At 32.9% G+C, this 72,089-nt stretch overlaps 4 protein-coding genes, 2 long non-coding RNA genes and 1 pseudogene across 11 annotated transcripts in view; 3 read left to right on the top strand and 4 right to left on the bottom strand.

The window, feature by feature from the left end:
- Positions 1 to 1,204, bottom strand: part of LOC145062180 (uncharacterized) — a 3,014-nt gene extending 1,810 nt beyond the window's left edge. The window contains exons 1-2 of the long non-coding RNA XR_013687473.1: positions 374 to 1,204; positions 1 to 37 (exon numbers count right to left, since the gene is read on the bottom strand). The exon at positions 1 to 37 is cut by the window's left edge and continues 72 nt beyond it. This is a non-coding gene — a long non-coding RNA (uncharacterized LOC145062180). The remainder of the gene's footprint in view (positions 38 to 373) is intronic.
- Positions 1,205 to 7,130: 5,926 nt separating this feature from the next.
- On the top strand, positions 7,131 to 11,371 carry LOC145061434 (G1/S-specific cyclin-E protein). 6 transcript variants are annotated; one of them, XM_079008904.1, is made up of 10 exons: positions 7,131 to 7,650; positions 7,764 to 7,870; positions 8,109 to 8,250; positions 8,351 to 8,644; positions 8,738 to 8,885; positions 8,995 to 9,909; positions 10,507 to 10,745; positions 10,817 to 10,890; positions 10,972 to 11,080; positions 11,216 to 11,371. In XM_079008904.1, the coding sequence occupies exons 2-10, from the start codon at positions 7,830 to 7,832 to the stop codon at positions 11,255 to 11,257; spliced, it is 2,004 nt and encodes a 667-aa protein (XP_078865030.1). In that variant the 5' UTR covers positions 7,131 to 7,650; positions 7,764 to 7,829; the 3' UTR covers positions 11,258 to 11,371. The 6 variants fall into 6 exon arrangements, with proteins under 6 accessions (XP_078865030.1, XP_078865029.1, XP_078865031.1 ...); XM_079008903.1 differs by having other exon boundaries at positions 7,131 to 7,654; XM_079008905.1 differs by having other exon boundaries at positions 7,131 to 7,680; positions 7,811 to 7,870.
- Positions 11,372 to 22,316: 10,945 nt separating this feature from the next.
- Positions 22,317 to 24,856, top strand: LOC145061856 (glucan endo-1,3-beta-glucosidase 12-like). Its single transcript, XM_079009433.1, has 3 exons — positions 22,317 to 22,419; positions 22,509 to 23,843; positions 24,700 to 24,856. The coding sequence occupies exons 1-3, from the start codon at positions 22,374 to 22,376 to the stop codon at positions 24,732 to 24,734; spliced, it is 1,416 nt and encodes a 471-aa protein (XP_078865559.1). The 5' UTR covers positions 22,317 to 22,373; the 3' UTR covers positions 24,735 to 24,856.
- An 828-nt stretch (positions 24,857 to 25,684) lies between these two features.
- On the bottom strand, positions 25,685 to 26,506 carry LOC145062368 (uncharacterized). Its single transcript, XR_013687541.1, has 2 exons — positions 26,317 to 26,506; positions 25,685 to 26,227 (listed from the first exon to the last, which is right to left on the bottom strand). It is a non-coding gene; the product is annotated as an uncharacterized LOC145062368 (long non-coding RNA).
- Positions 26,507 to 37,241: 10,735 nt separating this feature from the next.
- Positions 37,242 to 39,166, bottom strand: LOC145062552 (large ribosomal subunit protein uL30w-like). The gene is made up of 7 exons (XM_079010140.1): positions 39,027 to 39,166; positions 38,336 to 38,527; positions 38,148 to 38,245; positions 38,002 to 38,059; positions 37,845 to 37,924; positions 37,655 to 37,757; positions 37,242 to 37,561 (listed from the first exon to the last, which is right to left on the bottom strand). The coding sequence occupies exons 2-7, from the start codon at positions 38,516 to 38,518 to the stop codon at positions 37,346 to 37,348; spliced, it is 738 nt and encodes a 245-aa protein (XP_078866266.1). The 5' UTR covers positions 38,519 to 38,527; positions 39,027 to 39,166; the 3' UTR covers positions 37,242 to 37,345.
- A 5,906-nt stretch (positions 39,167 to 45,072) lies between these two features.
- LOC145065057 (5S ribosomal RNA) lies at positions 45,073 to 45,190 on the top strand (annotated as a pseudogene).
- A 13,861-nt stretch (positions 45,191 to 59,051) lies between these two features.
- Positions 59,052 to 60,880, bottom strand: LOC145062861 (inositol diphosphatase DSP1-like). Its single transcript, XM_079010449.1, has 4 exons — positions 60,580 to 60,880; positions 60,264 to 60,357; positions 59,577 to 59,678; positions 59,052 to 59,469 (listed from the first exon to the last, which is right to left on the bottom strand). Exons 1-4 carry the CDS (start codon positions 60,813 to 60,815, stop codon positions 59,278 to 59,280), a joined length of 624 nt encoding a protein of 207 aa, XP_078866575.1. The 5' UTR covers positions 60,816 to 60,880; the 3' UTR covers positions 59,052 to 59,277.
- Between the last annotated feature and the right edge of the window lie 11,209 nt (positions 60,881 to 72,089).

Genomic DNA, 72,089 nt, shown 5'->3' with positions numbered 1-72,089 from the left:
AACAATGTCTTGAATAACCTCTGCTTCTCGCGTAAGACTTGATTTTAGTAAGAACCATAAAATTAACATACTAGTTTTGGAGATTTAATTTATCCAAATGATCCGATCTAAATAAATAAGTTAATTCTCTATAATTTAGATGATCACATAATTGAAAACTTATATGATCAACTGTATGCTATCTCCTTTATACATTAATTACGTTACAAATATATATATATATATATATATATATATATATATATATATATATATGTGTGTGTGTGTGTGTGTGTGTGATGATGATGATTTTGAAGAAACCTATTGGAATGCATGGAATAAGATTATATTGACATGAATTTCACGTGTTAAGCAATACAAATTAAGTGGCTACCTGCGTCATTTACTAGTATCCCTCCTAAATCAGCAAGTTGTGCAAGCGCTTTTCCCTTTCTGTCCATCTGTAGAGCCCATTGACTTGTATCGGTCACAAACTTCATCTCGTGTAAAATCCGAGCCAGCTCTTCTCGGAATGTACGATGTACCTTCTCGACTTCGGTGGGCTCAATACGATAATAGATGGGAACAACAATATGATTGGATGTCATACGTTGTTCAAGGATCTGCACCAATTCTTCAAGGAAACATGCGGAAGTAGCAAAATTCTTTGACAACACGATAACAGATGCCCTAGATGCTTTAATTGCACTCTCGAGATCTGGTTTCAGACCTTCCTTTATTTCAATCTTTTCATCACTAAAGAAGGTAGTGAAATTGGCATCCACTAGGGCTTTATTAAGGTGCTCAGTGAAACTATATCGATTATCGGTACCTCTAAAGTTTAAATATACGTCATACGTATGACCACCAATTGGTGAAGACTATTTCCGGAAGAGCCATTATGATCAGTTACTAAAAACTATCAATGATTTGAGACCAGATTTACAATCAAGTAACGGATATACCAAAACTATAAATACAGCAGATTGAACACCCACAAAACATTCAAAGCTCTAGCTCCCTAACATATTTTCAGGAAGAACAAGGATAAAATGGAATAAAATCCTAATAGCCAATAAAAACGTGATAATTCGGAGGTGGGTATAATGTAGATTTGAAAGAAAGAACATAATATTTGAGAGAAATGGTTTTCGACAGATCATGTGATGTGAGGAGTGCTGCAAATTAAAAAGTCAATGCATGGTTTTTCCTCAATCCATCCATAGGTTTGACGGTTTCTCGTAGCGTGGGGATGGGACTATTGTTGGGTTCAAGCATAAACTAACATAAAATTGTAAAAATAGTCCCTCTACTTTTCATTTTATGTGTGGTTAATGTTCAAATCTTTAAAACTCTTTAAAACTTGTAGATTTTGTCCTTTTAGCATAGTTTTATTGTGGATTTGCTCCATATCCAAACCAAAAAGACTAATTTACCCCTTTTCTATAGATTTTAAATAATTTTCTAAATATTAAAAAAAAAAATACTAAAATAGAAAAATATCTCTTACCTTTTTTCTTTCAAATCCTATCTCCTCACCTTTCTCTTTCCCTTCACCAAAGAATACCTCCCCTCCACAAACTTCAGCCTCACTACCTTCACATGTAGCCTCCTTTCCCCACCACCCTTGAGCAACATCCATAGTTTATTATTTCAGTGTTAAATACCACTTTTCTATCCTTCCCTTGATCTCAAATCAAAAACCACCACTTTCATTTCCACCTATAACAAATCTTTCATGCCCACCACCAAGACATACACACACAAATAGACCCTTATAAATCAATCTATACATACACATACACACCTGAAAATCAATCAACACAAAAACTATCCTGCAAATAAACATATGCAGCTACATAGTGAACTTTCCTACACCATCAAATTAGGAACCCAATATATCCTCGAATCCGGAACCCAACAAACCCTTCGATCCATCTTACACACAAAGTTTTTCATAACAAAAACGAGATGAATCAATTATGGAAGCATTTGTTGATCCGCCTGTTGGTTTGCCATTTCAACTTTGAGATTGATTGTGGCGGCAACGGTTGATAAATGTTTTTCGTTTTGGGTTAGGAAAGGAGTGGAAAGCATATGTTAAGGGTTGATGTGTAGAGAAAGACAAGAGTTAGGAGTAATCGGAGGTGGCAGCTTGATCGGTAGAGTGTTCTCGGACATGTTATAATTATTCAAATAATTTGATTCTTGAGCCTAACATGTAACCAAGGAAGGTGCACAAAATCAATCATTTGAAGGTCATAAATAAGAGTTATGAAAGTTTAAACTTGGTGGCATACAAATTTGTGTTGCTGTAAAAAAGTTGACAATTGACTTTTAGCGACTTTTTGTTAAATTTGTGATCTTTTTAATAAATTAAGTAAAATTGAATTATAAACATGTTAGAACCTTAAAGTTACTAAAATTAGGTCCTAAAATTCAAACAAAATTCATTCCAGTAAAGTAGGATATGCCTAAATAAAAAGGTGCCAACATGGAAAATGGATTAAAAGGTCTTGTTTGTTGGATTTGGTGCTTAACCCATAACTATAACTGAGATGTACTTGGCCCGATTATAACATGGTCATTTTGGGTTGTCTTCACCAGTGCAATAGGATGGACTTTTGAGAATAAGTTATTTATGATTTATTAATATATTACAAGTATAATATATTAATATGAAATCATATTATTTAATTAGTATTGATCAAGAATTAATTTGGAATTAATATTATGATCAAAAGAGACTAATTAAATATATAGGGATTGATTATGTAAATTAATGATTCTTATAGTGTAGGCTAATGATCCATGTTATTTAGGATGTGATAAACCAATTACATAATCCATGGATACTCCATGGAGGTTTTAACCTATGGAGCCTAAATAATATGAAAGGTCATTAGGGTTTACAAGGTGTAACCCTAGCACTTGACACACTATAAATAAATCCTCTAGAGCCAAAATCGGTGATATGAGTTGCCACAACATTCTTGGAGAGTGTGTATTGATTTTGTGTTAAGTAACTTATTCTCTCAAGCCTCCTCTTGAGGTGCTCAAGCTTTCAAAGGTCAAGAACTACAAGTCCTTCTAAGAGGTAAGTCATCTAACTAGTTGTATTGCTCAAATGTCAATTTGTATGCTAGTTAGGATGTATGCTTTGGAAAATTGAAAATATGCATGTATAATTAGAGAAAACATAGATCCAAAGCATCTAGGTTGCATGTGCACCATAGGAGTGTTATAGTGCTCAAAACCCAACAGTGGTTTCAGAGCCTAGGGTTGTTTTTTGTTATACTTGATACTTATTAATTTTCAAAGTTGAAAAAATCAATTTTTTGGCATCTGAGTAGTGAACTCGCCGAGTCCACTTAGTAACAGAGCAACTCGACGAGTCAGTCCATGCACTCGACGAGTTGCAGGCTCTGGTTGTAGAAATTTGAGGTTTTTAACCAATTTTCTGGCATCTGAGTAGTGAACTCGCCGAGTCCACTCAGTAACAGAGCAACTCGACGAGTCAGTTCATGCACTCGACGAGTTGCAGGCTCTGGTTGTAGAAATTTGAGGTTTTTAACCAGAATTGGATTAGAATCAATACCACAAACTGTTTTGAATCATAAAATCTGTTTTTTTTTTCTGATATAGTACTGATCATCCTCATCTAGTTAGAAGATAATTGTCAAAATTTCAAGATTTGTATTAGTTTATATGATTAGACTAATTTATTGTAAAATTGTTGATGTGAATTATCTTGTGTTATGAGTTTAACTAGATCATAGATAAATTACTTGATAATTTTTGTTAGTTAAAATGTTGATCTTAATGCTTTTAATTACCTCCATAACTTGTCCTCAAGTTATGGAAAATGAAAGGCCGCATCCATTAAAATGCAATTAAACTCATAAGTTATAGAAATGAAGAGTTTTGACAAGTTTCAAAACTTGCCCTCAAGTTTTGGAATTTGTAAAGTGTCACTAATGAAACTTTAATTCCAAACCCTAGAGTTTTAAAAGTTAAAATTCAACCCTTATACTTTATAATATTATAAGTTTAATTATATATATATATATATATATATATATATATATATATATATAAGACAAGTCAGTCTTACCGTTAGTAGGCCTCATTCATGAAGCCGGTCTATAAGGGGGGTATAAGGTTACTGTCTATAAAATCGTGGTTTAATGGGTGTCCACTCTCACCCACCGCTTCCTTGACTGGTGGAGGGTCGTTAGGTGAAAATGTATGATAGGATATTAATTCTCCCTCATTAAAAGTATAATGATAAATATAAAGTAACTAAACTTTTATTAAATTCTCAATCTTAATTACTTTTAGGGAAAATGTGAAAATGGTGCTAATCCATAAAATTACACTTTGCACCCTTGTTAAGTCGTTAGTGGAGCGTGTATGGTTAACCGACACACTAATCTAGGACTGACAATGTGTGGCGAAGGGTAGCTTGATGTTAATCATAGATCAATGGAGCGTGTGTGGTCAACTGGCACATTGATTAGGTGATTTGTAACATCGGGTGTACCAAGCTAATTTGCATGGTTATTCACACCTTGGGTCAGCCCAATTCAAAGGAGTTGTGCAAGGCTGCTCGGAGGCGTCGGGCGAGGCTGGCAGGCGCGCCCTAAGCAAGGCGGGCGGGCGTGCACCAGGAAAGGCCGACAAATGAGCGACAACCAAGGGAGCGTCAGGTCGGGCCGACAGGAGAGTCCCCAACAAGGGTGGTAAGGGAGCGTTAGAAAAGGCTGGCACGCCAAAGTTGTCTAGGTCATGCTAACGGACCATATATTCAAAAAGACGTGGACTAAGTCAAAAGACACGTGGAAATAAGAGACGTTGAGTCCTTCTTAAAAATTAGGTTTAATTAGGTTTTGAAACAAAATAAAAATAAATAAATAAATAAAGAGTTAGAACAATCTTACAATTTGGATTTTGAATCCAAAAAACCCAAGATATACTGGTCTTTTTATTTCTATTATTATACTACAAAAATACTCTATTGTTGAATAAAAAACGATCTCGTTGTTATTAAGGATTGAAATTAAAACATACATCGTTATGAAATCACCAAAGAACCCAACATCCTATCATCATAATAACTTCACTCGCCATCTTCTTGGGTTGAAATAATTGCAATAGCTCATACTAATTTACAATGTCAATAACTTCTACCCAGTGATATCAGATGTTGCTTCTCGGGGTTCACGTCTTGTTAAAGACATTAGTGAAATTAAGAGTAGTTTAAAAGTTGATTATATTTGTCGTCCAAAAAAAAAAAGATAGTGTTTATTGAAAAAAAAAAGTTTCTTCGAAGTCCTACCTATAATAATTAAACTATTAAGTTATTTTTTACAAAAAGTATGTATTTATATGATGTCTTTTTATACAATTTTATACAAAGACTTACAATTACCTTTGTCAAATACTGTCTTTTTATTATATTGTCGTTAATAAAGAAGTGTTTCATACCTATGATTGCAGTATCTAATTTGAACGATAATTTAGCAAACAAGATCAACTAAGGATAAGTACTTTAATATTTTATAGAAAAGGATCCTAAAATGGTATTAATGGACGCATTTGTTTTTGTTGGTTTAGGTGGGTTGAGAAATTTAGCCATATAAAAACCACAACCACGTGCTGCCCCACACGATAAGAACAACTGCTTCACACAAATCGATAGACATAACACGCGACAATATAGCAGTTGGGCCCTTACATTATTACCCATTGCTTCTTAGACCCTCATGTTACCAGAAGTTGACATAAACCCCCTTACCAAAAATGTAAAGATGTTACTAGCTAATTTGTTTGTGTAATTCCTATGGTAGGATACCAATATTATTAGTTAAAAATACGTCCCAAAAGTCTCGAAGATCAAACCATTTTTTTAAATAGACAAGTATCAACCTAATAACAAAATGCAAACATTATAGATGACAAAGTTTTAAAAACAAACACATATCTAGTTATAAATATTATGTAAAGTGATTAAAAAAACATATTATGAGACCATTTATATATAGATGACAATTGACAAAGATTCTTGGTGTAATGATTTTTCAAAATACATTGATACTTTGATAGAGACATGTACTTGTTTCTTGATACCATGTTTTATCTTTTGGCATATATGTGTATTTGTTTGATAACGACTAGAAAACTAATATGGTTTTTGTTTCTTTAAGTCATGTTCCAAAAATAAATAAGGACCATGTTCAAATTCAAAACAAAAATCAACCAAAAGCAAGAAACAATCCAAAACAAATTTGAAAAAATAAGAAGAAAAAAGATCAAATAAGAAAAAAAAAACCATATAAAAAAGAACAAGAAAAAAAATCAGAAAAGATGATAAATTTCATAGTTAGAAACTTTTTTTTTTTTTTTTGCAAAAAGGTGACAAACAAATATTTTTTAGATACCGTTTTGCCTCTAAAATATAATAAATTTGTCGATATATGTCATCGAATAAATATGTAATTATAGTTATCTTTTCCTTTAGAAAAAAAAACATTTAACCCTTTTTGATCAAGTTGTAGATGACACCAACCTTTACATGTTTATACCAATTTTAAAAAAGATGTTATCTTCAACAATCCAAATAGCCTTCGTTTTGGATTGGCATAAAAAAAAACCTTCCTTTTTTTTAGCTCTAACTCTACATGTACAAGTCATTTTTCAACATAAAACTTATTTAGTTATTGGCTTAAGTGAGGGGCAAGAGAGAATAAAGCATTAAATACTTTCAAAATTATTAATTATCCACATTAGTCTAAAGCAAGCAACAACTAGCTTTGACAAACAACATGCTAACTTTTCAAGATCTATATATAGATATATGTGGCTTCTCCATGGATATACATGTCTTTTATGTGAATATGCAAATGCTTTATACCTAAAACCTAAAACTGCCTATCAAATTTTACACATATATGTAAGCCTTGCATGGATAGTTTTGCTGAATTTCTATAAGGTTTCTTATTTGCCTTTGCAATCTCCATGATATTAAAGGGGATTTATCTACATGATTTTAATAAATGAGGGGCTTCTTTTGCAACTAGACCATTATACAAGGGGGTTCCAAAGAAGAACCATAAGATCCCATGGACGTGAGCCACATAGTATCATCCCCAACTGACCCGCAAATCCTGCCCGGGTTTATTCGGTGGGCATCTTTAGCATTTATCCACTTCTCCGGCGTCGCTCTCATAACGGCGATGGCGGCAGAAGTCTCATACCTCTGAGTAAAATTACCCTTTTGCCCCTTAATCCTTCGCTTTCTCCTCAAGCAGCAATTGAACCTTGATTCGTCTCTTACGTATGGTTGACGAGATCCACGCCTTAATTCTTTATCTCGAAGTTATTCGAAGTTTCCCCTTCTTAATTTTGATAGCAAGTCACACACACATACATACAGAGAGAAGCATGTTTTTGTGTGTGAGAGAGTAAGGGAAGAAGATTACTACGCATGTGGTATTGATTGATTATAATTTATAATTCATAAACGGATTTGAATTCATCAATTCATCATCGGCGTGATATGTGGTTTAATTGCTCATGGGTGCTCTGATTCGTGTGGCGTGATCCCTCTCTCTGTTATGAAGTTCGGCAGTATTTCTTTCCTTTCCTATTTTAGTTCGTTACAACACGCATGTGGGTACTGGATTAATCAAGTATCTTCAGGTTTAAATTCACTTGATTACTGTTACATTATTTATGTTCATTCACCAAGTTTGTGTGTTTTCACTCTTAATATCATCTCCTAGAAGCTCATGAGATTATCGCTTTGATTTGGCCGATCGAGTTCAATCAGGAGTTAAAGCGTGGTTTACATGAGGAGATACTTCTATCCTTTAACCAGCTTCCAAATTGGGTATGACCTTTTTATCAAATTCACTTGAATTAGCAATGTTCAGTTTCGAATTGCGATTTGGTGTAAAATTTGAAATTTTTTTCTCTGGTAGACCCCTTAAAATTTCGAAATAAAGTAAAAGTTCAGCTTTAAAGCCTTGATCTCTGACATTGTCTCTTCTGAGAACAAACAAATTGATAAAGTTTTTGTTGCAAATTCTTATACCAGACATTAATCGTTGCTTTCTTTTTCCTCACAGGGATCTTCAGTCTTATCTTTCCGATCTTACCCTTTTCTTAGCCCCTGATAGTAAGACCTTTTATGTATTGGTGGATAATCGACCATGGCTGGAAGATCTAGCTTCAAGACCTGCACATCTATGGCAGTTAATGGTTACCAAGGTATCATACATCATAGATTCATAATCCATATATACGATGTTATAATCAAGTTACAATTATGTTCAAAGATTCATGATTTTGTTCTTGATTACATCTTCAGTCAAGGATGTCCCCTTTTGCAAACACAAGGGGCAGAAAGGGAAAGAAAAAGACCAAAGAGTTCATCAACCAGAAGGTGAATTCCAAACCTTCAACCCGGACCCAAAACTTGAAAAAATGGTTTTCAGTAGTTGATGCTGCAGCATTATCAAAAAAGAGAGCTTTATTACCTGTAAAGAAACTCAGAAGCTCCCTTCTTGCAAATAGCAAATTACACAGAACTTTATACGGATTCATTGTCTTTCAAGTTGAGTGGAAAGATGTTCGTGGTATCAATTACTTAAATGAACTTCAGGTATTTCCATTTCTTTCCTTATTCCTTTATATAAATATATATAATTTATAATTTATAATTTATAATCCCTCAATATCTGTCACTTATGAACAGACTGATACATCTCTTGCTATAGAGGCTAAATACATGAAAAGATGGGAATTCGATAGCATAGCTCAATCAGTTAAATGCATAAATTCATGGTTTCCAGGAACACCTAATGAACAATCAATCTTGGAAGAGCATCTCAACTCTATGCTAGGTATAATTACCTTTTTGCCCTTGTCCCATTTTTCCTTTTCTTTTTATGGTCTCTTATTTTCTTGTTAGATCAAGAAAATCATGTTAATTGATATGATATGTATTTACAGGAGATGAGTTTTATGACGCCCCGAAAGAATTCCAAGAATACCCTTGTGCAAAAGATGATGAAAAAACCTTACAAGGGGAAAATCTTGATAAAAAGGTAGAAACTTTAGAAAATGAAACAAGTGAAGAAATCCATACCCCTCCACCTTATAAGAGAAGAAAACTAACAAATTCAGCAGGAATCGATGTCGAGGTGAATATTTACACAGACATAAGCAACGGAAGAACCGTAATTACCAAAATGCCCTCGTTAACCGATTGTGAAGAAACAGCTGAACCCAGTGAGTCAAAAGACGTGTTGCTTTTATTCAAGTTTAACAACCATGATCTCCCTTTTGAATTAAAGGAAATAATCGTATCTGATTTGAGATTATTGACTCTTCTAGAAGCTGGACTTCCATCTTGGGTAATTTTCTCCCAATCTTACCCTGTTTTTTGCCATATTTATCGACCATGGATGTGCCCTTTAGCAAGAGCTCTGTATGTCATCATCTCCATTGTTACAGTTGTCATTGGTTTCTATGATCTTTACAAAAATGTCCCTGTGCTTAAAGCAACTGCTTCACGTTTATGTGGGCCACTTTTTGATTGGATTGAAACGTGGGAAATGGTATCGAGGATTAAGTATTTAGGGACGATGCTTTTTTTGCATAATTCCGAAAAAGCCCTTGTGTGGTTGTTGATGATGACAAGGACTGTGAGGTCATTTGTTTCGATTGTTACACAACCCTTATCTGGTCCGTTTCTTGATTTTCTTGAAATTCTTCTTCCGTTTTGGAATTTGTTTGTGCAATTTGGACAATATTTGTGTTCGTTTTTGGGGATTTTGATGGAAAGTTCGTGGGATTTGGTGGAAAATCTAATTGAAGCTGTTATGCTTCCTGTGTGGTTCGTATCATCGGTTGTTTGGACAATTGGTAAGTTGAGTTGTCTTTTGAAATGTCGATTTTGTTAATTTGGAGCATTTTTTTTACTCTTTAGGAATAATAACAAAAAGTTCCGATTTAACAAATTGATCACTTTTTAGTACCTTTTAACGAAATGACAATTAATTTAGCAATGTGGTCGATTTTGAAATGCTAACTTGCTTTATAAATGGTCCCCACCACCAAAAAAAAAAAATCATATTTCACAAATATGTGTTAAAGTAAATTCGAAAAGAAATACATATTTCACAAATATGTGTGAAAGTAATTTCGTATTTTATTCTAGTAACTCACAAATATTCCCATCATTAAAAAAAAAAGATTGAGAACGATTATATTTCGTAATTATATTTCAAACTTGTTCATATTTTGCGAAATGGATTGTTTAAAAAAAAAATCAGTAATCTGTTGCACCTTTTGTCGGTAAAAGTAATTTTGCAGTTTATGGAATTTGGCAAAATAAGTGGTTATTTATTTTGTTAAAAGTGGTCAATTTGTGTAATGATCCACTTGATTATTCTTTTTTTTTTTTTTTTAAATATATTTTGATTAATATTTATTATTTATTTGTATTTTTTTTTTTTGCAGTAATGAGTATTATGTACCCAATATTTTGGTTCATTTGGGGGATACTTTATGCACCAATAAGTCTCATTCTTGGTGTATCCAATTTTGTGGGATTTATGTACAACCAAATATACGATTTATTTGGAGAAATATGGATTCTCGTGAGTGATATATTTAAATTAGCTTCAAATGCTGAGTCAGCAGCCCACACTTACGAGGTTTCCATTTGGAGATCCCTTTGGAACGACTTATTTTCCCAGGTGTAATTTTATTTTATTAATTAATCTTTTTCTCTCTTTTTTTTTACTTACACATTTCCTTATTGTTTTAGGTTTTCCGTGCTCTTCGGAGTATTTTAAACGGGTTTGTTGCGTTCTTTGCAGCTTGCAATAGACATCGATTGAGGTTAGATTCGTAATTTCTACACGTTTTTCTTATAAAAAATTAACTGAAAATTTTATAAACTTTTTTTTAATGAATATGCAGCATATATAATCATTTACATGAGTTGATTCGAAGAGTTAATCAGCCAAGTGAGAGATTAGAGGGTGTGAATGTGAATTCTAGCCATGAATCACAAGGAACTCGGTTACTTGTAAGTATATGTCAATAATAGCAATGTATTTTTTTTTTACATTATTTTATTATTTATATTGTTTTAAAAAAAGTAAAGTAGGATGCTATTTCTTGATTTGAAGAGAATGTTGAGTTTGTTTTGAATGTTGTACAGGGGGGAGAAAAACAGGATAGGAGAAAGTGGAAGAAGAGTTAGATGATAGATGCAAGAAATGAGTATATAAATATAATACTAACGAAGAAGTGTATAAAGTACTAGTTATGTTATGATGTTTATAATTATAAGCTTAGTTCTTTTTGCTAACTAAAATTTTAATTTTATTTGTTTGATTTATTACTCGTAGAATATGAATCAAGTTAAAGTATTTTATATATAAATGGATTGAAATTGTCGCTTCAACAGTAATAAAAGCAAATATAAATATGTGCTATGGATTATGGGAAAGGTTTTTTACAGTTTGTTACCCAAAATGATTTCTTAAGGTTGTTGTATTGGTAAATAGTATTAACCGAATTAATTAAATATGAATGAAACTCCATACTCAATAGTATAACTAAATTCTGTTACAATGTTATTTGTTATTCCCAAACGTATCATGGTCACTATTTTCATCACCAGCTATTTAGATTCTGTAAACAGTAATTTTTCGTTTTGTTTGATTATTAATTCAATATGGTATTTATAAAGGGAAAATACCGGTTATAGACATTTTTTGGGATTGAATTTCAAAATATAGATATAAAAAATTGGATTTTCGGGTATAGATATGGATTCCGCGGAGGTAAGCTACGAAGGCTCCGCGGAATGACAAAATCGTAAATAAATCAGGGTATTACAAAAAAAAGTTTAAAAAAAAAACCACAAGATCCATTCCTCGGAGCTACCTTTGAGGAATGACATAATGAGTTCGTTCCTCAGAGGTAGCTCTGCGGAATGGATCTTGAGTTTTTTTTTTATCTTGATTTATTTAAGATTTTGCCATTCCGTGAAGCTTATAGTAGATTCTGCGGAGCCCTCATAGCTTACCTCCATGGAACTCATGTTTATACCCGGAAATCCAATTTTTTGTGTCTATATTTTGGAATTCAACCCCAAAAAATGTCTATAGCCGATATTTTCCCATTTATAAAATCCAAATATATTGTTTTTCAGAACCATATAAATATCTCATGATACGACATACTGAACATGACATATTTTCAATTCTGAAATCCATTTTTCTTTATATCGTTACAAAAGTACGTTTTTTTTTATATCGTTATAAGATATGATAATGTTAAAATTCATACAAACCATAAGCATTGTATGTCATTTTCTATTGAAATAGATATTAAAAATGTCAGCTTTAATAAATGGGATCATGACTTGAAAGGATAATGGACTTTCAATTTTGTTCACGTTTAGTCACTAAACTTTTTTTCATTATCTACTTGCCACTGAAATATTGAAACTGTTCATATTTTACCCTTATGACCATTAACAACCGGTCATTAGGGTAAAATGTGAACAGTTTCAATAGTTCAGTGGCAAATAGATAATGAAAAAAGTTTAGTGACTAAATGTGAACAAAGTTGAAAGTTCGTTTCCTTCTCAAATTATCCTAATAGTATATTCTGAAAAAGGTATAAAAAACGAAAAACGAAACCAATATTATATGTATAAGTTTTATGTTATAAAACAATGCAAATATACATTTAGAAAATTTCATATTACACACAGCATACATTTAAAAGTATTTTTAATGTTATTATTCTTTTTAATTTTTCTTATGTAACTTGTGTTAATATATACATACATATAGTTGAATTCTCCATCATTAGTATATTACAGTTTCAAAAGTAGCCCCGTATGTAAAAAGTTATTATAGGAATTCTCCATCATTAGTCATAAATTTTTTATTTTTTATTTTTTTTTTCATTTTTAACGGTTGTATTTTAAAAATAAAATGGTATAGTATTAATTTGTCTGTGAGTTTAAAGCATCTTATTTTCATTAAAAAAATAAAAAATGATAAAGAACAATATGGTATTTTTACTTTAAACATACAAAAAATAGCTTTTATTGGCCAGTTTTATACAAGAAACATACAAAGTCAAATATAAACTGAAACTGTCAAACGAACTAACTAACAACATTTGAGAGAGAGAAAAAGAAGTTGAATATTTAATGAAACTAAGCAACAACATCAATTTTAAATCTACTATCAATAACTATTGGATTTACATTAAGTATGTCATCTTCATAAAGATTTCGAGCTAACTTGTATCAACTCAAACATGAAGTTGAGCATCGATATTTAGATAGAATCAAAACACCTTATTGGTAGCCAATAATATTAGATCAGGTGTCTATGATCAAAACTAAATTGATACAACTTTATGAACTAAATACAAAATACTTTTTGGGTAGCCTTTAATATCTAGAAATAGTTAGGAACAACTTAAGGAGCGTGATGAAATAATTCGGTTTTTATACCTTTTTTGGGGTATAATATTAGGATAATTTGAAAGGGAACCGAACTTTCAAACTTGTTCACATTTAGTCACTAAACTTTTTTTCATTATTTATTTGCCACTGAACTATTGAAACTGTTCATATTTTACCCTTATGACCGGTAATAAGGGTAAAATATTAGGATAATTTGAGAGGGGAACGAACTTTCAACTTTGTTCACATTTAGTCACTAATTTTTTTTTTATTATTTATTTGCCACTGAACTATTGAAATTGTTTGCATTTTACCCTTATGACCGGTCATAAAGGTAAAATGTGAATAGTTTAAATAGTTCAGTGGCAAATAAATAATGCAAAAAAAAAAATTAATAATTAAATGTGAACAAAGTTAAAAGTCCATTACCCTTTCAAGTCATTATCCTTTAATAAATTGTATGTCATTTTCTATTTAACTAGATATTATAAATGTCGGCTTGATTGTGAAACTTATTACACGACCATCAAGTTCAATTGTTTAACGATTAGTTCTTTGTAACTTATCTCAATATAAAATATCATCAAAATATAAAATTCGATCTACTTTTTTTTATCCATATAAAATGTTAAGGGTGTGTTTGACAAAATTATATAGTCGAACCTATGGTTTTTATTTATGAGTGTTTTGAAAAAATAGGTCTTATATGTTAACAACTAAAAAGCTTGTATCTCTTAAACTAATTTATGAATTAATAGCATTTGATAAAAAAAAGTTTATAAGATTAATAGCATTTGATAAAAAATAGTTTATAAGTTAGTTTATAGCTACCAAACAACAAAGTATAAGGTGGAAAATTTTCCAGTTTTATATGATTTTTTTTTTCAAATGCAAATGAAAATTAAAATGCATTTCGTTGATTTAGTTTTCGAAAAATTTCCTAGAAAATGAAAGTTTTTTGTTTTTTCAAAATGTATTTAATTATAAAGTGATTTTTGCAGTTTTTCAAAGTTTTTCAAATTTTTTAAATTAGAAAATGAGAACTCCACATGTTTCAACTAAACACTTTTTCTAAACTTTTCATTGACAACCGAAAATAAAAACTCAGCTCTATTTCAGAAAAACATATTTCTAAAAAAAATAAAAAATAATATTCACAAACAAATGCACCCTAAAGCTCTTAAAAGCTACTTGAAGTGGTTTTGGATTCATAGTTTTTTGTTAAAATAAAAACTAAAAGTTCATGTTGCCAACAAAGTTTTTTCTTTTTATTTCTAGTTTTTTTTTCATAAAATCAAAAAAATAAGAGTGCGTTTAGTTGTGAAAATTTTCTAATGAAAATAAAAATTTTGAAAATGCGTTTGATTGATTCAGTTTTAAAAAAAATTCCAAAAAAATGAAAATTTTCTATTTTACAAATTGTACGTAAATTAGAAAAATGATTTTTACAGTTTGCAAAGTTTTTCTAAATTTTTAAGATGAAAAATGAAACATTACTGGTTCCAACTAAATGCGTTTTCTAAAATTTTTATTGAAAACTAAAAGAGAAAACCCAACTTTATTTTTTCGAGAAATTTTTTTTTTTTAAATTAAAATTTTTTTCCACAACAAAACACAAAGTTCCCAAAACAACCAAAACCTCCCTACCAAAACACTCTAAATAACTTTAGATAAATTAATAAAAGAAGTAAAACCTACAATTTTGTCACCAATTTATAAAATCGATCTAAAAGTTCGTTGCTATTTTTTTTCCATTTAATCCTTCCACGGTTTTTGCTGCAACCTTCAACTGGGTAGAGAAAGATGGTAGTTATTTTATGATTATGTTTTGTACTTTCTTTTTTTAACTATTAAAAGAAAGATGTTCGGTTTTGGTGTTTCTTAATCATGCTTTAAATGCTTACAGAAGGTTTGGTCATGTGCCAAGATTGTCGAAGTAGGTAGCAGCAAATAAATCTACACTGTCATGAGTTGCAATCATTTTAATATTTTGTCTTTACGCAATGATGAAAATGTAAAAAAATATATAAATGATGTTTATATTATACTCATTTTAATTTAATATTTTGTCTTTACGCAATGATAAAAATGTTAAAATTATATAAATGATGTCTTATATTATATTCATGACAAATCGAGCTATCGTATCGTGTTTTTGTCTGACACGACACTACACAACACGATAATGTTTTATGTAATACGACACAATGTCATGTTTTTTTAACTAACACAAAAATGAACCGATTAAAAAACGGTAAACATGACACGACATGACAAAAATAAATTAAAATAACAATTAGTTTGTTTAATTAATACCTAATCATTTATAAAACGACACACGAAAAACACGACAAACAAATGTTAAATCATGTCAATTCCATATCGAATTTTAGACATGAACATCACATCATATTTTTTACATTTAACATGAACACGAATTCAAATTTTAATTTCGTCTCAATTTCATTTCAAACCATGTATTTTTATCATTGTCATCAATTGCCACTCTTATTCATAATAATAATAATAATAATAATAATAATACATCACATTCTTTACTCTCATGATATAAGGATCTACATGAATACTTTGCTAACTTTACGATTATTTTGTATAATACACTCTTTGCTCATTAGGATCTATATCATTAATGAATACTTTGCCATTTTAATTATAAAAATAGATGTGTAAAGATTCATCATGGTTGTTGTACCTATAATAATTTATCAATTTAACTCTCTCTCTCTCTCTCTCTATATATATATATATATATATATATATATATATATATATATATATATATATGTGTGTGTGTGTGTGTGTGCGCACGCGCGCCGCCCTTAAAAGCTGTCATTTTGGAAAATCTTTTCAAGTTACAATTTTGTGGAACTTGATGATTTTAATGTCGTCTATTCCTAATCACTTTGCGTTGTTCTAAGAAAACCCTAACCATTTGGTGTAATTTGAATATGTAAAAGTGCCAAAGGAAATTCAAACTATCATATATTATAAGTCAGATGACGGAGAGTGTCTACTGATATAAAGATAGTTTAAACCCGGAATGACGATGGTGAAGGGGCAGCACCCTAATGACCAAAACAAAATTTTCAACTGTAAGTATAAGTACGAGTCCAATACACTCGATATAGAAGAATGGAATTTGACTAAGAAAATATCTACTTTAGTTAACCCTTTAAGCACATCATGAACATCCTTTTAAGAGACCTTTAGAGTTTAAAACCCCTCGAAGGCTTCTGAACTTCTAAAGTGAACTTCACCCTTGGGACTTCTAGAGTGAATTCCACCTTCAAGACTTTTGAGAAAGTGGTCGATCATAACTGCCATATATCCGTTTGTGACTTATAGGGAAAAATATTTCTTTTTATCATCCTTATCTTTTTTAAGGGTGTCATAAAAAATCGAAAAGTAAATAACGTTTGATTTATTTACTTTGATTCGGTTAAGGATAGTTTTATATTAGGCGTTTTCATCAAAACTAACTGGTAGTGGGTAGCTTGTAATTTGTAGTATTTTGTTAAACACTACGTGAAGTAACATTTGGATTTGAAGTATTTTGTTTAAACTAAACGATAGAATACTTTGCTACCTTTACAATTATTTTGTATAACACACTCTTTGCCTTATGATATTAGGATCTATATCATTAATGAATACTTTGCCATTTTAATTATAAAAATAAATGTGTAAAGATTTATCATGGTTGTCGTACCTATAATAATTTATCAACTTAATTCTCTCTCCCTCTCTCTCTCTCTCTCTCTCTCTATATATATATATATATATATATATATATATATATATATATATATATATATATCTGTGTGTGTGTGTGTGCGCGCGCGCACGCCGCGCTTAAAAGCTGTCATTTTGGAAAATCTTTTCAAGTTACAATTTTGTGGAACTTGATGATTTTAATGTCGTCTATTCCTAATCACTTTGCGTTGTTCTAAGAAAACCCTAACCATTTGGTGTAATTTGAATATGTAAAAGTGTCGAAGGAAATTCAAACTATCTGTAACGCCCGTAGATCCGGGCTAGTCAATTTAGAGACGATAAGCATCAAAAATGACTTTTTGATAGAAGATTATTTAGAAGGATTAATATTAACCAAGTTGTAGTATATGTCACAAGGTTTTCGTGCATATAAAGAACGCCAAAATCCGAGTTATAACGAAGAAGTTATGACCTGTCGAAGTTTCGCGACAGAACCGGCACGACCCAGCGCGACGTAAATAGTGAATTTAAGGTAGATAGATATCTATCCTTAGTGATCTAAACGAGAGTTGAAGATTTCTTCGATAGTAGTCCAACGATAAAAAGACAGACGAAAACGGAGTTCAGATGAAGGAGTTATGAATTTCGAACGGAGTTTTCTTGTCCCGGCCTACTAAAGATAATATATAAGTAATATATTTATAATATATTAAAAATAAATTCAAAATTAGCCAATGGAGTCTAAACAAGAGTTGTAGAGCATAATCTCACCTACGCGTCGATATAAAGAACGTCGAAAACGGAGTTCGTATGCGAAAGTTATGAATTTCTGAAGTTCGGGGCGCGAAACCCCAAAACTGTCAGATACCACGACGTGGCAAGCAGTGCCACGACGTGGCAAGTCTTCTGACACCTCCGGGAGTCCCCCAGATGCAACTTGCAATGACGCATGCAGTGACGATCAAGCCCACGACGTGGCAAGAGCAGATTTTGCCCTATAAATAGATTTGAAGGGCCAGTCGTTTAGGGTTGCTATTTTCTATTCTCTCTCTCCCGTTTTACCTCGATTTACGTGCAAAGAAGTACCCCCGAAGCCCCGGTATCAACCCCGAGACCCGAAGCCCAAAGATCCCGAGAAGAAAAAAGTTTCCGAGCCGAAGCTTTGCCCGCGAGAAGCCCGGTGTGCGAAGTGATCCCGGTTTCACCGAAGAATACTACTCTTAGAGCTGTAGTGCTGTCCGAGCATCATCTAACCAAGTGAGTGTGTGGTTACTTTCTTCTAATGCATAAATACGAAGTATTTTATACGAAATACGTGTTATGTGTATATTTTGTTGTTATATGTGTGAATGTATATTCAGTTTCTTCTACCGCATAAATATGAAGTATTTGCTATGAAGTACGTGCTAGGTGTTTATACATTGTTTGTTTACTTGAGATAGATGTTGAAATAATGTTTTATACATGTTTTAAAAGATTTAAACTGTATATGTGTTTGCATCTACAAATATGTTGGGTAGAACATGGGTAGATGAAATAGTTGATGTGAGACGAAATAATAAGTATTTTTGAACTCAATGTGTTCATTAGGTATTTTTGAACTCTATGTGTTCACTTGGTGTTTGAACTCAATGTGTTCATTAGGTATTTTTGAACTCTATGTGTTCACTAGGTGTTTGAACTCAATGTGTTCATCAGGTATTTTTGAACTCTATGTGTTCACTTGGTGTTTGAACTCAATGTGTTCATTAGGTATTTCCGAACTCTATGTGTTCACTTGGTATTTTTGGACTTAATGTGTTCATTAAGTATTTTTGAACTAGAGGTGATCACTTGGTGTTGTTGAACTGAGTGTGTTCACTAAGTGTTTTAGAACTAAGTATTCACCAGATGTTTTGAATTAATTGTTCACTAGGAGTGTTAGAACTAGGTGTTTGTTAAGTATGTTGAACTAAGTTTTTACCGGTCGTAATTTGTGGACCTTGGCAGGGGTGGACTTTGTATCAATTTCTTAGGTCAATCCTTAGGAATAAATGGACAAAGGATAGTTGATTCTTAGGGTAAATCCTTAAGAAATAAAGGAGATAATGGGAATGAGTATTTGGGTTGAATGTTTGATAATTGAATATAATAAATGTATTATTGTGGGTTGAAAACCCTATATGCTCACTAGGCTCCCAAGCCTGACCCACTCAGTTTTCTTTGCATTACACGTAATGACACAAGGGTATAAGTTGATGGACTTGACGAGAGATTTTGGATTATAGATAAGTAGTTATAAATAACTGTTGTAAAGTCTATTTTATATTGTTTATGTTTTTGGTCTGTATCAGAACATGACATCCCGATGTTTTATTATTTAATGAAAATACATTCTCTTTGAGAAACGTTTTGATAAATTTTATCATATTTTGTTTTGGGAACAAATTCCGCAACTCTTTTAATCAAAAGGATCTACTCTGATTTTATAAAACAAAGCATAAACAAATCGGTCTTTTCTGGCCGTGAAATTGGGGATGTCACACTATCATATATTTAAAGTCAGATGACGGAGAGTGTCTACTGATATAAAGATAGTTTAAACCTGGAATGACGATGGTGAAGAGGCAACACCCTTATGACCAAAACAAAATTTTCAACTGTAAGTATAAGTACGAGTCCAATACACTTGATATAGAAGAATTGAATTTGACTAAGAAAATAACTACTTTAGTTAACCCTTTAAGTACATTATGAACATCCTTTTAAGAGACCTTTAGAGTTTAAAACCCCTCGAAGGCTTCTGAACTTCTAAAGTGAACTTCACCCTTGGGACTTCTAGAGTGAATTCCACCTTCAAGACTTTTGAGAAAGTGGTCGATCATAACTGCTAGGGGTGAGCAAAAACCGCACCGCAACTAAAATTAACCGCAAAATCCGCATAAACCGCAACCGCAATAAAAACCGATGGTGAGATTTTCTGTTTTTCAAAAACCGCAAATTTGCGATGCGGTGCGGTTATTAGCTTCCAAAAACCCCAAAAAACCGCACCGCACCGCATATATTATATATATATTTTTTTTTATCAATTATTAGTTTATTAAATATTAAAAATAAGACAAGTTTCATAAATGAAAGACAGATAAAATACTAGAAGACAAAAGTGTTGGTTTTTTCTTATGTTTAACTTTGAAAAATGATGAAATTAGAAATTTTAAGATATTTATTGTTAACTAGTTTATAACCCGTGGGAACCATGGTTATAAAAATAATTAAACTTTTATAATAAAAAAATCAAAATTATTAATCAATTATTTTAAATAAATTACTAATTAAGAGATATTTTTATTAGTTATGTGAAATTATAATCGTTGATTCAAATAAATATATAAAAATAATTTTTAATATATATTAGACTTTTTTGTGAATTAATGAAAACAATAATATAAAATTTAAAATGGAGAATAAATACATTGAAAATAACATCACATTAATGAGGAAGTTTAATAAATTTAAAATTGAGAACTAATAGATTGACAAATGTCAACACATTAATTAAGAGGTCTAATATAGTGACACATGACAAAAGAACTACTCTTTTATTAGTATAGGGAGATTACTATTGATTTGACGTTTTTAAGATATTTGTTGTTTGTGGTTTAAGTTAAATAGTTAATTGTCTTATACCTTATGGTTTTTTTTATTATTTTTATTTTTTTATTATTACAAGTAATATGTTTGAACTCTTAAAACTATTTGAGCTCTAAATTGTGGTTAAAAACCACACAAAATAATCGCACCAAATCCATGCGGTTAATAACCGCAACACAGAAAAAACTAAACCGCACCACAAAAATAACTGCACCATGCAGTTTTGAAAATGAATTAACCGCATTTGCGGTTAGTGGTGAGGTTTTGGTTAATAACCGCACCGAACCGCACCGCGCTCACCCCTAATAACTGTCATATATCCGTTTGTGACTTATAGGGAAAAAAACATTTCTTTTTATCATCCTTATCTTTTTTAAGGGTGTCATAAAAACTCGAAAAGTAAATAACGTTTGATTTATTTACTTTGATTTGGTTAAGGATAGTTTTATATTGCGCGTTTTCGTCAAAACTAACTGGTAGTGGGTAGCTTGTAGTTTGTAACATTTTGTTAAACGCTACGTGAAGTAACATTTGGATTTTAAGTATTTTGTTTAAACTAAACACTAGAAGCTTGTAGTGTCAAACAAGATTTTCTATTCAATACGAAATGTTTTGTCAAACGCTAAAAGCTAGAAGCTCTTAAACGCTCTCAAATGATCTGTGCCGAACACATCCATTGTTTCGGTTAATGACCAAAAGAGACTATTTGCTTTATATTTTAAAATTATATTTTTATAGATTAATCATTTTGAAACCTAAATTGTGTTTTATACAAGTTTCATTTATCTTTTTTTTAGTTAAATAACAAATATGATATGATGTTTACAAATTTACAAAGAGGTATTTGTCCAAAATAAAACACATGAAGTCTTATTCGGTTTACCCAGTAAACAGAACCGCACAAACCGATTAAACTAAACCATATTTGAGTTGGTTACGGTTGAATTAGAATTGTTATAAAGCATATTAGAACCCCAATCGAATCAACCAAAATCCGAATAAACTCATCTAATAACATCTGTAAATTTTTTTATGGGTTATATACTAGATATACACCACCTTTTGGTCTCTCTTACAAATTCAAACATTTCATACATTATTTCAAATTTTCTCCCAAAACACTTAGATGTGTATGAATTGTTATGCATCAAAGTTTATAATACCCACATATATAAGATCTCATTGTGTTTGGTCTTAGACTCTTATATGACGGTGATCACTTATCAATTATCATCCACACTCTTTTATCCCCTCTTTCTAACAGTAAATATTTGTTAATATTCCAGCATAACTTTGGCATTTTGATGATTCGTCGAAATTATGTCGATGTAAAGTAATTAAAAATTGACAATACACATTTTTGTGACTTTTGTAACAGTGCTGAAATGGTAAAACTAAGTGGGCCCACATTTCGACATGGCCTCACAAATCCAACGGCTCCGATTAACACTAACCAACATGACGCCCCCTAAATAAAATCACTTTTCCCTCTTTCAGTCTCCTCTGTTTTCCCAGCAAAATGGCACCACTCTTCTTCTTCCTCCTCGCCATTTTCTCGTTTGCAGGTTCATATCTCTCATACATTTGCATTACTGATCACCTTCATGGTAATCGGTCTTATATTTCTTACATGGGTTTTGATTTACATTTACAGATGGAGGTTCAATCGGTGTCAACTATGGTAGAATCGCTAATGATCTACCATCGCCTTCGAAGGTCGTTAAGCTCCTGAAATCTCAAGGAATCAATCGAGTTAAGGTCTACGACACTGACCCTGCTGTACTCAAATCACTCGCCGGATCCGACATTAAGGTCACGGTGGACCTCCCCAACGAGCTCCTCCGCGCCGCCGCTAGTAAACGGTCGTTTGCTTCCGGATGGGTGGAGCGAAATGTCGCTGCGTACCACCCACACACGCAAATCGAAGCCATCGCCGTCGGTAATGAGGTGTTCGTCGACCGGAAAAACACAACCGGGTTTCTCGTACCTGCCATGAAAAACCTCCATGAAGCTCTTGTTAAGTTTAATCTGCATTCCGATATCAAAATCTCGTCGCCGGTGGCATTGAGTGCTTTACAGAACTCATACCCTTCTTCGTCCGGATCTTTCAGACCCGAACTCATTGAACCCGTTTTCAAACCCATGTTCGAACTTCTCCGTCAAACCGGGTCTTACCTTATGGTTAATGCTTACCCGTTTTTCGCATATGAATCAAACTCCGACGTCATCTCCCTCGACTACGCGCTCTTCCGTGAAAACCCCGGCGTACCTGACGCCGGCAACGGCTTACGTTACTTCAGCCTCTTCGACGCTCAAATCGACGCCGTGTTTGCCGCAATGTCGGCGATGAAGTTCGATGATATCCCGTTGGTTGTAACGGAGACGGGGTGGCCGTCGAAAGGTGACGACAACGAGATCGGAGCTAGCATGGAGAACGCCGCTGCTTACAATGGTAACCTAGTAAAGCGCATTCTCACCGGCGGAGGTACACCTCTCCGGCCTAAAGCAGACCTCACGGTTTTCCTGTTTGCTTTATTTAACGAGAACAAGAAAGACGGACCTTCGTCGGAGAGAAACTACGGGTTGTTTTACCCGAACCGGGAAAAAGTTTACAATGTACCTTTCACGACGGAGGATTTGAAAGATTACAGAGACAAACAGTCGCCGGCCACCGGTGATATGGGTGGAGGTCAAGTGAGGGTGTCAGCTCCAAACAACGGGTCTAGGTCCGGGTCTGGATCCGGGTCGGGGAAAACTTGGTGTGTAGCAAGTGATGTTGGAAAAGATAGGCTGCAGACTGCTCTAGATTACGCTTGTGGAGAAGGTGGTGCTGACTGCCGTCCGATACAACCAGGTTCCACGTGTTACGATCCTAACACGTTAGAGGCTCACGCATCGTACGCTTTCAATAGCTACTATCAAAAGACTGGACGTGCTGCTGGTTCGTGTTATTTTGGTGGGGCCGCGCACACTGTATCCCAGCCACCTAGTACGTACTCTATTTTATCTCCGTAAACAATAGCTACATTTTATCTTTATAATCTTGTAGATACAAAAAATATAACACTAGATTCTATTTAGGGTAATTAATAAAATAAGTAAAAATGAATATTATTGTAGATACGAAAATGATGAATTTCGAGAAAAGAAAAACCAAATTCTATAATATAAACATTTTGTTATATGATCCTGTTTTTTTTGGTGGAAAATAATTTAGAAGGTAATGAACTTTTGTTTTTGTTTTTTTTTTTTAACTATAAACAAATTAGTTTCCTTATTTTTGCTCATTTATTGATTCACCCTTTTATTTTCCATTGCGGTTAAAAGCACTATGGTCAACAATTTAACGTTATTTTTTTATAATATCAAGAACATAGAGGACCGTGAATGTTTTTTGGAATTACTAGATTTTTTGGTCTAGTGGTGCTAACATGCGCGTCTGGTGGTGATTGACGGTGGCCATCTCTGACAAAATGGTCGAGGGTACCTATTTTTATACATAAAGTACCACTAAGAAGATTCTTTTATATTATGGGTATATGAGTTTTTATAGGATTTCTCAATAACTTGATATGAATATTCAGGGGTCAAAGTTGTAAAAGTGAAAATTACCAAGTTGTTTCTAAAATAAGCAAAGTACAAATCTTCAAGAATACGTTACAAGTCTACATTGTAGTGTTGTGGAAGCATGTCACCCTTATAAAAAGTTAAAGAAAATACAGTAAGAATTATGAAAGTGAAAAGTGGTTTTGATATCAAATCTTTGAATAAGAAAAATATGACGTTAACAATTTATTTATTTTACTTAATATTGGAGAATTAATATTATTTTGTTAATTTTGCAGAATTTGGGAAATGTGAGCTTCCAACTGGATACTGAAAAGGTGAAGTGGTTGGACAGATTGTTAGTATTGATTGTAGATTTTGTAGCTTCTCTTGTTAATTTAATTAATGTAATATGGATGGTGGTCTAATTAATTCATTTTGGAAATGCTCATTTCATTTTTGATGTTTGATAGTAATAGTTATATGTATTTTTATTTAATTTACTTATTTGGTATGTTTTATCTCAAACATGTCAAATAATTTTAAAACTTAAGTAAAAAAACATAGGCCAAAAGTTGCATATTTCTTGGTTAATTTATTATTTATTATTGTTGGAGTAAATTACCAAAATCGTCCCTATGGTTTGGTCAAAATTACATGTTTGGTCCTTAATATTTTTTTGTCTTGTGGTTTGATTTTGTTACGTTTTTTTGTTCTTATGGTTTGGTTAAAATTGCACGTTTGGTCCCTAACTTTATATATATAAGGGATGAAAAACGCAACAAAATCAAACCACAGGGACGATCCGAGTGCAAAAAAAAAATTTAAGGACCAAACGTGCAATTTTGACCAAACCATAGGGATGATTTCAGTAATTTACTCTTGTTTTTGTAACATCATTAAAATGATTTTATTGTATAAAATTTAGACAAAATTGCAAAAATGGTCCCTGTGGTATGTATTTTTTTGGGGTTTTAGTCTAAGTCCCGATTTTTTTGGATTAGTGGTCCTTTTGAGCTAGTTTTGTTCCGTTTTTGGTCCCTCTGAATAGTGAAATGACTGTAATACCCTTGAAGTATTTATTTTTCATTTTTCTTTCATTTCTTTTTAAATCTAATATTAATTAATTTATTTTAATAATTAAAAAAATAAAAAGGGACCCATACTCTCTCTCTCTCTCTCTCTCTCTCTCTCTCTCTCTCTCTCTCTCTCTCTCTCTCTCTCTCTCTCTCTCTCTCTCGCGCGCGCGCGCGCTTAGTGTTTCACTTGCAGAATCCACAAACAAACAAAAAAAGTATTAGTCATCTTCATCAGGCTCTTCTTAACTCATAACATACACATACTAATGAACGTACACATGTCTCGATTCTAAAACCTAATAAGGTAGCTTGTTTCGATTCTTTCATTTGCAGAAATTGAACGTTTTTTTTTTCATTTCAAAAAGGATATTTGAAGGTAGCATCTTCTTCTCCCTCTTTTAGCTTCACTTTTTTCAGAATCCAAATGGGGTTTTCTTCGATGCATATGGTGTACAAAATCGATGGAATCCTTAAATCTCAAGGAACAAAACCCGATGTGGATGTCCTTTCCTCCATTTCATTTTCAGGAACTCCATTTACAATCTTGAATAAAGAAAAAAAAATACAGAGCATACATGAAAAACACAAACAATCGCCTCCATCACCGTAGGTCCAGTGTAATTTTCAAAAGTTGTGTGATTTCCGGCTTGATTCCATAAAGAAGAAGGATGCAACGATGCTTCAACCCTAAGTATGTACGATTTTGGTGAGAGGGAAACAAGCCATCAAACCCTTACACAATCAGATGCTTCATATTACATAAAAATCAAAAATCATCAAAATCCTGCTTCTAGTTCATTCAATCTGGAGATCGAAAGAGAAAAGTGAGAAGGATACCACGAATGGATTAAAGGAGGTTTCAGACTTTCCATTTGCAGGCACTGTGTATCGAGACTCTTAAAACCGATGTATACAGATAAAGAAAAATACAAAAATGAAGGTCTTCAAGCGTGCAATGATGATATTGACGATGACGATATGTTACCTTGTGTTTGAAGGATTTTTATAGTTCTTCTGCTTGTGTTTGCGTATGTGTGTGTGTGAGAGAGAGAGAGAGAGAGAGAGAGAGAGTGAGTCCCTTTTTATTTTTTTAATTATTAAAATAAATTAATTAATATTAGATTTAAAAAGAAATGAAAGAAAAATAGAAAATAAATACCCCAAGGGTATTACAGTCATTTTACTATTCAGAGGGACCAAAAACGCAACGAAATTAGCTCAAAAGGACTACTAATCCAAAAAAGTTGAGTTTTGGACTAAACTTCAAAAAAATGCATACCACTGGGAACATTTTTGCAATTTTGTCTAAAATTTATATCAAGTATCATCATCTTTAATATATTAGGCTTTTCATTTTGTTTAAAATTAAAAAATATATATTATCCTCTCATAATGTTATATATATATATATATATATATATATATATATATATATATATATATATATATATATATATATATATATATATAGCCACTCATATTTTTGTAAATTTAAACACATATTATATTTTGCAAATTAATATTATTTTACATAATGATAATTATTTAAGAAAATATATACAAGTTACTTTAGTATAAACTAAAGTATTAATAAATGCATGAGCAAAATATATCAAATGAATAAACGGATAACCACTAAGCTTTTTTAATGGCCGAAAGTAACCTAAAAATATACACATATCGATGGTAAAAGTCTTTCAAAGATGTTATTCAAATAGTATAAAATTTATAAAAATGTTACTATCGAAGATGCCTTTACAACTGAAAAATATCAATAATTATTTATATTATAGTTTTTGGATTAATATTCAATGCTTCAATTGTTAAACAAGTTATTTAACTTGAACCCCTATCTAATCTCCTTAACCCTTATCACTTTGTGAAAAATTATATCCGTATTATCATATCAAATCAAATTTGTGTTGCATTGTACGTTATCTAAAACAATTAAAAAGTATTTATAAATATTTAAAACATGAAACATTGGATTCCATGACCTTTAAAATGGGGAAAACATTTATTCGAAAAGGTTTGAATGTGGGTGATACCTAGAAAAAGAGTCGAATTAAAGTTGGTCCCATAACTATTAAACTTTAGGCAAATAAAGTGTTGTTAGCACTAAAGCTTGTAAGGGGGCTTGAAATGGTCAACTTGCATTCACTTTGCACTCCTACCACTACCAAAGTTAAGATGAATGGATAAATTCGAAATAGGTTGTCTGTTGTGTGGATTGGATTTACTGCTCAATACTTTTTTTCTAGTTTACAAACAATTAATATAGTATATATTTTTACAAAAACAGTCAACTAAATGATAATGTGTTTTTCTAAATCAATAAAAGGTTAAGATACTTTTTAATCGTCTACCACGGTCACTTGAACCTACAAAACAGTAAACTAAGCTTGTGATCCTGTCAACGAGTGATCGACATTCCAACAATGCAACCACGTGTGACGAAATTAGACCTGAAAAACATGTCGAGCAGTAATAATATCATATCGGGTTGAAACATTAAACGTTTTCAAAGAGCTTGATTCTAACATGAACCTTTTATTTATTGTGTCGTGTTAACCCGTTTATTTTAATCTCGTATTTTGGGTTGAGGTTTAGACATTGTAAAAGATTTAGAGAGACGGAATGACGAAATTTATAATAAGTTTAGAGAAAGAAACGAAAAGATTATGAGTTAAGGAAGGTTGACAGGAGAGGAGGACCAGGGAGTGGGCAAGGGGAATTGTGGAGTATAAGAATGAAAGAAAATCTAAATTAAAGTCTTAACCTAGACAACAAGATTGTTTCCACATTTTAAAGAGTAAAACCAATTTTTTTTTTTACATGTGATTTTGGTTTTGGGTTTCTCTAATATATCTAAAAGATATTAAAAAAAACTTGCATGTTTAAACAGATCATTTTTAGTTGAAAATTTCAAATCTAACCTTAATCATTTAATTTCTTTTATTGTGTTATGTCAACTCATTTAATTAAATAGGTTAAAATCTCTTATCCAAACACGTTTATTTCATGTTAAGTTATCACGTAACGTCGATTTTTGCAACTTCTGAAATATATGATGATTATGCAAATTAAATAATGACTAATAATATAAAAGTTACTATAGTGGCCTAATAAATGATTTAAACATTGTTTTTATACTTTCAAAAATTACCTTGCCACATTATTATTATTTCTTGTTGGTTTTGACGGTTTTTTTTCTAAAAAAACCACCAGTTTTCTACAAAAAAATAAAATTTACCATGATCACCATACGTTTTCTGTTTTTGTTTATATTTTGTCGGAGTTTATTGTTTATTGATAAAATAAATATATTAAAGTTATAATTTTTTATTCTCCATTCATCAACATCAACATTTGAAGCAAATATTGAAATTGTTTACAATAAACGATAAAAGTTTATATAACAAATTATTATTTACATGTAAAACTGTGAATTTTGGCTTAGACTGTGTTTGGCACGTCACAGCTAGCTGATAAGCTAGCTTATTTTTCGAGCTTTTTTATGTTGTCGTGTTTGGTTAGCCAAAAAGTAGCTTATAAGCTAGCTTTTTGAAAAACTACTTAGACTAGCTTTTTAGGAGCTTTTTAAAAAATTTTCAAATACACCCCTTAATTAATTATAGAAACACATATTCTTACATGTCATTTTATGTAATTTTATATATTTCAGCTAATTTTTCAGCTAGTTTTACCAAACACTATTTTTTATCAGCTAACTTTTCAGCTATCAGTTAGCTTTTTATTTAACAGCTAACTTTTCAGCTAGTCCGCCAAACATAGCCTTAGTAAGTGTGTCTTTTGGCCACATGTTGAGTAAAAGTATCCAAACGGATCCATCAAATGTTGAATCTGAACGGCCATAAGAGCCTGGAATATGTTTTTTTTATCAAAACGAATTTTTTTTGATAAAAACTAAGCTATAAAAAAACAAAAAATGGAAAATAGTGACGGTGAACTTATTTCAAAATACAAAAGGTTTTTTTAGAACAAAAAACTTGCAAAAACAAAAGCAACAAATGGTTAGGATGATTTTTTTTTGAAAGTATAAGTCGTTTAGAACATTTTTTAGTTAAACCTTAATACTTGTCAAACTATAGTAACTTTTTATGTTATTAGGTAACGTTTATGTTATTAGCCCATTATATAATGGGTAAAACCTAATAGTTTTTTTAATAGCTATAAATTGATATTGTGTTATATGTGTAGAAAGTTGGTAGGCTAGTAACGTGGTTTTACGATTCGATTGCCATCTTTCACCTCATTCGCCGTGGGTATTTATACAAGATGATTGGACATTAATAATAAGTTAATAACCATGATGTCTAATGATAACAATAGTGGTAGTGTCTACTACAACCCTTTGCTTTGAGTTGTATGTGGATATAAATGCTCAAATTATGATTATGTACGTTGATGTTGAACTAGATGCGGGATAGATAGTTAGCAATAACATTGTCACGATAAATGAATATGGTCTTTGTGGCATTATCAATAGGGCTGGACGCAAGATTCCATAGTAGGTGTTGTCGGTGACACATTTTATAGTAGAAAAAAGAGAAAAAATCAAAATTTTTGCACTACGTCCGGAAAAACCAAGTGTGGTCGGTGCCACTACTGGCACCATAGTAGATCCGTCCGTGATTAGCAACCCCTAGAAATGGTAGAAAGAGGGAAATAATGAGAAAGGAAAAAGAAAGTTGTAGAATTAAACATGTTGCAATGTGAATGGAAGAAAATACCCTCATCGTGCAAGGCACATGGGGCTATCTAACTGCAAAATAGGCTGAAATATCAAAGGTATGGACGGTCTGAGTTAAAAAAAATAAGTTAGGAGCCAAGAGTGAAAATAACGCCAAACTACAAGGATCATCTGAGTAATTTTCTCTAACATTAATCTTCCTAGATTAACTCAAAGCAGCTAAGGGGTCGTTTGATAGTTACTAACCGGGTTAGAGCAGACTGGATTAGAAGTTGATTGGGTTAGAAGTTCTGACTGGTTAACTTCTGACAGAAATTTGTTGTTTGATTTTACATTTGATTGACTATACAAAATGACTATATTACCCTCACACAACATTTTTTTATAATAATTCCTGGCCACATCAATGAACTCAAACATCAAGAAACTTGTAAAAAATAAAATCTTTTTATACTAATCCCGTCAAAATATATCCATGTGTAGCCACACTTTTAAATTGATATACATACTCAAATCATCGTATCAACAACTAATATGTTGACCCAAGATCAAATGCAAGCACCTTAAGGTAGCTACAAATCCTCTTCAAGAAAACCCATGTCCTGAAAATTGGTACATAATAACATTAAACATTACACATACATTCTAATAGGAGTAGCTAGCAACATAAAATCGATTCTAAAGCATTCATAAAATCACAGTTTAATCGGCTTTTGATCTTATATTGCAAATTTAAGATCAAGAGCATTTTTGTTAACATAATTATCCCCGCTCATTCTATTTTTCTTTTATGTTTGATTGGTTTGTTCAACTGATCGAATGCTTCAGGTACTGTACTTGATGCAGAGCACATAAGGACTCAAACACATCCTAAAGTCTATCAAACTTAACAAAATCAATTAGAGAGAATGGCGAATTTCATGTAAGAGTTTGTAGTAACCATCAGTTGAGGTTGATTTCGTTTTCAATTTCAAAACACAAACATGAACAAAATCTAGAATTTCCAAATTCAATTACCATCATTCGATTGATTGAGGTTGCTTTTATTTTCTAATTTCAATATGCTAGAATTTGACAGATAACATGTAGATGATGATGGTAGAGTATACGTCATGCAAACAATTGAAAATCAAAACACGAACAGGAACAACAAAATTGGAAAACACGAACAAACACACCTGAGTCGGAAGAAGTGTAGCATGTAGCGGAGTGATAAATATCGATTCGAGGTGGTCAACCTCCTAAGGAAATAAAGAGACAATATATAACTTTTTACTGAATTCTTCTCATTCCAAATAATGAAATTACATAACCTTTAAATAGTAGAGGAAATACTAAAAATAAGGAACTAGTGGTGCTAGTAGTTTACCATTATCCTAAATGAATAACTATGCTACATGTGATAATAGGGATAGTGGGGAAGTTAAACTCCATGCAGTGGTATTGGCGATGATCAAGGAAGCATCACAAAAGTGTCACAAAAGGTGGTTATTGGGTCCGTCCATGGAGGTGTCCTCAAGTATGGCCTGGGATACGTATCACGGAGGTTGTGTGGTCAGAGGAAGACGATGGAAATCTCTGTGGAGTCGGATCCGGTAGGGATTAGATCTCAGAGGAAGAAGGGAGGAGATTACCAATTTTGTTTGGGGGGAAATGGAGACGAAGAAATGTCTGATCGATTGAAGAAGTTATGTTATCGACTGAAGGAGACGAGGGCAAAGCGTGTCATTTGGGGCGAACTGAAGGCCAACACTCGGTCAGAAGGTTTTGAGATGAGGAAAGAATCATCACATTTGTTTGGACCAAGCCCCTACTTTGGACCGGATCTGAAAATAAACAACGCAAATCAAACATATAAACTTCTGACTGAGGACCGAGTCCTTCCTTCTAACTGGGTTAGTATCAATATCAAACAGCCCCTAAGTTTAACTCAAATGTAAACATGTAGTTCACTTAAACGATGACATGGTAAAAGGACTGAATTAACAACATATCTAGGAAATTAAGTAATCTAATATATGATCTTTAAAAAAAAAGGAAAAAAAACTAGGATTTGGACCGTCCGCACGATGCTGCGGAAGTCTGGTATGTTGAAAAACTCAGCTCGACACCATATATGTCACGGAGACGATTAAACCGTCTACAGTGGACAACAAAAATATCAAAATAAATTATGGATACAAACAATTATATACGGAGGAAGCGAAAGAAAATAAGACTTGAAAGTGTATCTTAAAGAAATTATTAAAAAAAGTTATTAAAAAAATTATGCAAGGGGCTAAAATTGTAATCTTAAAATATAGTAAAGGACTAAATCATAATATATAAATACAAATAGTTTAACTTTAAAATTATAAAAGGTAAAAACTGTTAAATTAGTATTAATTGATAGGAAAAAATGTAAATATGAAAATCTTCTAGGACCTAAATCTAAATGGCTATTTCTAGAAAGACTGTTGTTTTACATTTTATATTACGTGTTTGACAATATATAACATGATTTGATTTTAATAAATTTGGATTTGGAAATAGAAAATCCAAATGACTGCTTCTACATGATTTACATAACTTCCCATAAATATTCATATCCAACGGCTTACATTATAAATGATTTTAAGATTGAACCATAAAAATATAAAATAAAGTTTCGATAGAAACAATTGAGTAAATTACACGAATGGTCCCTATAGTTTGGGATAATTTGTATATTTGGTCCCTAACTAATTTTCTTAACTCGGAAAGTCCATAATGTTTGTTTTTGTTACGTCATTGGTCCCTACCGTTTGTTTTTGTTACATGTTTGGTCCCTGTCTTACCTAAAAATACTATTATTTAAATAGAGGAAAATAGTGGGGTAGGTAAGGTAATGTAAGAATGGTGAGTTTAGTGGTGTGTTTATTTAAATAAATTAAAAAAATCAAAGGCAAAATAATTTTTTTTAGGTAACACAGCGACCAAGCACGTAACAAAAACAAATAGTAAGGACCTTATGAGTTAAAAAATAATTTAGGGACAAACGGATAAATTACCCTAAACCATAAGGATCATTCGTGTACTTTACTCGAAACAATTATATTCAGAGAAGACATGCAAAAATATCATAATTTAATTAAGAAAACATAATAATAAAAAGTAATATTAATAAAACGAAAAATATAAAAACAAACTACTGACCAAAAATGTAAGTTTAAAGTATAATAAAGGATTATTATTATAACTTATAAAATATTAATAATTTAATTTTTAAAATGATAAAGGGTCGGTCAACATTGTTAAGTTAAAATATATGATATCAATCGTGGCATATCCAACGGCTAGAATAAATTGAAATGAACAGTAATCTTTTCTTATACAAACCCATTTTGGTATTTTTCATATATATATATATATATATATATATGGGCTTAGGGAATATGTGACTGTTATGTACCTAATATTAGGTATAGAACAATCAAAAAATACATAGTTTTAACAAAATGCAACCAAATCTCTTTACCATCCATCTTGTATCATCTATAAGACTAGATGATAGGTTTTGTACATATTTTTATGGAGTTTTAAATATTTAATTTTGCACCACAAACCATGTACAAGAATACATTATCAATTACCTATAAGTCTTCATATTCAAATTTAATATAGAAAACTATAGTGAATGATTGAAATTTATCACTAAAAACCTAATAAACTTCTTCCCATAACACATAAAAAAGAACCATGCAAGTATACATATGGTAGATGTCAAAGAAGTTATGAAGTCTACTAGAGGTCTAATATAAACAACACATTCGAAATACATAGATGTTGGGGATAAATTATGAAATTAGAAATAATATGAGCTCAAAAGCAATAGAAATAAGCTAACAATGAAAAGAAGTTATGTTTTTTTAATCAAAATGAAGTCAATTATGATGGTTCTATACCTTATATTACATACATGACAGCCATATATTCACTTTTCCCTATATATATATATATATATATATATATATATATATATATATATATATATATATATATATATATATATATATATATATATAACCATTTTTTTCTTTGAAAAAATAATCATTTTTTCAAGATGTCTATTCCAAATTAATGTTTATATCGGGGAGTTTGTTTTCAAAGAATGCTCCATTCGGAGTTGGATCTTCAAAATCCTAAGTTAATTTTAGTTTTTTTTCAACTTTATTTTTTAAAAGAAGATACTTATATATATATATATATATATATATATATATATATATATATATATATATATATATATATATATATATATATATATATATATATCTGAAATATTTATTTCGAAGTTTTTAATGTAACTGTTTCACTTAGTGGTTATTTTTTAGGGTAAATTACAACAATCGTCCCTCGTGTAGGTGCCAGACTGCACGTTTGGTCCTTATTTTTTAAAAATTAACTCAGACAGTCCATGTGTATGTTTTTTTTTTGCACGCTTAGTCCCTCCACGCATTAAAAGACTATTTTGCCCTTATTTATTTGTTTTTTGATTAATTTTCCATTTATTTATTATTTATTAATTATTTATGGATTTGTTTATAACTAATCTATTATTTTTTATTAATTATAATTTTTAGAAAAGGAAACACCCCCTTAAATTAACTCTAACCCCTTTAGCCATCAATCAACCACTGACAACTACAACACTACCAATCACCTCTAGCCACCAGTAGACCTGACAATGGAGCGGGTTTGGAGCGAATTGGTCTTGATCCAAACTCTTTTAACAAATTTCAAAATACGATCCAAACCCGCAGGGTTTTAAATAATTAGACCCATACCCTTATCCACCGAATCAACGAATATCCAAACCCGCCCCGTAACCCAAAGGTTTTTTAAATAATCAAACATGTTTTAATTAATTCCTAAAATAAAATTTCTTAAATAAAAAATATCTACTTTATCTTAATATTTAAAATAACATTTTTTAAATAAAAAAATTGATTTAGAAAATGACATTACATACTCGAGGAATTTCAATTGGAATTAAAAATCACTATTGCAACAAATTTGAATTGATTTATGACTGTCGGTTGTAGTGATAACAAATAGTAATTGCCAACTTTTTTCATGTTAAAAAATGATTTATTGAATTAGAATTGGATATGACGATTTCTTGATGAATATAAATTGAATGACATTATGGTTATGGATAGAAGTCTATAAGTTTAAAAACCGACTTATCGATTCCTATGTAAAAGCGTTTTTTTCTTTGGCCTTTGCCCTTTGGACTTTTGATTGGAATTAAAATTAAACGTTAAGAAGTATAAAATATAAATGTTAATTCTAAAATTTATATGGGGTGGGTTATAAATGGAACGGATCTGTGATGATCCATACCCGACCCATTTAATAAAAGGGTTAGCGGGTATGGATCATTAACCGGTAAACGAATAAAAAACTACGCTCCAAGCCCATCTAATTCTTATGGGTTTGGATCGGATCAGGGTCAAAACCCGCTCCATGGCCAGGTCTAGCCACCAGCCACTTCCCGTCACCATTCATCAACAACGAAAAGCATCGAAAACTACAACTTATCTTCATCTCTTTTTTGTCTCTTTCTCTCTCTCTCTCTCTCTCACGCACACATACCTTTCTCTCTTTCTTTCTCTCTCTTTCTTCCTCTCTCTCTCTCTCTCTCTCTCTCTCTCTAAAATCTGGTACCTCATGAACCACTGGAAACGACCATCCACCTCCACTTAACCAAACCAAACCCAAAACATACGCTGCATTCGAAACCCTGGGCGACGGAGTTAGAAAACCCTCAGATCGGAACCCTAAGACGATGAAGGTTCGAAGCAACTCATCTCTACAAAAAAAAATGGTGCAAATCGTCCACCAGATCTATAAGCTTTGACGAACTACCACCCTCGTCTCCCGATTTGTGAGTCCATCGATGATGTTTTCAGGAGAACAGGTAGTGACGACGAAGGTGTAGATCTGAGATGTTGTAGATCTGCGATGACAAAGGTTTTCACAAAAATGAAGGCGATAGCGATAAAGACGACGATGGTCAAGATCTGACGAAGAGGTCACCTTCTCCGACGAGGTAGCAATCACAACCACATGGCAGTTCCAAAGAAGGTGAGGCGTTTATAAATAGTGAAGTTTTTGATGGTGATGGAGACGGAGATTTAGATGGTTTTTTTAGGGTTTAGACAAAGATATGGGATGGTGGTAGGTGACGATAGTACACCGGAGGAAGTGGAGATGTTTTTGATGGTTGTTTAGATGTTTGGTGGTGGTGGTGAACGTTTCTAGTGATGCTATATAGAGTTTGAGAGAGAAAAACATAAATTAGATTAACAAACTTGAAAAGGTGGGGTAGGTGGGGTCATATTTCTTTTTTTAATTAATAATAATAATAACATTAAATTAATAGGAAAAGAAATACACAAATGACATTATGATCATTTTATATCTATCATGGAATACATACGCAATAAAAACACATATCAGGGACGAAGCATGCAAGTTTTAAAAAAACAAGATCCAAGTTAATTTAAAAAAATAAGAACTAAACATGCTTTCTCACACTTACACGATTGGTTTAATTTACCCTTATTTTTACTAAAATCAATTTTTTTTGATTATTTTTTTCAAACACCTAACACATTAAATTCTATTGAGTTAACTTAAATTCTTCATATTTCTCGTTTAATTTGTATATATTTATAAAACTATATGCCAACTTTGTTTATATTTTTTCTTTGATTTTTAGTTTTTTTTTTTACAGAAATAGAAAAGACGATAAGGGAACATAAAGAAAAAAAAAAAAGCAAAACATCTTATCTTATACAACATATATATATATATATATATATATATATATATATATATATATATATATATATATATATATATATATATATATATCACTTGGTCCTAATTCGGTTTTGAGCTAAAACCCAAACAAGAAACATACATTATTTCGGTTTCCGTCTAGTCCTTTAGGCACACTAACCCCTAAATAAAACTACAAATATACTCTGCATATTAAAAAAAAAAAACAACACATGAATAGTGACATAAAGCATGCAAATGAATTTAACTAAACATAAATAAATTCCAAAAACCCCAAATAACAACAAATCACCAAAACAAAAAGAAAAACACATTATCAAAAATCTAATTCATTCTCCTAATGAGTTCATTGATATAATCTTCACGATTTCCAGCATCACCACCTTCAACATAATGATTCCTCTTCTTCTTCATCCCACCAAGAGGCGCCTTCAACTTAAACGGCCACAAAAAGTTATTCGCCTCCTTAAAATGTGGGCCCGCAGTCAAAATCTCATGTATAAGATCTTCCACACAAATCAACCCAAATTTCCCCAAACCCTATAAAAAATAAATAATAATAATAACTCACATCAAAATCTAATAATAATAAAATACAATAAATAATAATAAGTAATAACAATATAAACAAACCTGTTCAACAATAGAATTATCCGTTAGTGCAATTCTTTGTTTGTTGAGCTTTCCATATCCTCTCTTGTATATCAACTCCTTCACACTTTTTAAATTTGGATACCTAAATGAAATTAACAAAATTGGAAATTGTAATAATTTTTAAAATTTTGGGAATTTGTTATAATTTATAAATTGTAACGATTTGTACCCGTATGTCACATATGGTTCTACTCTGTGAAGCATGTTTAATGTTGCTTTGTTGACTTTCAAGAAGACTCCGTTAAATATCTGTTTATATAAATATAATTTAATAGACATCAATTTAATAACGTTGTTGGGTAAAAAAAAAAAGTAAAAAAAAAAACCTGTCTCAAACGTAAAAGCTGCAAAATCTTCTTTGATTTAGGGTCCATAGCGTTGATACTAGACATTGTGCACAAGAAAATATATATTTATGTGATATAAATATTATTTAAAAAAAATAAGAATTTGGGTTTATTTGAACACCTACCCACGGATACGAATGATGAACAACATTTTGGCTTCTGGGTTAACATAGAATCCACCTTTCAATCTTGCTTCACGTTTCAATTGAATTAGCTCCTTTTGCTGAATTTATGATGAAATTCATGAGTGATTGAGGAAAATGATTATATAAAGAAACAGGAGAAATGAGAAATGAGAAATAAGAATGAATACCTGATCTTCATACTCTTTGGTGTATTGTTTAGCTCTATTGAAGATCAATTTCCTGTTTGCAGCATTCTTCTTCTTCACAAGTTCAGTTTCTTGCTTCTTTGCTAAAGCCCATTCTTCGTTTCTCTTTTGTTTCTTCAATACAGATTCAGGAACCAATTGTCCTAACTTTGTATCTTCAACCATTTCTTCACACTACAAATTCTCATATAAACAATAATATCATTACAAAAACCAGAGAATGTTTCGATATAACAGCTGATTGCTTACAATAATCACATTCTCTCAGCTACAAACAAACGAAAATCGTGATCTAAAGTAACTTTTTTTTTTTTTTTTTACATTCAATACAAATCGTAGTGCAAATTTAAAGCAACAAAGAGTAATACATTCCAGAAAAACTAAGAAAGTTGTGGAATTGAAAGATGATAACATAATCTCAAGTAGTAAAAAAGCTCTTTCATTAAGAAAAAATCTAGACATTCGGTGTTCTCTAATCGTAAAAAACCTAACTACAATCTTCGAGTACTAAGAACAATCGCAAAAGGCTGCAGATATAAATCCGAATACTCTACATATCATAAACTAGAAGAAATGATTTCCAAACTGAATGATACATACAACCCAAAACGATTTGATCGTATATACGAACTAATCACGAATATGATGATGCGATGAAGAACTAGAAACTTACGGTGGGTAATGTGCAGTTCGGAAAAGTATGATAACCGGAAGCGTCGCCGGCGGGAAGAGGCCGCCTTTATAGTTTATAAACTACCGAACTCTGAAAATAAAAGGGGAAATAGGGTTATGTAATTCTAGGGTTAGTTTTTCGTCTTTCATGTTTATGGGCTATGATTGGCATTACCAATTGGGCCTACTTGTCAAGATAATTGGGCCTGAGTGAAACATTGGATCGTTATTGGAAATAGTGAAAAACCGTTGTTTATGAAAATATGCAAGCAAATGTATTTTTGAAAAAGAGTAATTTACTGAAATCGTCTCTGTGATTTGGTTAAAATTGCACGTTTGGTCCTTAATCTTTTTTTTTGCACTCGGATCGTCCATGTGGTTTGACTTTGTTGCGTATTTCGTCCCTATGGTTTGATAAAAATTGCATGTTTGGTCCCTAACTTTATATATGTAAGGGACCAAAAATGCAACAAAATCAAACAACAGGGACGAAAAACGCAACAAAATCAAACCATAGGGACGATCCGGGTGTAAAAAAAAGTAAGAGACCAAACGTGTAATTTTGACCAAACCACAGGGACGATTTCAGTAATTTACTCTTTTTGAAATGAGACATGTTTTGTGAAAATCCATGAAAGTGACTTCTTCACGAAGTCCATCTCAAGAGTCATCATGCATGTGGATTCTCACCGACTTGTAACTATTGAGGACATATAGTCAACAACCCATTGATTATATCATGTTAGACATCTTATTTTCACCACTAGAAAATCAAGTATCATCAACTTCTTGAATCATCGTTAACTGTTGTTGAAGATGACAAATTAACATCGGATCATGTATGTTAGAAAAGTAAGCATTGTTGATTCTTTTAGCAACATAATCTAATCAATATTATACATAATTACTTATTTAAAGATGAAAAGTCGAAATAATTCAAGGAACTATTGCTCATTTAATTCTATTTTTTTGTCATAATTTCATCATTGTGACTGCAACAATGTTAAGATGACGTCAATTTTTGTCATGACATGTCACATGGTTGTTGATGCGAACTTTTTTTCAAAAAGAAAATATTGTGTTTTTCTTCCTATTTATAGTCATTGTTTTTCATCCTTGACGATCGATAATTACAAATATCATTCCCGGTGCATTATTTTGCTAATCGATTTTCACACCAATTACGTACCTTGCTATCATTTTTTTACTTTGCTACTAAATTACAATGATATTGCTAATTGATTTACGGGGAAAATATTAATCTAGCCAAAATCCTTAATTATCTATCCAAAGTTAGCAAAAAAAAACACATTAGCCAAAACTAGCCCACGAAAGAGTAGTTTTTATATTCGTCTACTGTTTCGTATTTTGTATAATTTTTTTTTTATTATTTTGATGATATAAAACCGTAGGTTATTTTAAAACCTACAGTTTTCTCTATATAAACTACAGTTTCCCAAACTGTAGCCTACGGTTTGGGTAAAACCTATGGTTTTTTTAAAATTATTTTTAACTACGGTTTTAGGGGTAAAATCTACGGTTTTGGTAAAAAAGCTACGGTTTTGTTTTTATTTTTATTTCTTCTTATTTTTTTAATAAAGAGTACTTTTTTTAGTGTGGACTACTTTTTTTTGTTAAACTTGACTACTTTTAATCAAAATAATTCACAAAAAATACTCTCTATTAAAAAAATAAAAATAAAAATAAAACCGTAGCTATTTTACCAAAATCGTAGATTTTACCCCCAAAACCGTAGTTAAAAAAACTGTAGATTTTACCCAAACTGCTATGGTTTGGGAAACCGTAGTTTATACAGAGGAAACCGTAGGTTTTATATGTTTAAAATAATTTTTTTTATACAAAACACGAAACAGTAGACGAATTAGCGAAACAGTAGACGAATTTTAAAACCTACGGTTTCGTGGGCTATTTTGGGACAAATCCTAATTTGTAGCTAAAAATTGTTAATCACTTCTTTAATTTGGTTAGATTAGTAATTAACCCTTGATTTACTTTGCTACTAAAGTACACTGATATTAATAATTTCTTTAATTTGGTTAGATTAGTAATTAACCCTTGATTTACTTTGCTACTAAAGTACACTGATATTAATAATAACCCCTGTTGTAAGGATTTAGCAACAATCAACTAACATTGTAAGGATTTGATTGATTAATGGATTAACAATAAGAAAAGTCAAATCTTCAAAACATTTATAGTTCCAAGTTAGAACGTATTCTAAAGAGTGTTTAACAAAACATTTAGGAGTATTTAACATTTGTACTTGCAACGTAGACAATAAAGGGCGGAGTGTTAAAAAGAGCTTAAAACCATGGTTGTCCTTATTTTAAACAATCAACCTTTAGATAAAACCCCCTAAAGTTGTCTGTAATAGTTATCGTCACAAAGATAAATCTATATTAAGTTCCAACACAAAACAGTGCCAAATGTTCATTTGAATACCAATTTAATAAAAAAAAATGTCCAAGCAATGTTTAAAACCCAAATTCGATCATAAGTTGTCATAATTTGAAACTCATAGCCGTAGACAGTTGTAATAAAATTATTAGCTAATTAGTTTCACGTGTACATTACATTAACCAACCAACAATAATTTGAGTTCATACATCAATATAAGCAAAATAAAGAACAAACCCTAGATTTAGACATCATAATGATGAATAAAAGATAAAAACTCATCAAAATACCAAATCCTGTGCAATATTGTTGAGATAATTGATATCTTATTCTTCAAACTTATAATTAAGTATTGTATCCTTTTATGCTCTTAATTTATGTTTATTATTTATTTGGAATAGTTGTGTATTTGTATTGTTAGATATTTGCAGGAGGGGTTATTTGTGCATAGTTGAAGAAAGATTTGGGCTAAGGAGTAAAGCTGGATTATGTCAAGAACACGCGGGTTGTAATTGTTGTAGTCGGGTTGACCCGGTGTATAAGTAGATACGTGTATGTGTTTTTTGGTCATAATTCACTGATCAATCTTCTTCTGTTAGGGTTTTCTCTCTTCTCTAGTTTTTCTTTGTATGTTCTTTAATAAAGTCTGTAACCTCTCATAGAGTCTGTAATCACTCATTGTTCGATTTAGTGTTTTTGTTTTGTTTTGAGTTTCACTGTGTTTAGAGTATAGACTAGAACATATATCTGAGAGGGAGTGTGATTGTAGTGAGCTTTCTTGTGTAAGTAATTGAAAACCAACTGGTTCTTACTTGAATAAGAATCGTTGATGTTGTGATTTCTTGTGTGTTCATGATTTTTAGCTTTCTTAAGATGGTATCAGAGCCCGGTTCAGCTTTTTTGTTGTTCCGTGTTAGGGTTTCTGATTAGGGTTTCAGATTTGAAGGTGTGTCTTGATCTGGCTCTGGTTTGCTTCTGTTTGGTTGTTTTGTTTAGGGTTTGTACGTTAGTCTGCGTTAAGATCGTAAATGTTATTCTAGATCTGATTCAGATCTAGCGGTTGTCTCTCCATCAATTCTGGTGTTATCTTGTCACGATCTTGAGAGTAAACGTTCAGATATTGTATGAGTTGGTTAACTTGAATTAATCTCAACACATACATTATCCTGACGGTCAACTTCAGGATTGTGCAAACATGGTTTCATTAACAGAGTTGGTGTCTAGCATTTGAATGCCCTGTGGTGGTCAGTGGTAGATCTTTTGATCTATCAAAACAACCTTGCTTCTTGTTATGCAATTTTTTGTGGATCACTATAAGTTCTCGCACACTTTTGCTTCTTGTTTCTTGTGGTATTTTTTAGATATATCATCTATCTGCTAATCTTAGTTGTTTTACGTCTGTATCTCATCCTGCTCTGATCTTACATGATTATGAATCTGGACTGATTTACAGAAACTGGTTGTAAACTTCTAAGGTTAGGTTTGGATTCGTGATTTTTCTTGTCTCTGGTTCTTGATAGTCATGACTGGTGAAACACCTAAAGGATCTACTTCCGGTAAATCTGAAACACTTGATTTTGATGATCCTTTGTATCTTCATCCTTCTGATTATGCTAGTAGTGCTATTATTAGTTTTAAACTACTAGGAACTGAGAATTTTAGAGTTTGGAAAAGCTGTATGATTAGAGCTTTGAAAGCTAGAAATAAAAAAGGTTTCATTGAAGGTACTGAAGTTCAGGATAAAAAGGATCCTGTTAGATCTCTTAAATGGGATAGGGTAAATGTTATTGTTTGTTCTTGGATTCTTAACTCCTTGTCTGAAAATATCTATATTGGGCATGTATGCTCTGAGTTTGCTTTGGATATTTGGAATGATCTATGTGATACTTATTACAAGGCTGATGGGTCTGTTGTTTTTAATGTCCATCAACAAATCAATTCTCTTTCTCAAAATGGTTTGTCTGTTTCTGATTACTTTAACAAACTTGATGGTCTTTGGAAGGAATTTGATAGTCTAACTAAGTGTACTAAATGTGTTTTTGATGCTGCTGTTCAGTCTAAAATTCATTCTAAGCTCATGAAGCTTATGCAATTTTTAAGTGGTTTAGACGAGTCCTTTAATCAGGTTAAGAGTCACATTCTGCTAATGGAACCTTTACCTGATGTTAAAACTGCATTTTCTATTGTGTATAGAGAAGAGTCTAATAAAAAAAATGGATCTACTTCTGTTCTGTCCAACAAAAGTAGTACTTCTTTAGCTTTTGCTAGAAAAATTAATGATAACAGAAAATTTAAAGGTAGAAATTAGAATTTGATTTGTAAAAATTGTGGTATAAAGGGACACACAATTGAAAAGTGTTATAAACTTATTGGGTATCCCAAAGATTTCAAATCTAAGTCTGATTCTAATAAGGGATCTTCATCTGGAACTGCTTCTCATGTTAGTTCACATGGAAGTGAGGTTTTTAATTCTTCAGAAACTCATTCTGATAAGTCTGAGCAATATTTTTTGACAAGTGAACAATTTTCTAAAGTTTTGGCTCTTCTTAATGAGAAACATTCATCAGAAGATGTTACTGGAAATGCCAATATGGCAGGTATGAGGTGTAATAATGTTTCTTTTAAAAATAATAGTTGGGTTGTTGATTCAAGAGCTAGTCAACATATGACAACCTCTGAATCACAACTGTTTGATATGGTTGATGTTTCCAAATTGAATTTAAAAGTGGATCATCCTAATGGATCCACTGCCAAAATTGAAAAAATTGGAAAGATGAATCTTTCAGATTCTATATGTTTAATTGATGTTTTCATTGTTCCTGATTTTCATGTGAATCTCTTATCTGTTCATAAGTTGTGTAAAGAAAACAAATGTAAAGTTACTTTTTGATGAGAATAATTGCTATGTTCAGGATTCTCTCTCCAAAAAGACAGTGAAGACTGGTAAAGAATTTGGAGGTCTTTACTATCTTGAAAATAACAGTTACTCTCTAGGTAGGTCTAGCATTGTTAATTATTCTAAGTGTTTTGTCTCTAAACTTACTTGCCATAATAGACTAGGTCATCCTGCTGATAAGGCTTTAAATGTATTAAAACCTTAACTTTGAACATGAAAATATTATGCCATGTGAGGTTTTCCATAAGGCTAAACAAACCAGGGAACCTTTTCCATTAAGTGAGCATAAGACTAATAACCTTGGTGAACTTATTCATCTAGATGTTTGGGGTCTGTAACATCCCTCTCTGGCATGTATCACAATATTGTCCGTTTTGGGCCACTCGGCACGAGGACTTCCCAGGGGGTCACCCATCCTGGTACTACTCCCGCCCGAGCACGCTTAACTGCAGAGTTCTTGTGGGATCTGCTGCCCTCACGACTTTAAAACGCGTTGTGATAGGGAAGGTATCCACACCCCTTATAAGGACTTATAAGGAATGCTTAGTTCTCCTTCCCAGCCGATGTGGGATCAGATCTAACCCACTTTCACCCCCCATTATAGGGTTCGACGTCCCCGTCGAACACATCGACCCGTGCCCTGGCTCTGATAAGTGGGTTAGATATGATCCCACATCGGCTGGGAAGGAGAACTAAGCATTCCTTATAAGGGGTGTGGATACCTTTACTATCACAACGCGTTTTAAAGCCGTGAGGGCAGCAGATCCCATAAGAACTCTGCAGTTAAGCATGCTCGGGCGGGAGTAGTACCAGGATGGGTGACCCCCTGGGAAGTCCTCGTGCCGAGTGGCCCAAAGCGGACAATATTGTGATACGTGCCAGAGGGGGATGTTACAAATGGTATCAGAGCCAGGGCACGGGTCGATGTGTTCGACGAGGACGTCGAACCCTATAATGGGGGGTGATAGTGGGTTAGATCTGATCCCACATCGGCTGGGAAGGAGAACTAAGCATTCCTTATAAGTCCTTATAAGGGGTGTGGATACCTTCCCTATCACAACGCGTTTTAAAAGCCGTGGGGGCAGCAGATCCCATAAGAACTCTGCAGTTAAGCGTGCTCGGGCGAGAGTAGTACCAGGATGGGTGACCCCTTGGGAAGTCCTCGTGCCGAGTGGCCCAAAGCGGACAATATTGTGATACGTGCCAGAGGGGGATGTTACAAATGGTATTAGAGCCAGGGCACGGGTCGATGTGTTCGACGGGGACGTCGAACCCTATAATGGGGGGGGGGGTGAAAGTGGGTTAGATCTGATCCCACATCGGCTGGGAAGGAGAACTAACCATTCCTTATAAGGGGTGTGGATACCTTCCCTATCATAACGCGTTTTAAAGTCGTGAGGGCAGCAGATCCCATAGGAACTCTGCAGTTAAGCGTGGTCAGGCGGGAGTAGTACCAGGATGGGTGACCCCCTGGGAAGTCCTCGTGCCGAGTGGACCAAAGCGGACAATATTGTGATACGTGCCAGAGGGGGGGTGTTACTAGGCCTGGAAATGGAGCGGGTTTTGACCCTGATCCGATCCAAACCCTTAACAATTATACGGGTTTGGAGCATAGTTTTTGATCCATTTACCCATTAACGACCCGTACCCGCTAACCATTTTATTAAAAGGGTCGGGTATGGATCATCACCGATCCGCTCCATTTATAGCCCGTCCCATATAAATTTTAGAATTATACATTTATATTTTATATTTCCTAAGTTTTACTTTAAATTCCAATCGAAAGTCCAAAGACTAAACTGGTTTTACATAGGACTCAACTTCTAGACTTCCAGTCTTCTCCCAAGAATCATGATGTCATTTCATTTATATTTCATCATGTAATCATCAATTTCATTTATAAATCAATAAATTTATTTATCAATCGGAAGAAAGTTTGTAATTGCTATTCTCTATCAATGCAATCGAGGGTCAAAAAACAATCGGAAGTAACTACAATAATGATTTTAATTCCAGTTGAAACTCTTCGAGTACATAATGTGTTTTCTAAATCGACATTTGTTCTATTTAACAAAGGTGATTTTATGATTTAAGTAAAATGAGTTTGATTATTCAAAAAACCTACGGGTTACGGTGCGGGTTTGGATACCTGCTGATTCGGTGGATAAGGGTATGAGTTTGATTATTCAAAACCCTGCGGGTTACGGAGCGGGTTTGGATCGGGTTTTGGAATTTGTTAAAAGGGTTTGGATTAAGGTCGATTCGCTCCAAACCCGCCCCATTGCCAGGTCTAGGTGTTACAAATGGTATCAGAGCCAGGGCACGGGTCGATGTGTTCGACGGGGACGTCGAACCCTATAATGGGGGGTGAAAGTGGGTTAGATCTGATCCTACATCGGCTAGGAAGGAGAACTAAACATTCATTATAAGAGGTGTGGATACCTTCCCTATCACAACGCGTTTTAAAGCCGTGAGGGCAGCAGATCCCATAAGAACTCTGCAGTTAAGCGTGGTCGGGCGGGAGTAGTACCAGGATGGGTGACCCCCTGGAAAGTCCTCGTGCCGAGTGGCCCAAAGCGGACAATATTGTGATACGTGCCAGAGGGGGATGTTACAGGGTCCTTATACGGTTCTTGTTGTTGGTGGTTTTAGATTCTTTCTCACTATTGTTGATGACTTTTCTAGAGCTACTTGGGTTTATCTTTTAAAGTCTAAAAGTGATGTTTTATTTTGTTTTCAAGAGTTTCATGCTTTACTTGAAAATCAATTTAATGTTAAAATAAAAACAATCAGGTATGATAATGGGACTGAGTTTGTGTATTTTAAAATGAAAACTTTTCTTGAAAAAAGGGGTATTGTTCATCAAACTTCATGTGTTCATACTCCACAACAAAATGGTGTTGTAGAGAGGAAGCACAGACATCTTTTAAATGTTTATAGGTCTCTTTTATTTCAATCTGGCTTGCCTAGAAAGTTTTGGGGAGATGCTGTTCTTACAACTGTTTTTTTAATAAATAGAACTCCTTCTTCTGTTTTAAGTGGTAAAACTCCTTTTGAACTTGTTTATTATTGTGTTCCTGGTTTTGGTAAAATTAGAGTTTTGGGGTGTTTGTGTTTTTCAACTAAACTAGATATTAAAGATAAATTGTCTGAAAGATCAGAAAAGTGTGTTTTAATTGGTTATTCAAATGTTAAAAAAGGATATAAATTATTTAGTCTTGATAGTGGAATTTCTTTTTTCTCCAGGGATGTGAAGTTCTATGAGTCTGTTTTTCCATTTAAAATGGCTTAAAATCTGGTGTCCTTTTTGATTCTCTTGAGTCTTCTTCCTTGAGTGATCATGGTCCATGGGATCCTTTTTCCAATGATGAAATTTTATTGTCTGATAATCTTGATGATAGTCAAGGTTCTAGTAGTTTAGATGATACTAACCAGGAGGGTGATATTAGTGTTGATCAGCCTGTGAGTGCAACTAATTCTAGTTGTGAAGGTAGTTTTAATAGAGCTGCAACCTTCTCTGATCAGGAAGGTTCTCCTAGTTGTGAGACACTTGGTTCGCAACCTGATCCAGTTTCATTTGAATCTCTGGATCATTATGAGGAAAATATTGGTACATCACTCTCTGATTATCAATCTTTGAGGAGGTCTCATAGAGAATCTAAGTTTCCTAAAAAGTTTAGTGATTTTGTTATTGAAGGAAAATATAAATATGGGATTGAAAAATTTGTTAACTATTCTTTTTTGAATTCTGAAAATAGATGTTTTGTAGCTAATCTTAACAAAACTATTGAGCCTTTTTCATATTATGAAGCTTCCTTAGACCCTAATTGGGTTAAGGCTATGAATGATGAAATGGAAGCTTTATATAGAAATCAAACTTGGATTGTTTGTGATTTGCCTTCTGACAAGAAATCAATTGGTTGTAAATGGGTCTATAAGATAAAATATAAATACAATGGTGAGGTTGAAAGATATAAAGTTAGGTTAGTAGCTAAAGGCTATAATCAGAGAGAAGGTTTAGACTATGAGGAGACTTTTTCTCCTGTAGCTAAAATGGTTACTATTAGGACTGTTATTACTGTTGCTGTTAATTTTGGTTGGAAACTGTTTCAGCTTGACATTAATAATGCTTTTTTATATGGTGAGTTAGATGAGGATGTTTATATGTCATTGCCTCCACGATATCATGATAAAGGTAATAAACAAGTCTGTAAACTGTTGAAATGTTTATATGGACTTAAATAGGCTCCTAGAAAGTGGAATGAAAAGTTGTGTAGTGCTTTGTTTGAATATAGTTTTGTACAAAGTGTGAATGATTTTTCCCTGTTTGTTAAATCTGATAATAGTTGTTTTCTTGCTCTTTTAGTTTATGTTGATGACATTATTCTTACTGGTAGTAGTGTTGATGAAATTGATAAAGTAAAGAGATTTTTAAAACCTAAGTTTCTAATTAATTAAAGTTTTGGGAAAGTTAATGTTTTTTTGGGTATTGAGGTTGTAGACATTCAGAATGTTATTTGGTTGTGTCAAAGAAAGTACTGTATTGAGTTGCTACATGAGTTTGGAATGTTAGGTTGTAAACCTGTTAAAATTCATTTGGACAATAATGTTGTTATTAGAGGAGATGGTTTGGATAAAAATGATGAGTTGATTCCTAATGTTGTTTTGTTTCAAAAACTTGTTGGTAAACTCATTTACTTGACTATTACCAGACCAAATATTTCTTATTCTGTACAAGTTTTAAGTCAATTTATGCACAATCCAAGAAAGTCGCATTTTAACATAGCTATAAGACTTCTGAGATATTTAAAGAATAATCCTGGAAGGGGTTTTTCTGTTGTGAAATCATATGATTTGAGTCTTAAAAGCTTTGTTGATGCAGACTGGGCTAAATTTCTTGTTTCAAGGAAATCTGTAACAGGTTATGCAGTTTTTTTGGTGATAATCTAATTTCATGGAAGAGTAAGAAGCAGGAAACTATTTCTCGTTCATCTATTGAGTTAGAGTATCGAGCTCTTGGTGTTGTGTCTTGTGAAATAATGTGGATTTTGAAAATACTTTTTGATCTTGGAATTAAGAACAAAACTCCTATTCCTATATTTTGTGATAATGAATCAGCTATAAAGCTTGTTCTTAATCCAGTATTTCATGAGAAAACCAAGCACTTTGATATTGATTGTCATTTCATCAGGGATCGTGTTTCAAAAGGAGTGGTTGAGGTTTTTAAGATTAGTTCTGATGATAATTTGGTTGATATATTTACTAAAGGGTTGAGTGTTTCTCAACATGAATTAAATTGTAAAAAGTTGGGTCTAGTTGATCCTTTCCAAGGATGTTGCTAGTGGTTATCTTGAATTTTAAGTTTGAGGAGGGGTGTTGAGATAATTGATATCTTATTCTTCAAACTTATAATTCAGTATTGTATCCTTTTATGTTCTTAATTTATGTTTATTATTTATTTGGAATAGTTGTGTATTTGTATTGTTAGATATTTACAGGAGGGGTTATTTGTGCATAGTTGAAGAAATATTTGGGCTAAGGAGTAAAGTTGGATTATGTCAAGAACACGCGAGTTGTAATTGCTGTAGTCGGGTTGACCCGGTGTATAAGTAGATACATGTGTGTGTTTTTTGGTCATAATTCACTGATCAATCTTCTTCTGTTAGGGTTTTTTTTTTCTCTTCTCTAGTTTTTCTTTGTATGTTCTTTAATAGAGTCTGTAACCTCTCATAGATTCTGTAATCACTCATTGTTCGATTTTGTGTTCTTGTTCTGTTTTGAGTTTCTCTGTGTTTAGAGTATAGACTAGAACATATATCTGAGAAGGAGTGTGATTGTAGTGAGCTTTCTTGTGTAAGTCCTAGGCAGTTATAGCGGTCCAAAATCAAATATCGGTCAAGGGCCGATATTTGGGATATAGGTTATCGCGGTGGGATATCGGTATTTTTATATCATGTATAATTAATATATATATATATATATATATATATATATATATATATAAACATAAAACATATATAAAAGTAATATAAAAAGTCAAAATTCAAAACTGTCAATGTTTGAAACATAATCTTACGTAAGCCATTGAATCTTCCTCCAAGTCCACATCAACCAAGGCATCCAATTATTTTATCTAGATCATCCACATCAACTCTAATATCATTATCATCATTTAAGAATTATGTACTTAACACATCAACATGATCCAACCTATAGAAACTAGCAAGTTAACACTAAAGTATGTAACAATTAACATAACAATAAGATCGGTTAATACTTAAAACATGAGTCTATGACCTAAAACTAACAATTAAGTACTTAACATAATAGCAGGTTCAGTTAAGTTAAGTCCATAAGACTTAAGCCCATGACTTAACACTAAAAAAAATCAAGTAAAATTATTTAACCGATATCCCACCTGGAAATTGCCTGGAAATATCGGTAAATATCGGTTAAATATCGGTAAATATCACCGATATTTGCGGTCCGATATTTGAAACCGCTATTTTGAAAAGTACCGATAACCGATATCACACTTGGAAATCGCCGATATTAACTGCTTAGTGTAAGTCATTGAAAACCAACTTGTTCTTACTTGAATAAGAATCGTTGATGTTGTGATTTCTTGTGTGTTCATGATTTTTAGCTTTCTTAAGAAATATAGTCAATGTAGTCTCTTCTAGTAGCACTAAAATGGATTAATTCATGTTAATCATAAGTAAAGAAAGAAAAATCGAATCAAACTAAATAAGTGAATAAATAGAAAATTTAACCTAAGCAAATATCAATGGAGAATATGGAAATGAAGATTCACAATGCAATCTAACCTTTTAAATCTCTTAACTTTGGAGTAATCCTTTGCAAAATAGTCCCAAAAACTTGGAAAATGTAGGTAAAACCCCCCTTACAACCCTAGAGAGAGCTAGAAAATCATATGACAAAATATGGGAAGATATTACATTTACATGGGAATATGCACAAACCCACAACCTAGAGAAATCCTCCTTAATAAATGAAGTTTTTTTTTTTGTCACATGTCAATCTTTCATGAATTTTGACATTTGTCATTTTTTAGTATTTTTGAAATAAATATTATTCACTTGTCAATTTTTGGTTTGTTTTAATTTTTAAAATTAAAGTCATATACTTATATATGTAAAGTATTAAATATCATATATATGATATTCAATTGCAATAAATGCGTTTTTTTTATTTTCTTATTTTAAAGTTGTACATTAATTTTTTTTTTTTACACTTTAATGTTTAAACTTTTTCTAAATCAATCCGTGTAATACACGGGTCTCACACATAAACATAAGAAATTAAAACACGCTCAAGAGTGATTTCTAATAGGATTCTCACTACTTGGGGAAAGTCCATATGGTTTAGGTAATGAAAGTCTATGCCTTGAGGAAATACATGTCTTCAAAATTATACAACCATGGCCTAGGGATTTTTTACAAATGGTCGTGGAAAATTTGGGAAATGCTCGATCATATCTATTTTCTTCTGGTAAGCTCCAATAATCCATCTAATTGTTGATGTAGTTGTTCATAAGGGTTAAAAGAATATATAACGATTTAGTGTTGAATCTGAATGGAAAACAAAATAAATAACTATTTAGCATGAATATTGCCATATAAGATGTGTACATTTGGGTTGATATCATTTTTCTTGTTTAATTGTCTAGGAAATGACAAACTCTTTTCATTTTTACTTGAATGTGCACATAAACATAAGAAATTAAAACATTATGTATGATACAATCATCAACATATGATCCACATTAAGAAAGTAAACCATACGCATTCAGTAAAAAACAAATTATAAGAGATGATTAAGTGAGGTAGGATTAACAAATTGAATATGATCCACAATAAGCATATGATCTAAATAAGTAACTTAACCATACGATCCAATAACAAAAACAAATGATCAGAGAAAAGTTGGAGTTAACATGTATGTGAATGTAGAAAAATGATGATAAATGTTAAAATATAGACTAAATTACATTCTTTTATCAGATTTAGAAAAGGACTTCCTTTTTATATGAAGAGGTGAAGAAGATACTCTCTTATAAGGCTCAAGCTACGAAATTTACAAGAATGGTCCTTTTACTACAAAATCTTTCACTATAGCCACCACATGAGAAGGAACTAAGTAACATCTTCATAAGTTTCCAAAATAAACCCTTCCCCATCAATTTCATGACATTATAGTCCTAATTAGTCAATAAGTCAAATAAACACTTTTGAGTCTTGAATGTCATAAAATAAAAAAATACCTATTGACTTAAATAAATAGTTTTTGACAAGTTTTTTTATTCTAACTTATTTAAAAACGCCTATTAAAAATAGAAACAAAATTAAATTTGTATCCTTGCTTGTTTTAATCCTGAAACACAATTATTTACTAATTACATAAGCTAATAAATATTTTTTTAGGAAAATATGTTTTAAATAAATAATCCCTATCAACCCCTATGTTGGAACCATATAATATCAACAATATCCGACATGTTACATATGAATACATTTTTTTTGTGTTATTTTCGTTTTGATGCTATTTTTAAACTATTGTTATATTATTTATCTTTTATTTTATGTTGCTTATTTGATTATTTTTAATTTAGATCATAGTGATTTTCTCAATTACCAAATATGTTTTTTAAAGTAAGGTAACCTTTAATCTCTTGTTGCTGGAAAATTATATTTATTTTATATTTTGATGTATATTTTTTATACAATACCATATTTTAATTAACATTTTAAATATATGATATTAAAAGTTATAAGTTAGACCGTTGTGACTTTAACCAAATTAAATATATTATGTTTTTGACTTTAAACTAAAACAATAAAAAAACGTGGAATGTATTCGTCATTGTATCAATTTAATACCATTCAAATTAATTTTTATATTTGAACGTATATAGCTTTTTAGAGCTTTTTTAACTTTTAACTTTAAAAATAACCTTAGGATTTTTTTTTTCCGAATTAGGAGCTTTAAATTTTTATTTAAACAAAAAACTATTAATCCAAAAACTAATTTAAGTAATTTTTTTAGAGTTTTTAAGTTTTAGTTTTATTTAAATTTACATTTTTAAAATGTTACCAATTATTTGTGTCAAACACTTACTACACAAATAAAAGCTATAACTTCAAACTCTTAGTTATTTTTGTGTTTTATATAAAAGGATGACTCGATCCATTATAAGAATTAAGAAATATAAAAATTCGTCAAATAAATCCATTATAAGGGCTATTTCCGAAAGTATTGTGTCAAGTTATGTACTAAGGGATGTTTGGCTTAGCTTTTTAGAGGCCAAAAATCATTTTCCAAAAAGTCCTGACTTTTTCAAAAAGTTGATTTTTCTTCTATCCAAAATCCAAAGGTTGCTTTTAAAAGTCTTTTGCCAAACATCTTTTGATTTGATCTTTTACTAAAAGGTCTTTTGGCATATGAAAATCTAAGCCAAACACCCCCTAAAGCATCTAAAAGCTACCTCCACAGGTATTTCGGTAAGTTATGTTGTATAATTTTTATCCATGTTCATTGAGTTATAAATCAATAAATATACAAACTATATATTTATAATTTATGTTAGATTTTGAACTTTACTATCAAGTCAATAGGAATAGACCACCATGTGAAAAGCACATGCTTTTATTCTAAGAATAAATTATAATGACTACAACATCCAAAAAGGGAAACAAAGTCGAAGGGAATTTCAACAAATAGACCATGGGAATCTTGTAATGGTCAAGTGATCGTATATAATTATATTTCAACAAATTTACAAGTTCAATTTCACTTTATGACCACATTAAAGTAACAAAGAAGTGATATATAATTATATATAGCGAGAGATACAACCTTCTCTCTTCACTATGGATGTGTAACTGGATTCTGTTTTAGAAAAGATCAACTCTACAAATACTAAAAACTTAAAAGATATTCAAAAGTATCGATTGAAAAGCAAGCATTGATAGAAGACAATACATATGTCTAAATGTCACACCATGAAATTCAAATTTAGAAAACTTCTAATAATGGAAGTACTAATCTTTTCCTAAAGTGTTATGTCCCATCGACCAAAAACTAGATCTCTCCCCTTACCCACAAGTGAGAGTCGTATTAATATGATGCACGTATTTGTAAGGTGAAAAGTTATAGAATGATATGGACATTACTAGATAGAAAGCATGTTAAATTGTTAGGTAAAAGGTTTTGATTGTAATCAATTATTGAAGTTTCGAATTATATTTATTTGTTATTTAACTTTTTTAGATTAAAAAAACACTGGAATTTTTAGAACGATATGTATTTTATTAAAATACATTTAACAAAGACAAAAACAACTAAATGGAAGGAACCATTACAATATCGCAACTATAGGGTTTTGCAGCTGGCCACAGCCGGCCCTGAGCACATGCGAGGTGTACGACCGTACAAGGGCTGTGTCATCAAGCCCTGAAATTTTATCTACCGCGGTTCCGTAACTAATCCATCGATACCCCGTCACTATTTTGTCGTTAATCTGTCAATATCTATCGCTAATCTGTCCCTATCTGTTGTTAATCCAAAATTTTAGGGTACCATTTTTAATTTTCTCACATAGCCTTCAAAATTAACGGACCAATCATGCAACTAGTCCACTTAATTAATAGAACTCAACCACCTATTATTATACCAACAATAAGGTTGAGTAACAATACTCTAAAATAGTTGCGCCTTCTTGGGTTGGACTCTACCAAACAACAACTTGTTTGCGAAAGATTAAATATGCCATCATATAACAAAAAAGACTTCCTCCGAGAAATCTTTAACACCCTTCCTTAGACGAAGACCGTCATGCTAAAGCAACTAATCATCATAGGAGAAAAGAACTTGGTCAGACAACTCCACCAACCCAACACCATATTCAAAATGTTAGACGCAATCTTACAAGGGAAAAAAGACATTTAATAGACTCTACTTCACTATCACACAGAGAAATCTATTGAAGGAATATCAGGACCTCTCAAAGAAAGATTCGACCTTGTTGACAATTTATACAACATAACTGCCAAGCTAAGACATTAACCTTGATAGGCACCGGTTGATCCCATCTAGTTGGTTTAGGAGCCGAAACCAACAAAGCCTCTTCATCCAAAGCACGAGCTAAAGCAGTCAAAAAGTATCCTGAACCTACCAAAGTACACACCCACCTGTCTGTCTTGAATTGAAGTGAAGGCAAAGAAACTGGGGACAAAAGAAAGTCGAGAGCATCCCCTTGCTCACAATCTCCCCCATAGGTCTACGACGGAAAATAGCAAAACATGGCATAATACACATCTTTTTAGCAATTATCATATGCTCACTCAAATGAAAAACATAAAGTCTCGAAAATCTAGATTTTAAAGGCTCAACTCCCAACCACACATCCTCCCAAAACAAGGTGAGTTCACCATTCCTCACTTTCTTTTACACAAGTACATCAAATCCACACCTTTAGACCGTAAATGAGAAGTAACTACAATAATGTGTAACCACACATAGCTCTATGACCAGAAGGCTCCCGATCAAGAAACCCATGAGCACCATGTATAACTTTCGTAACATGTACCCATAACACATTGCTTAATCTCAAAACACCAAATCCATTTGAACAAAAGAGCTCTATTAAAAGAGAAAAAACTACTAACCCCCACACTCTACTCTTTTTAGGAGCAATCACCTTCTCCCAACTAAACCATGACATCTTTTCATCAATATCGGCTCCTAAGAAGAAATTGCTATGTAAAGACTCCAACTTATTCATGAGAAGGTATTGAAGTAATGTTTTCTTTTATAAAATACTAGAAAGTAGACACAACCCATTTCTCAATTTGACTTCGTTTTTTTACTTCTTTAATCCATCATTCTTCTTCTTCAATTGGTCCTTTTTCTATGATAGTTGTAACATATAGTACTAATTACTACAAATGATTATTTCTTAAACTTTGTCTTCAAACATACCTTTTTGTTTTTATGATTTCTTAAAGACATGATAGATTTTATCGGTGAGAAAAACCAAATCAAATGGTAGAAAACTTAAAATTTTTGTATATGCTTCAAACTCCAATCTCCACAAACCTGTTAATATGATGGTTCCAATTTGAACGCCAATTTTATTGATATTAGTATCACTAATACATTTTGTTTTATTGATATTAGTATCACTAATACATTTTGCTTCCTAAATTTGGACAAATTTCACCAAAGTTCCTCGTCATTTTTCTTACTATTGGTTATCCAATCGTGGCATTAACCCTTTTGCAAAACACCACAATTTGTTTTTCAAAATTCGTTTTCATTGTTTGTCACTCAGAATTACGAATTCATGCTGTCATTTTTTGCACTTTTTGTATTTTCGTTATCTTTTTTATACGATTAGAGTTCATGCATTATTTTTGCTAATTGAAAGACTTGAAATATCTAACAAAAATTAAGAAAAAAAAGCTATGTAACTTTAAAAAAAAAGTCAAATATTAATAATCAAATTTAAAGAGTTTTTATTATTATTATTGAAATTGTTTTTTTAGATTAATAATATACAATATTTAAATTTTATTGTATGATTTTTTGAATTTTATCACAGTTAACCTTTTCAGTTTAACATATATTAGTGGGTAAATGACACAAAAAACACTCTTTTTACACATAAATTCGATTTTGACACCGTGTTTTTTTGTGTCAATTTTGACACTGTGTTTTCCAATTTGTTACAATTCTGACCACTTGACCGGTTAACCAGGTTGCATGCTGACGTGACAGTTTTGATAACGTGACATGCTGACATGATATGCTGACGTGTCAAAATTGATTTTTTTTCTCACAAAAAACACTAAGTTTTCATTTTTTTTTTCCATTTTGACACTAAGTTTAATTTTTTCTTTCAACTTTGACACTATGTTTTTTTGTTTCAAATCGAACATCATTTTTTTCAATTTTGTTCAATATTGACAATTTTTTATTTGAAACCGTATAAATATTTTTGTAATACATTAAAACCGTATAAATATATATATATATATATATATATATATATATATATATATATATATATATATATATATATATTCATTTAAAAACCATAGTTTTGTATAAATACATTTTTTTTACACTCAAACCATATTTGTATGTATAAATATGTATTAGTTATATAAAAATTGTATTTTATATTAAATATGCAACTTTAAAATGTGGTTTTTAAACGAAAAAAATATGTTTATACGGTTTAAAATGTAATAAAAAAATATATTTATACGGTTTCAAATGGAAAATAGACAAAATTAAACAAAATTTGATAAATGATGTTCGATTGGAACAAAAAAACATAGTGTCAAAATTGAAATAAAAAATTAAACTTAGTGTCAAAATTGAAAAAAAGTGAAAGCTTAGTGTTTTTTGTGAAAAAAATCAATTTTGACACGTCAGCATATCATGTCAGCATGCCATGTCATCAAAACTGACACATCATCATGTAACATGGTTAACCGGTCAAATGGTCAGAATTGTAACAAATTGGAAAACACAGTGTCAAAATTGACACAAAAAAAACACGGTGTCAAAATCGAATTTATGTGTTAAAAAAGTGTTTTTGTGCCATTTACCCTATATTTGTTTACTTGTATCATTTAACCTTTAAAAATGTATTTTTTGACTAATTATTTTACATTGTTTTAATCTCTAATATTATAGTATATTATTTTAATTTCATATATTATAATATATTGTTTTTACATAATATTATTATGAAGTATTTTTTTTAGTTTATAAATATTGCATATATTAAAATAAACAAATTATGAGACAAGACTTTATAAAATATTTTATAAAGACGAAGATAAATTAGTTAATTTTATAAATAAAAATTAAAATGATCAAATGATTGGAGATGAATTACATTAATACTATTTTATTTAATAAAGCTAGTAGAAACATGATATAACATAAAAAAAACCGTATACATACATATGGTTGATAATTGGAGATCGATAATTAGAGATGCCTCTAATGTACTTTTCATATAATTTAGACTCTATAATTAAACTCTAATAAAAACGTTTATTTTGGTGATAATAATTAAAAAAGTAGTCATTTAATGATTGGGCCCTCCAATTATTGTCATTTTATCAAGTAGCACACAAAAGTGGAGAAGGTTTTTTCTTTTGTATATTTTTTGGCAATCTATTGAAAAAAAGGTTATTTTTAGGTTTTATCATTGTAACTCAAAATTCTGAATGAAAATCACCAAACTTTTATAATTTTTTCTAGGGTTTTATCTAGAAAAGTCTTATTATTTTGAGAATTTTTTTGATTAAGACCTAATTTTCTTTAACAGAAAAATCCCGATTATTTAACATTTTACTCAAATTAACGAAAAAAAATCAAATTTTACATTATTTTAATAGTAAAACGACAAATTATGTGATTTTCTCAAAATAATGAGACTTTTTTGTACAATTTTTTTAAGATTTTATGAAATTTTTTTCCCAAAATAATAAGATTCTTCTGCATAAAACTTTTTTTTCTATGTGTAATTCTCAAATTTTGATATATTTTTTTATTGTGACGAGTTTAACCTACTACAACAGTTACAGTATTCAACATAAATTGTTTTTGTCAAACTTACGGTGACTTTCATTCACAATGGTTAAACCGTAAAAACAGCTGAATGCACATAAATTAGAGATGAATAAGGCGACCATCTTATAAATACTTTAATTTTCAATTTTTTTTTTATAAATTAAATACATTAACTAATTTACTCCTACCACCAGGAAAACCTAATTTAAGTAATCCTCAAGGAATGGAAAACACCATTCCTTAATTGCTAAACATATTTTTATCCGGGAATGGAAACACTAATTCCAGTTTTATTCCACCATCATCGGAAACACCTATTCCAGTTTCACCTTCTTTTGGTACATGAACATGGAGATGGTGGAATATCCTTAAACCCAGAGGCATCAAACAACTCCATAAACCTCTGATCTGAAACCCTAGCTTTAGCAGCTGCAAACCTTTGATACTCATCAAAAATAGATGTCAAACACCATCTCTGTATTTTTCTCAAGCATCCCACTAAACAACCCGTTCGATGCTGAATTCCAAAAGGGGGAAACAAGGACTAATGTCAAACTTAAGGGACCTAAATTGAAAATAATATGACATAGACAATGACACAGACTATATATATCTCTCTCTTACCTTGCCTCTTTTGCAATGGATCAACAATGGGTGATTTCTTACATCTAGAACAACTTTTAATGCTTCACGAATTGTGTCCTCTGGGATATTAACGAAAGGTTCCTGCATTGATAATGGGATGAATGAATGAACTTAAAGATTTTGATTTGAAGAAGTGTTTGTTTTTTGGAATCTTGTTCTAGTTCTAGAGTATCTATGGTCCCAAGGAACTTTGAATATTTGTGAAAAAGGAACATTGAAGGGGGACAAATGCACATGTATGTTCTGAGATGAAGATTACCTTCCAAAATAATGGAGACAATGCATGTTTTGAATGTTGAACAGAATTAACAAGTTGAAGATACGTACAACTATCTATCGCTATTCACTTAGAAAGGAAATAAGCTACTTTGGAAATCAAATCTCAAGCAACAAACGGAATAATTTTCATGGATATGGTAGAATAAGTGAATAACAAGTGCTTCTGATAGATTCCAGAAGCTTGTGATTAATGTAGGAACTTGAGAAAGGAATTTATGAAGTGTAGGAAACTGAAGTATGGATTATATAAGTTATCGATGTGAATCATGAAGAAAAGCAACGAATTCAGCTACGAGGAGAATACAGAATTGAAGTAATTTTCAAATCTAAGCAGCTAAAGAAGTAAACAATTATTGCAATCATAAGACTATGAAGTATGATCTATACCTTGGTGCCTTCGATTCCGAATTGAAACAATTGGATCCGATTAGCCTTCAGAAATTCCATGTTATGCTCCGGATACGGTTCAGGACACAAATATCTAGAAACACAAAACACCAAATAAACTGTCAAATTCTCTCTTAAATTAAGCACGCAAGTTGATCCGAAGCAGCGACATGACTAAACATCAATCCAGCCGTCGACTGAAAAACCTCGTAATCATCTCCAATTACAATTTTGAATGAATTTACGATACTATTCCGACACCACCTGTAGCTACAGAGAACAATTGATACATAATTACACACAAATAGCGACTTACACGATGGAGCGAAGGCCTAGGGTTTTGAGAAACGAGAAGTTAGCGGTATCGGGGAATCCTGAACGGAATATGCCATTATCAACCATGGAGAAATTAAGCGGAGGCGTGTAGAGCTCTTCCCCATTTGAATCGAAGTTATCAACGGCGGTGGTTGATAGCTTGGTGACAGATTGAACTACTTCGATGGTTCTGATGATGTCACGGCCGTGTTGGTTGAGTTCTTGGTCTAGTTTCATTGCAAGGGGAAGTTTTGAGAGAGGTGAAAGAAGAAGAAAGGCTATGGCGGTTATGGTGGCTTGCAGGAATATATGTTATTTATAGGGTGTGGGGACGATGGGGAAGGAGGCGACGGCAAGTGATACGTGGCGTGTTTGGATTGGCTAGTCAAAATTAACAAAGAGGTGACGACTTTCAAGTTTCGACCCTTATTTTTTTTCCCCAAGTAATTGAAAATACTAATTATGAAAGAGCATTCATAAACGGAAACTCAAAAGGGAATAATGTTAGTATTTATCTAATTGTTTTACCAGTCATTGACCACCGTTATTTAATAAGAAAATATAATAGTTATTTTTTAAATTCTTTTTACTTAGCCATAAAAATTAAAAACGACCAATATTATAAAGATCATAAGTTTTTAAGCGTGTGATTAAAAAAAATCCTAAATTTATTATTATTATTATCAGAGAAAATTACAAATTAACCAAAAACCCTAATTACTTTGTGGAAAATAGCAAAAAAAAAAAAATACAAAATTACATTCTACCTTTGTAGATGGACATATTACTCTCCTTTTCAATTAAGATTTTGTGAAATTTTTGTTTTTTACTATGAAATTAATAGGGTTTGACTACAAAACAACCTTATTATATATAAACTTTTATAAAAAATCATTAGTTTAAATGTTATCGTGATTGTCCATGAAATTGTTCATAATTGTAGATGGGTAAGAAAATCGCTTCACAGAGAGTTTTCTAACAAAACAGAGTGAAAAAAAAAACAAAAAAAAAAAAACGTTTTTATAGTTGGGCAGGGCTTGGTTCGCAGATGGCAACCTATGTTCGCAGATGGACTAGTCCATCTACGAATTTACAAGTTGTTGAAGCACGGGCTATGCTTTACCAGCTTGTACGCTCGCAGATGGACTAGTCCATCTGCAAACATAGCCTACCCATCTGCGAACCTCATTATTCGATTACATCGTTTGCTCATTTAATTAATTTATTTAACAATTAATTTTCTTGTAGCAGAACATTCAAAAAGATCACTAGTGATCTCTATCGGGTGGTCCAGGATCCTAAGGAATCCGTTAGGACTTTTGTGAACAGGTTTGGCAGGGAAGCCCTAAGTATCCCCAACATCGACATGGGAACTGCAATCGAAGCCTTTAAAATAGGCCTAAAGAAAGATTCAACTTTCTATGAAGACCTCGTAATGACTCCATGTAAGAAGATGGACGAAGTCAGAAGAAGAGCACTAAGGTTCATCAGAATCGAAGAGGACAAGGAGATCCAAAAAAGGAGAAACCCACCAAGCTCTTATGATCACCCCAATAGAAATGCCGATCCCTCGGCCCAAAGATCCTATACGTCAAAACCATATTCCAAACCTGATCATCATATGGTTAGTGCCCTTGAAGATGAGGGAGAGGAAGAAAATTTTCCTAAGATTTCTGACTATCGTTTTTCTGTGGATATTTTAGGTGTAATATTTTCCATGCGGAATCTTAGAGACAAAGCAAGATGGCCAAGAAAGGGAGAAAAATCCACCGCATGGAAAGACCAGTCCAAATGGTGTGCATACCATGAAGACTTCGGTCACATCATGGATGATTGCTTAGCCCTCAGGAAGGAGATCATCTAACTCCTAGGAAAAGGTTACCTTAAAGAAATCATTGGAAGAAGAAAGGGGAGATCTAAAGAACGATCAGGATCCCTAGAAGATCCTCAACAAACCAGGATCCCCCCTGCTGACGCCAAGGTAATCAATGTGATCTCTATAGGATTTGACATTTATGGTACCTCTTATTCTACAACCAAGAGGTACGCCAAGGTATCCAAAACGGAGAAGGAAAAGGACCACGGAAGAACACGTCGATCTCAAAAGAAAAGGAGATCACCTTCGACGAAGCAGCTAGACAAGACGTCTGGGATCCTCACCTTGACGGATTGGTGATTACTCTCTACATCGCCAATTATTTCTTCAGAAGGATACTCGTTGATGGAGGATCCTCAGTTAACATCATAATCCTATATGCGTTGAAAAGAATGAACATCCCGGAGTCTGAGATAGTTGCAAGATCCTCAGTGCTAATTGGATCAAACGGCGAAACCAAGCACACTGTTGGCGAGGTAAAGCTACCTATCTACATAGAGGGAGTAAACTCTATACAACATTTTCGTGTAATTGATACATTAACCTCTTATAATGTTATACTAGGTAGACCATGGATCATGAAATGAAGGCCGTTCCATTGACATATCATCAATGCGTAAAGATGCCCACCCCATGGGGGACAGAGAAGATCATGGGAGACCAACAAGAATACACGAAATGCTACAAGACTTAGATGAAATCTTCAACAATACCACGACAAGCATAGAAATAAAAGTAGGGGCTTGAGACGTGCTAGAAGCGAGAGAGTATGATATAAAAGAAGTGCCCCTGAACCTTGAGGATCATGAAGCCAAAGTTCTCATAGGATTCTCAATGCCTGAGCAAGTCGAACATGATCTTATAAAGTTCCTCAAAGCTAGAAGCAAGACGTTTGCATGGAAGCATGAGGACATGACAGGTATTGATAAAAGCATAACAACCCATAAACTTAACATTGATCCATCTTTTAGACCGGTACACCAAAAGAGAAGGAAATTTGAAACAGAAAGAAACCAAGTTATACAAGAAGAAGTAGAAAAACTTCTCAAAACTGGGATGATCAAGGAGGTAAAATTCCCAAGATGGCTAGCTAATGTGGCCGTAGTACAAATGAAGAATGTTAAGTGGACAATATGTGTAGATTACACGGATCTTAACAAGGCTTGTCCCAAGGATCCTTTCCCTTTACCACATATAGACTCCATGGTAGACGCAACAACGGGTCATGAATTACTGACATTCATGGATGCATCAACAGGATTCCAACAGATCTAGATGGAAACCTCTGACCAAGAGGACATGACATTTATAACTCCAACATGTATATATTGTTATACTGCCATGCCATTTGGTCTTAAAAATGTAAGTGAAACATACCAAAGACTGGTTAACAAGATGTTCAAAGAGAAACTGGGGGACATGATAGAAGTCTACATCGGTGACATGGTGGCCAAGTCCAAAAAAGCTGTGGATTACCTCAAGGATCTCGAAGAAACCTTTGACATCTTGGATCAATATAACATGAAGCTGAATCCCTCCAAATGCCACTTTGGGATGAGATCAAGTAAGTTCCTGCGATACATGGTAACCAAAAGAGGAATTGAAGCAAGCCCGGAACAAATCAAGGTCCATCCTTGATCCTTTGGTAATGGTACATGGAACTATCACAAACTTAGTTTTTCTCTTTACCATTTGGTCAACCGAGTTGACTATGGTCGATCCCTTTCCATTGGGAAGAAAATGTTTTTTCTGGATTTCCAGTGTCTTCATTGTCAATGTCCATAAAGTTTTGGGAAGTCGATCTTCTAATCAAATTTGCTTTACTAGCCTTCCAAATCGTTGCTGATTTAGCAGCACCAAGCAAATAGATAAGATCATTAAGGGTATTGTCATAGTCTCTTTCATAGGAAACCCAAAAGAACTCACTATGTGACTTAGAAAGTGATTGAACCACTAACTTTCTCAAGACTTTGACACCCAACTCTCCCGGCGCGTCGTCTGAGCGTTTTAGGACGCGCAATGAGCGTCATAAAAGGTTGTTTTTCTAGTAGTGATGTGGCACAATACATGGAAAAGGATGGAGATCATTCCCATCCCCACTCACTTGAAAGAAGCTTTCCTGTGCAAGGGTTTTGGTTATACCCTTATAAGATCATCTTTAAAACGGCGTCTTAATGATCCTCCTTATTCGATTACATCGTTTGCTCATTTAATTAATTTATTTAACAATTAGTTTTCTTGTAGCAGAACATTCAAAAAGATCACTAGTGATCTCTATCGGGTAGTCCAGGATCCTAAGGAATCCCTTAGGACTTTTGTGAACAGGTTTGGCAGGGAAGCCCTACGTATCCCCAACATCGACATGGGAACTGCAATCGAAGCCTTTAAAATAGGCCTAAAGAAAGATTCAACTTTCTATGAAGACCTCGTAATGACTCCATGCAAGAGGATGGACGAAGTCAGAAGAAGAGCACTAAGGTTCATTAGAATCGAAGAGGACAAGGAGATCCAAAAAAGGAGAAACCCACCAAGCTCTTATGATCACCCCAATAGAAATGCCGATTCCTCGGCCCAAAGATCCTATACGTCAAAACCATATTCCAAACCTGATCATCATATGGCTAGTGCCCTTGAAGATGAGGGAGAGGAAGAAAATTTTCCTAAGATTTCTGACTATTGTTTTTCTGTGGATATTTCTGGTGTAATATTTGCCATGCGGAATCTTAGAGACAAAGCAAGATGGCCAAGAAAGGGAGAAAAATCCACCGCATGGAAAGACAAGTCCAAATGGTGTGCAAACCATGAAGACTTCGGTCACATCATGGATGATTGCTTAGCCCTCAGGAAGGAGATCATCTAACTCCTAGGAAAAGGTTACCTTAAAGAAATCATTGGAAGAAGAAAGGAGAGATCTAAAGAACGATCAGGATCCCTAGAAGATCCTCAACAAACCAGGATCCCCCTGCTGACGCCAAGGTAATCAATGTGATCTCTATAGGATTTGACATTTATGGTACCTCTTATTCTACAACCAAGAGGTACGCCAAGGTATCCAAAACGGAGAAGGAAAAGGACCACGGAAGAACACGTCGATCTCAAAAGAAAAGGAGATCACCTTCGACAAAGCAGCTAGACAAGACGTCTGGGATCCTCACCTTGACGGATTGGTGATTACTCTCTACATCGCCAATTATTTCTTCAGAAGGATACTCGTTGATGGAGGATCCTCGGTTAACATCATAATCCTATATGCGTTGAAAAGAATGAACATCCCGGAGTCTGAGATAGTTGCAAGATCCTCAGTGCTAATTGGATCAAACGGCGAAACCAAGCACACTGTTGGCGAGGTAAAGCTACCTATCTACATAGAGGGGGTAAACTCTATACAACATTTTCGTGTAATTGATACATTAACCTCTTATAATGTTATACTAGGTAGACCATGGATCATGAAATGAAGGCCGTTCCATTGACATATCATCAATGCGTAAAGATGCCCACCCCATGGGGGACAGAGAAGATCATGGGAGACCAACAAGAATACACGAAATGCTACAAGACTTAGATGAAATCTTCAACAATACCACGACAAGCATAGAAATTAAAGTAGGGGCTTGAGACGTGCTAGAAGCGAGAGAGTATGATATAAAAGAAGTGACCCTGATCCTTGTGGATCATGAAGCCAAAGTTCTCATAGGATTCTCAATGCCTGAGCAAGTCGAACATGATCTTATAAAGTTCCTCAAAGCTAGAAGCAAGACGTTTGCATGGAAGCATGAGGACATGACAGGTATTGATAAAAGCATAAGAACCCATAAACTTAACATTGATCCATCTTTTAGACCGGTACACCAAAAGAGAAGGAAATTTGAAACAGAAAGAAACCAAGTTATACAAGAAGAAGTAGAAAAACTTCTCAAAACTGGGATGATCAAGGAGGTAAAATTCCCAAGATGGCTAGCTAATGTGGCCGTGGTACAAATGAAGAATGTTAAGTGGACAATATGTGTAGATTACACGGATCTTAACAAGGCTTGTCCCAAGGATCCTTTCCCTTTACCACATATACACTCCATGGTAGACGCAACAACGGGTCATGAATTACTGACATTCATGGATGCATCAACAGGATTCCAACAGATCTAGATGGAAACCTCTGACCAAGAGGACATGACATTTATAAACCCGACATGTATATATTGTTATACTGCCATGCCATTTGGTCTTAAAAATGTAGGTGAAACATACCAAAGACTGGTTAACAAGATTTTCAAAGAGAAACCGGGGGACACGATGGAAGTCTACAGCGGTGACATAGTGGCCAAGTCCAAAAAAGCTGAGGATTACCTCAAGGATCTCGAAGAAACCTTTGACATCTTGGATCAATATAACATGAAGTTGAATCCCTCCAAATGCCACTTTGGGATGAGATCAAGTAAGTTCCTGCGATACATGGTAACCAAAAGAGGAATTGAAGCAAGCCCGGAACAAATCAAGGTCCATCCTTGATCCTTTGGTAATGGTACATGGAACTATCACAGACTTAGTTTTTCTCTTTACCATTTGGTCAACCGAGTTGACTACGGTCGATCCCTTTCCATTGGGAAGAGAATGTTTTTTTCTGGATTTCTAGTGTCTTCATTGTCAATGTCCATAAAGTTTTGGGAAGTCGATCTTCTAATCAAATTTGCTTTACTAGCCTTCCAAATCGTTGCTGATTTAGCAGCACCAAGCAAATAGATAAGATCATTAAGGGTCTTGTCATAGTCTGTTTCATAGGAATCCCAAAAGAACTCACTATGTGACTTAGAAAGTGATTGAACCACTAACTTTCTCAAGACTTTGACACCCAACTCTCCCGGCGCGTCGTCTGAGCGTTTTAGGACGCGCAATGAGCGTCATAAAAGGCTGCTTTTCTAGTAGTGACGTAGCACAATACATGGAAAAGGATGGAGATCATTCCCATCCCCACTCACTTGAAAGAAGCTTTCCTGTGCAAGGGTTTTGGTTCTACCCTTATAAGATCATCTTAAAACGGCGTCTTAATGATCCTCCTTATTCGATTACATCGTTTGCTCATTTAATTAATTTATTTAACAATTAGTTTTCTTGTAGCAGAACATTCAAAAAGATCACTAGTGATCTCTATTAGGTGGTCCAGGATCCTAAGGAATCCCTTAGGACTTTTGTGAACAAGTTTAGCAGGGAAGCCCTAAGTATCCCCAACAACGACATGGGAACTGCAATCGAAGCCTTTAAAATAGGCCTAAAGAGAGATTCAACTTTCTATGATGACCTCGTAATGACTCCATGCAAGAGGATGGACGAAGTCAGAAGAAGAGCACTAAGGTTCATCAAAATCGAAGAGGATAAGGAGATCCAAAAAAGGAGAAACCCACCAAGCTCTTATGATCACCCCAATAGAAATGCCGATTCCTTGGCCCAAAGATCCTATACGTCAAAACCATATTCGAAACCTGATCATCATATGGTTAGTGCCCTTGAAGATGAGGGAGAGGAAGAAAATTTTCCTAAGATTTTTGACTATCGTTTTTCTATGGATATTTCAGGTGTAATATTTTCCATGCGGAATCTTAGAGACAAAGCAAGATGGCCAAGAAAGGGAGAAAAATCCACCGCATGGAAAGACAAGTCCAAATGGTGTGCATACCATGAAGACTTCGGTCACATCATGGATGATTGCTTAGCCCTCAGGAAGGAGATCATCTAACTCCTAGGAAAAGGTTACCTTAAAGAAATCATTGGAAAAAGAAAGGAGAGATCTAAAGAAAGATCAGGATCCCTAGAAGATCCTCAACAAACCAGGATCCCCCCTGCTGATGCCAAGGTAATCAATGCGATCTCTGTAGGATTTGACATTTATGGTACCTCTTATTCTACAACCAAGAGGTACGCCAAGGTATCCAAAACGGAGAAGGAAAAAGGACCACGGAAGAACACATCGATCTCAAAAGAAAAGGAGATCACCTTCGACGAAGCAGCTAGACAAGACGTCTGGGATCCTCACCTTGACGGATTGGTGATTACTCTCTACATCGCCAATTATTTCTTCAGAAGGATACTCGTTGATGGAGGATCCTCGGTTAACATCATAATCCTATATGCGTTGAAAAGAATGAACATCCCGGAGTCTGAGATAGTTGCAAGATCCTCAGTGCTAATTGGATCAAACGGCGAAACCAAGCACACTGTTGGCGAGGTAAAGCTACCTATCTACATAGAGGGGGTAAACTCTATACAACATTTTCGTGTAATTGATACATTAACCTCTTATAATGTTATACTAGGTAGACCATGGATCATGAAATGAAGGCCGTTCCATTGACATATCATCAATGCGTAAAGATGCCCACCCCATGGGGGACAGAGAAGATCATGGGAGACCAACAAGAATACACGAAATGCTACAAGACTTAGATGAAATCTTCAACAATACCACGACAAGCATAGAAATAAAAGTAGGGGCTTGAGACGTGCTAGAAGCGAGAGAGTATGATATAAAAGAAGTGCCCCTGAACCTTGAGGATCATGAAGCCAAAGTTCTCATAGGATTCTCAATGCCTGAGCAAGTCGAACATGATCTTATAAAGTTCCTCAAAGCTAGAAGCAAGACGTTTGCATGGAAGCATGAGGACATGACAGGTATTGATAAAAGCATAATAACCCATAAACTTAACATTGATCCATCTTTTAGACCGGTACACCAAAAGAGAAGGAAATTTGAAACAGAAAGAAACCAAGTTATACAAGAAGAAGTAGAAAAACTTCTCAAAACTGGGATGATCAAGGAGGTAAAATTCCCAAGATGGCTAGCTAATGTGGCCGTGGTACAAATGAAGAATGTTAAGTGGACAATATGTGTAGATTACACGGATCTTAACAAGGCTTGTCCCAAGGATCCTTTCCCTTTACCACATATACACTCCATGGTAGACACAACAACGGGTCATGAATTACTGACATTCATGGATGCATCAACAGGATTCCAACAGATCTAGATGGAAACCTCTGACCAAGAGGACATGACATTTATAACTCCAACATGTATATATTGTTATACTGCCATGCCATTTGGTCTTAAAAATGTAGGTGAAACATACCAAAGACTGGTTAACAAGATGTTCAAAGAGAAACTGGGGGACACGATGGAAGTCTACATCGGTGACATGGTGGCCAAGTCCAAAAAAGCTGAGGATCACCTCAAGGATCTCAAAGAAACCTTCGACATCTTGGATCAATATAACATGAAGCTGAATCCCTCCAAATGCCACTTTGGGATGAGATCAAGTAAGTTCCTGGGATAAATGGTAACGAAAAGAGGAATTGAAGCAAGCCCGGAACAAATCAAGGTCCATCCTTGATCCTTTGGTAATGGTACATGGAACTATCACATACTTAGTTTTTCTCTTTACCATTTGGTCAACCGAGTTGACTACGGTCGATCCCTTTCCATTGGGAAGAAAATGTTTTTTCTGGATTTCCAGTGTCTTCATTGTCAATGTCCATAAAGTTTTGGGAAGTCGATCTTCTAATCAAATTTGCTTTACTAGCCTTCCAAATCGTTGCTGATTTAGCAGCACCAAGCAAATAGATAAGATCATTAAGGGTCTTGTCATAGTCTGTTTCATAGGAATCCCAAAAGAACTCACTATGTGACTTAGAAAGTGATTGAACCACTAACTTTCTCAAGACTTTGACACCCAACTTGTCACACCCCAAAACCAAGAACGACGGAAACGTTCTGGGGCGGAGGACGTCATGTATAGTATCACAACACAGTAAATGTAAATAAGTAAACAACATCATCCATTGCATTAAATATATAATTTTAATACAAGCGTGTTCTGTACAGTTATAGACACCAAAATAATGTAAGTCAAAATAATAAGATGAGTCTTGAATACGCTCCATCTTCTTAAAAGCTGGCCTCGGTACCTGTCTACTGATGACCTGAGAATACAAGTTATTTTGAAAGAGTTTATCAGCATTAAGCTGGTGAGTTCATAAGTATTTTAGTGTCAATGTTTGTTGTCAAAAATGTTTGAACCAGTCTCAATGTATAAGTTTGTAAAAATGTAAGTAAGTGTTTGAACGTGTTTGTAAAAGTTTGAATCTCTCAGAAAAACCTATATTTTCTATTAAAGTAACCTTCTACCAAGGCTTAACTGTTTTGTATACTCGTTTGTTGTAAAAGTGTGTAATTTCCCAAGTGTAACTATCATTTTAATAAAATATAGTTTGTACATTAATGCTTAAGTGAGGTTATCACTAAAATATGTAATGGGTAAATCATTGTAGTACTGTAGTTTTGTATTATAGGAACTACTGTTGTACTAACTACCTTAAACCGGATTTATATTAAGGTATAATGTGATATATTGCACCATGCTATCGACTGGTAACAACGACATAATGAATGGTCGTAATAAAGAAATGACGTTTGGCACCCGCAGACCTGCAGGTCCGGCTGTAGCTAGCAGCAAGGTGTAGGATAGTCAATCCAGTATAGATCTATACGCAAACTCACGCTCTCCCTCCAAGAGAATTCTGGCTACAACTTGGGCCATGACATTTAAGGCATGCTCCGACACAGTGGATCACAATTGTTAACGTGTTCATGTATATGTAATGTTTCTCGTTCTAATATAGTTGTATATGTTCTGTTTCTAGTATAGTTGTATATGTTCATGTTTCTAGTATAGCTGTATATGTACATGTTTCTAGTATAGCTGTATATGTTCTTGTTTCTAGTATAGCTGTATATGTTCATGTTTCTAGTATGGTTGTATATGTTCATGTTTCTAGTATAACTGTATATGTATGATCCTGTGTTACCCCGATGGTAACTAACTAATGACGTGTCTAGTACGTATGAATATGGGAGTACTTTTATGTCTATATATGTATATTTGATATATAATTAATATTGAAACGACCTTCGGATGGTCACCCGAAATCCCACCAGACCACATCCAAATCGAGGAAAAGGAAATAGGGCGGATGGCATTCCTAAGCCCTTTAAACATTATTTATACATCTATACATATATGGGCATGCAATTGATAATATAAAGGCATAAATAAGTTTTCATAAGACATTTGAAGCATAAATATAATTTCAAGAAAAGATCGACTTGATGTCAATCTTTAAAACAATTTGAAGGCATAAGTTGATAAACAGTTTAAGTATAAGGAACATATGTTTGAATCACAATTTGTAAATAAGTTTGGAAAGTAAAAGAGTTTGTAAAACATTTCAAAGTAAAGCAGTTTGATAAACAGTTTGAACAGTGGTAAAAATCATTGGTTTCCTAGTTATTAATCACATGTGATTAAATGCAATCACATGTGATTGAAGCAATAACTATAAGTGTTTGACTTGTATCCCCCCATAAAGTATTTAAAACATTTAAAATCATTTCAAAGGTTGATTAAAGGGGTATGAACTCACCTGTGGTGAGCTGTTTGAATTGCAGTGTCGGATACCGTGCTAGGTGGCAAACGGAGACTTGTTTACACGCACGAGCCTAGTTATCATATAATAAGCATATATATAACTAATTAGCCAAATAATAACTTAACAAATAAGTTAAGACACTTAGGAACATGTAAAAC

Source organism: Lactuca serriola, chromosome 7 (genome assembly GCF_051521515.1).
Source record: "Lactuca serriola cultivar US96UC23 chromosome 7, Lser_US96UC23_V15, whole genome shotgun sequence".
NCBI lineage: Eukaryota > Viridiplantae > Streptophyta > Magnoliopsida > Asterales > Asteraceae > Lactuca > Lactuca serriola.
Note: the sequence above shows the minus strand (reverse complement) of the source record. Positions and strands in the feature narration are given on the sequence as shown.

Coding starts and splice junctions, on each gene's coding strand:
- LOC145061434 (XM_079008904.1), top strand. CDS start 7,830: ATGAGGAGATACTTCTATCCTTTAACCAGCTTCCAAATTGG. Junction 7,871..8,108: donor TTAACCAGCTTCCAAATTGG/GTATGACCTTTT, acceptor TTTTCCTCACAG/GGATCTTCAGTCTTATCTTT. Junction 9,910..10,506: donor ATCGGTTGTTTGGACAATTG/GTAAGTTGAGTT, acceptor TTTTTTTTGCAG/TAATGAGTATTATGTACCCA.
- LOC145062552 (XM_079010140.1), bottom strand. CDS start 38,518: ATGGTTGAAGATACAAAGTTAGGACAATTGGTTCCTGAATCTGTATTG. Junction 37,758..37,844: donor GAACCATATGTGACATACGG/GTACAAATCGTT, acceptor AATTTCATTTAG/GTATCCAAATTTAAAAAGTG. Junction 37,562..37,654: donor ATAATTCTATTGTTGAACAG/GTTTGTTTATAT, acceptor TATTTTTTATAG/GGTTTGGGGAAATTTGGGTT.
- LOC145062861 (XM_079010449.1), bottom strand. CDS start 60,815: ATGAAACTAGACCAAGAACTCAACCAACACGGCCGTGACATCATCAGA. Junction 60,358..60,579: donor CTAGGCCTTCGCTCCATCGT/GTAAGTCGCTAT, acceptor TTGTGTTTCTAG/ATATTTGTGTCCTGAACCGT. Junction 59,470..59,576: donor TCCATTGCAAAAGAGGCAAG/GTAAGAGAGAGA, acceptor TTTGGAATTCAG/CATCGAACGGGTTGTTTAGT.
- LOC145061856 (XM_079009433.1), top strand. CDS start 22,374: ATGGCACCACTCTTCTTCTTCCTCCTCGCCATTTTCTCGTTTGCAG. Junction 22,420..22,508: donor CGCCATTTTCTCGTTTGCAG/GTTCATATCTCT, acceptor TTACATTTACAG/ATGGAGGTTCAATCGGTGTC. Junction 23,844..24,699: donor CACTGTATCCCAGCCACCTA/GTACGTACTCTA, acceptor TTAATTTTGCAG/AATTTGGGAAATGTGAGCTT.